At 39.1% G+C, this 72,089-nt stretch overlaps 2 protein-coding genes across 2 annotated transcripts; both read left to right on the top strand.

Annotated features, from left to right (window-relative positions):
* The first annotated feature begins 21,027 nt into the window (after window positions 1-21,027).
* LOC149005490 (uncharacterized) lies at window positions 21,028-24,615 on the top strand. The gene is made up of 6 exons (XM_089135925.1): window positions 21,028-21,523; window positions 21,620-22,606; window positions 22,649-22,743; window positions 22,791-22,990; window positions 23,085-23,861; window positions 23,988-24,615. The coding sequence occupies exons 1-6, from the start codon at window positions 21,028-21,030 to the stop codon at window positions 24,613-24,615; spliced, it is 3,183 nt and encodes a 1,060-aa protein (XP_088992051.1).
* A 5,502-nt stretch (window positions 24,616-30,117) lies between these two features.
* LOC149005489 (disease resistance protein RPV1-like) lies at window positions 30,118-58,345 on the top strand. Its single transcript, XM_089135924.1, has 3 exons — window positions 30,118-30,738; window positions 58,073-58,248; window positions 58,341-58,345. Exons 1-3 carry the CDS (start codon window positions 30,158-30,160, stop codon window positions 58,343-58,345), a joined length of 762 nt encoding a protein of 253 aa, XP_088992050.1. The 5' UTR covers window positions 30,118-30,157.
* The last annotated feature ends 13,744 nt before the right edge of the window (window positions 58,346-72,089 follow it).

The following is a 72,089-nucleotide window of genomic DNA, read 5'->3' as shown; positions in this document are numbered from 1 at the left end:
CGTCGATGCTTCACACCGTGGACTAGCGGACGGATGACGGGTTCTGCACGTATTATCGGTCGCATAGTCGGCCGAAACATCATGCCGAAAGCCGGACATCACCATCGGGTCACGGTGATGGAGGCCTTAGTCATCTACCGCATCTACATGGGCTTCGAGATCGATCTCTCCTACATCATTCAGCAAGTCATGCTTGGACTTAGTTCTGCGGCCTAGCATGCGGAACCTTTGCTATGGGAGGCTTCGACTTTGATCTTCGGGCATTTCGGGGTGAGTTTCGAGGATACACCGATGGACACTAGATCACGGGGATACCCCATTGGGACTCGGACCATTCGTCGGATGAGACTACATCGGTCGAGAGAGATCTCCTGGTCCAGAGGGTGAGGATGATGATGAATCGGAGGATGAGGATCGGGGGTCGAGGATGGAGGAGAGGATATCGGTCCCGATAGTGATGATCGGGCCGGAGCTGATGCGGATATGCGCGAGGCCGAGCCCGTGCATCACGAGTTTCCTTCATCGCACTTCGAGGTAGGTGGCCCTTCACATGCAGTTCCGGAGACTTCAGATCTTGGTGCACGAGATGAGATCGATGACTTCCATGCTAGAGAGGATGGAGGTCGGACAGGAGCAGATGTACGAGAGGATGGAGTCACGACAGGATAGGATAGAGCATCGGGTGACTCGGCTAGCGAGGGGGTTCGGAGCATACGAGAGATCGGAGTAGATCACCTAGATAGACTGTACTTTAGGATTTTCCATTTATGCATTTCAGATGTAATCATTGTAAAAACTTTTGAAATTAATGAAGTTCATTTTGTTTCTCTTTAATTATTGTATGTTATGCAACTTTCTTTTCCTTGCATTAGTGACATTTGTTCAAGTATAATTATGGTATGTTATTCGAAATGTTCTGTTATGCCTCAAAGGTCAAGTTTCTAATTCGATGTTCTATTATTCACTTCTAAGAGTAGAAGAGTCATTTCGGATCAATGACTCAGGAATGTTCAGTTGTTGTCTTTTGTGGTTAGGATCTCCTCGAACCTTGGGCTCGATACCAATCTGTCACGCCCTCCCAGCCGGTACCCTATCCGGCATACCCGAGAGTGTGATCCACAGCCCAAGATCAGGTATCGAGTGATCAACCTCCCACATAAACAATAACATAATCATGAACAATCATAACATGAGTGCGGAAGATAAATCATAGATCCAATAAAGAAAGAATGAATCATAACTGAATCGAATAATAGATAAAATCGAGTATCAAACGGATAAGTAAAGTGAAGCAAGAATCCCACTTTACATCCAAATGAAAAAGTAGCTCTAAAGAATAAACTAGACAAAATCTAATCCCAAAGAGCAAGTACATTGGGTAACTAAATTGTTCTCCACTTTATAGACAACATCCTTGTAAGTGTAAATCTCATAAATAGCACAAGGACGCTTCCACTCAATGGTCGGACTAAGCATCGTACGGAGCATAACCACTCGCGGAATCTTCGAGTAATTGTGGTAACCGCAATCACCTTCCTGGAGATATGTCTCTTCGCCTTGCGCTTCTTCATAGGGACCGTCATAGTACTCGACTACTGCGCAGGATAGTCTAACAACATTGTACAATAAAGGAATGAGTTTCAAAGAAACTCGGTAAGGAGGGTTAAAATCCATAATAACATAAATGGCAGGATTCCGGAACAAACATAAATGCAATATGATATGAGACAAGCAATGAGTGAATGAATCTAACTCTATGTATGCTGGTCTCTATTGGCGGACATGCTTTAAGTCATAGCACCGTACTTCTTTAGGAAAGTCCACTCACATCCTCAACCATTTAAGATATCTTGGATTCTCTCACGGATCATTTCACCGGTCTTGAGCAGCCGATTGGTAATGGGTCCTTCATCCCTCAGGACAAACCATGGCGGGGGTTAAGTCAACACACTCTCTCACAACCATTTGGTATAAGTACTGGCGCATGTCGGGGTAAAACCTAGCCAAATGCAAGTCTTCTACTTGGTTACATCAAGTCGGATCCAGATACTTCCATTCCTCGTCCCCGACGATCCTTTCCGGTATCCTTCACACTAGAGTCGCGTATCCTATGGCACCGACCAACTCGGACTACGGACTCATCAACCCTATTGATCATCCACATATGGTAAACGGGAAGCTCTCACGTCCTCTCACGGGTTGGTTACCGGTCTTAAGCGCCCGTGAGCCCAAGTCTAACCATATGCAACCCTACCAATAAATGGCCCCCACAATGTGATTCCCTGTCCTCTCACGGGTTGGTTACCGGTCTTGAGCGCCCATGAATCCCCATTGCTACCACGGGTCGTTCGGTCTCAATACCCCTCCGATTAGGGTCCGACATAACAGGACATCCTAGCCAAACACTACTAGACAATCCTAGATATGTCATCCAACAGTTTAGGAAGGTGTCCGAGAGGGCATCTCCGGAAACATCCCATAATATTCCCGTAGTAGTCCAAGGACAGAAGTGTCGAAAGGACACCTCTCCTTTCCAAACCATACGTAAGCATACACATGCATCAATTCATATCATCACATATATGGTAACTTCATATATGGAAAGAAATCAGTAATTACAATCACTTGTATAACATTGGTAAGTAAATCATACATGAATCAATTCAATATGAATAAGTAATGCTACTGTAATCAAAGTTATGCAACAGTAGTATATCATTGTAAGAATCTAATTTAGGAAACATATTAATGATATTCAAATATAGAAACTAGATTCATGCTATCTATGTAATTAAGGAAATAACCATCCTTACCTTTTATAACTCGCAAAGGGATCCTAAGAAATCAAGTAAGATCTTGGCAAACTTGAGAAGAAGGTCCTAAACAAGTATATACAACATATTAGGAAAGATCCCTAACAGAAAAGATACCAAAACATCCGAAACAGACCAAATCTGGAGTTGCTGTACTCATTGGTCGAGTGGATTGGTCGAGTGGTCCAGTCGACCAATCAGTCGACCAATGCGAACGATAACCTATAAAATCAGAGTTTTAAGATATGAAATCCGAATTTGGTGGTTCAAAAGGGTACTAATCAAGGGGTAGACTACATCAGTAGTATTCTAACATATAGGGGACCTCAAAACACTAATCAAATCAAGGTATCAAGATCCAAATTAGGAAACAAAAAGTTACCATAATTAAATCAAACATGGATCTTGATGAATTTGAAATAGAAAACAAAGACAAGAACAATAGGAGGATGGATCATTGCTTTCGGTAATGAAAACATGAAAACATACATAGGTCTTCATGGAATAAGGCTTAGAAGCATAAATCTAAATAAGGAAATAAAACCTACCATATATGTACCTATCATGCATCATGAAGAACACATAGTATGGTAGAAGAGAACATCTAGAAATCTATAGATTATGGATCATGGAAAGAAAACACAAGGATTACTACTAACATGATCAACAAAAGAAGATCCAAAGAGATCAGAATTCAGATTAGAAGTTTAACAGAGATTAAATCATGGTTTGATCATGAATCCTTCAAAAGCTTGCAATGATCATGGTTAAGATCATTGTTCTAGCCTTAAATCCTTAGGATGATCATGAGAACATGTTCAGAGATGTTTGCAACAGAAAATGCAGCATCTTTTCTACTGTCTCAACTCAAAAAGGAAAGAAAAACAAAGATGGAGGAGAAGAAGAGAGAGTAGACATACCTTTTGATGCAAAAAGAAGAGTTTCGACGAAGATCCGTCAAGAAAACACCAAGGATGCAAGAGAGATGACTTGCGAGAGGTCTTTGGTTCGTTCCGAGAGGGTTTGGAGGCAGCAAATACGAAGTGGACTCGAGATTGGACTTAAATAGAGCAAGAACAACCTAATTGCCAAAGACAGCACTCATTGGTCGAGTGGATTGGTCGATCGGCCCAGCTCGACCAATCAGTCGACCAATGCGTGGCAAAAGAAGTCCAAAACAGGGAATTGAAGGTCCAGATCAAATCCAATCCTAAAGGGGTTTTGCACACAAGTCAAGTGACTTACCTAATAGGTAGAAATGCCTTCAAACCAAGATAGAGAGCACTCCAAGTCCATCAACTAATTAGATCTTCATCAGGATTCAGTTTCCATAAATAGAACCTCATCATCAACCTTCATGGATTCAAAGCCAGACACCAAGTCCTCTACTGGGATGGCCCAAAGCTGACTTCTTACTTTACTTCGGGTCATCGGACCTACAAATAACAAGGTTTCCGGGTCAAGGTTAGGGCTGGGTTTCACATCAGACCTACAAACACAACAACTTCCGGGTCGGGTCAAGGTTAGGTAAAAGCTGGATTTTACAGGTGGCGCCGCAAGCTCCTGATCAACATGAAGCGGTCGTGCGTATGGAAGAAAGGGAGGAAGTAATCTCCTCTCTTCTACCAAGACGTTATCCACAAAGAGAAGGAAGGCTTCAAGAGGACCAAAATGTTGGTCAGAATTTCCGAGAAGATGCCCGGAGACGAGACAGAGAACCAAGAAGAATGGGAGAACCCTTTAGGAGAGATGAGCGGTTTGAAAGACTGCAAGGAAGCACAACTCATTCAATGACAAGGTTGGGTGTAGGAGTGCAAACTCATTCACCAACCCCTAGGCATGCGGTTCATGATAATGCTCGCATCGCTATTGACCGTTCGAGGGTCATTAGCCAAGAGTTGGCTAATATCAATCAGAGACTCAGACAATTGTTTAGAGGAAGAATAACCGATGACATTTATTCAGTCATCAGAAAGACCCCGTCCGCCGAAGCAATAGCCGAATATCAATTTCCTCATAATTTCCGGTTACCAACCTTCTCTTTGTTTGACGGTTCGGGAGATCCTATCGCTCACATTAGCTATTATCAACAAACTATGGCTATTGCAGGTAATTCAAATGAAATCCTTTGCAGAGTATTCGGTTCATCTCTGACCGGCGCAGCACAAAAGTGGTTCTCAAATCTTCCCTCAGGAAGAATTGTAGACTTTGAGGAGCTGGCGTGGAAATTCATTGGTCAATTCCAAAGTGGAATACAGATCAAGAAGACCGAGGAGACCTTGTTCACCATTAGACAAGGGAAGGGTGAATCGATTCGGGAATACCTGAAAAGATTCAACAGGGTCACCATGGAGATTGAGAATCTAGATGAATAGGTAGCTAAAACTGCTTTGTTCACTGGACTCACCAATCAAAGACTCTTGGAATTATTGCTTCAAGACATGCCAACCACCTATGCCAAACTAGTGCAAAGGTGTCAAAAGCAGGCGAAGGTGATTGAAATCCTAGATGCACGGCAGGGAGACACCAAGGCCCCTGTAAAAGCATAGAAAACTCCTAAGAAAAAGCAAATGCCAAAACAGAATGTTCGGGATTGGGTAGGAAGGCCTCGGGTGACGTGGCGACAGAGGTCTCCTGATCAAAGTGAGTATACACCATTGAATACTCCTCGGGCAAACATCTTGAATATTATCAAGAGGTAGCATATCTTGAAGTGGCCACCAAAGCTTCCAACAAAGCCTGGGGAGCAAAATAGGGAAAAGTATTGTCATTTCCATAAAGACTACGGTCACTATACTAATGATTGCAGGCATTTGAAGGCCGATATTGAGAGACTAATATCGCAAGGTCACCTATCCAGCTTCGTTAAAGGGAGACAAGTAGAACCACGGGGAACCAATGACAAGAGGGAGCGTTCGATAAGTCGGGAATGACCGACCGAGGCTCCCCAATCTAAGAAAGGCAAAGAAGTAATTAATGCCACTCGATCACCTATACTGACAATATTTGGAGGATCCGAACCTGAGTCACTCCGAAAACTTAAAGCCAAATCCAAGTTCATTGGAACTGGAGAGACCCAGAAATAGAAGAGACCGAATGGTGAGGGTTCGATCACCTTCGGTGAAGAAGATGAAAGAGACGTCTGCACACCTCATGATGACGCCATAGTCATCAAGGTGAAATTTGCACGCCGAGAAGTGCTTAGAGTGTTAATTGACACAGGGTCTGCTGCAGACCTTTAATCCTATGAGGCTTACCAAAAGCTGAAAGTCAAAGAGAATCTAATGGAGCCATCATCTATGCATCTTTACGGCTTCGCCGGGTCATCAACTATAGCCGAAGGATCGGTACAATTGGATTTTTCAGTTGGAAGTTTCCCCAAAGAAGCTACTATTCGAGTAAATTTCTTGGTGGTTTGGGAACTTCCAGCTTACAACATCATTCTTGGGAGACCGTCCCTTTCAAAGTTAGGTGTTGTAGTTTCGACAAAGCACCTAAAGATAAAATTCCCGACAAATATGGGAATCGGTCAGGTCTCCTCTGACCAAAGAGTCTCCCAACAATGCTACGTGACATATCTAAAAGATAAGGATGGCTCGAGAAAAACCACGGCATTGTCAATAGAGATACGGGATGATCGGGACGAAACAGAAATGCAAAGGCCCGAGCTAGTAGAGAAATTGGAGCAAATCTAGCCGTATCTTGATGATGAAAAAAAGGACTACTCATATCAGATCCGAGCAACTGGAGAAATTCAAGACAGAATTGAAGTTTTTCCTTCATGAAAAAAATGATGTGTTCGCATGGTCTACAAGAGGACATGCCGAAATAGATCGGCAGGTAGTGGAGCACAAACTTTGGATAAATCCAAAGATAAACTAGTTATTCAGAAGAGGAGAAATTTCTTTTTAAAAAAGCACGAGGCCATCAGGGGCGAAGTCAAAAAACTGAAGGGCTCTGGTTTCATTGAACCCCTCGAATGCCCAGTTTGGTTGGCCAACATGGTAATGGTCAAGAAGGCAAACAGAAAGTGGAGAATGTGTACAGACTACACAGATCTCAACAAAGCTTGTCCGAAGGACTATTACCCGTTGCCCTGGATAGATCTTTTAATAGATGCCATTGCTGGATATGAAACGTTAAGTTTCATGAATGCATATTTAGGGTACAACCAGATCCTCATGAACCAAGAGGATGAAAAGTTTACTGCTTTCATGACTGATCGTGAAAGTTTCCATTACAAAGTCATGCCGTTCGGCCTAAAGAACTCAAGGGCTACGTATCAGAGGGCAGTAAACAAAATATTCAAGGATATAATTGGGAGGAATATGGAAGTGTATGTTGACGACATGGTAGTAAAAAGCACGGCAAGGTCAAGGCATATTGAAGATTTAAAGGAGGTATTTTCGGTACTCCGAAAATATCAAATGAAGCTGAACCCAAAAAAATGTGCTTCCGAGGTATCATCAGGGAAATTCTTAGGATTCATGGTGTCTCAAAGAGGTATTGAGGCCAATCCAGCCATAATACAGGCTTTGATTAACATGGAATCTTCCAAGACCGTTCGGATGTACAATGCCTAACGGGAATAGTAGCTGCGTTGAAATGATTCATTTCGCAATCAGGAGAAAAATGCCTACCTTTTCTCAAGGCACTCAGACATTTGAGGGGAAGCGAGGAGGCAAAATGGTCAGAAGAATGTCAAAAGGCATTTGAGGATTTGAAGGAAACACTGGGTAAACCACTGCTTTTGTCTCGACCAGAGAAAGAAGAAATTTTGCAAGTTTACCTAGCAACATCACACTCAGCAGTAAGTGCTGTACATGTTCATGAAAAAGACAAAAAATAATGGCCAATTTATTATGTCAGCCACATGCTCCTCGACGCAGAAACGCGATATTCCCAGATCGAGAAGCAGGCTTTGGCTCTTATGACAGCAGCCAGGAAACTAAGGCCATACTTTCAAGTACATCCAATAGAGGTATGACTACTTTCCCCCTTAATAAAGTTCTTTGTAAACCTGATTTATCCGGGGGAATGGTTGCATGGTCGGTTGAGCTTGGTGAATTCCAAGTGAATTTTAAGCCTTGGACAGCAATAAAAGCCCAGGCATTGGCCGATTTCGTGGTGAAACCACTGCACCAATCGAGGAAGTAGCCGAACCTAGTATTCCAACCATGTGGGAGGTATATGTGGACGGCTTGAGCAACAAACAAGGAGCCGCGGCCGGGATTCTTTTGAAAAGCCCAATAGGTTTCATTATTCGATACGCTTTGAGATTCACATTCGAAACAAGCAACAATGAAGCAGAGTATGAGGCCTTTTGATAGCTGGACTTCGATTGTCAAAAGCTCTTGCAATAGCAAAGGTAACTATCTATAGTGACTCACAGCTTATAGTCAACCAAGTGCAAGGGGAGTACGGAGTCAAAGAGCCTCGATTACAAATATATCAAGGAATTGTGCAAACATTGCAGAAGGAATTTAAGAGTCTGAAAGTATCTTAGATTACAGAAAAGAAAATGCAATGGCAGATGAACTTTCAAGATTGGCTAACGCCAAAGAAAAGACTCTAGACCCTTCGGTCTACATAAAAGAATTAACATTCCCAAGCAGTCAGGAGAAGGAGATATCCTATATAGAAGCGGAACGATGCTGGATGGACCCGATCGTGGAATATCTCAGAGATGATAAACTACCTAAAGATTCAAAAGAAGCACGGTTAATTAAGGTACGGGCATCACGATTTATAATGCACATGGAAGGCTATACCGAAGGTCCTATGCCGAACCACTCTTGAGATGTTTAGGTCCTGAAGGATCGGAAATAGCTCTAGCAGAAGTTCATGAGGGAATTTGTGGTGCGCATATGGGTGGTCGAGCTCTGGCCCATAAAATTTTAAGGCTTGGTTTGTATTGGCCAAAGCTCCAACAAGCTGCAATGGAGTACATTCGTCGCTGCAACAACTGCCAAGTCCATTCCATGGTATCAAAGAGGCCAGCTAAAACTGACATCAATTCTAGATTCCATCCCCTTTGCGATGTGGGGAATTGACATCATGGGAAAATTTACTAAGGCTGCAGGCGGGAGAGAATATCTCATTGTAACAATCGACTACTTCACCAAATTGGTAGAAGCTTGTGCTCTGGCGACTATCACTAAGAAGAAGGTGGAGAAATTCATGTTAGAATCTATCATTTATCGGTTCGGGATGCCAAAAATTCTTGTAACCGATCACGGCACACAATTTGACAACCCACAGTTCGAACAATTCTGCGACACTTACCTGATCAAGCATCGTATGTCTTCGGTAGCATATCCCCAAAGCAATGGACAAGTGGAGGTTACGAATCGGACACTACTTGAGGGGATAAAGAAGAGACTTGAAGCTGATAAGGCCTTGTGGGTTGAAGAGTTGCACAATGTACTGTGGGCCTATCAAACTACAGTTCGGACTCCCACAGGAGAAACACCATTTAAATTGGCTTACGGATCAGAAGCATTAGCACCAGACGAAGTAATGACTGGAAAGCTTCAAGAAAGAGAATTCGAGGAAAAAGCCAATGAGCAAGGATTGCTAGATAGTCTTGAGCTACTAGATGAGATTCGGACAAGAGCGGTTGCTTGAACCCAAAATTATTAGCGAAGGATAGTGTCACACTACAATACTCGAGTGAAGCGCCATCAATTCCGAGCGGGAGATCTAGTTCTAAGGAATACCTTAGCCTCAGATCCACGCCACCAGAGGAAACTGGAGCCCTCATGGGAAGGACCATATATGGTAATCAAACCGATCGATTCAGGGGCATATAAGTTGAAGAACATGGCAACTGATAAAGAGCTGGATCATTTATGGAATGCTAGACATCTGAAGAAATACTATCCTTAAGAAGATCATCATTTTCATTTTTGATGTAACAACATTCAACTCAATCAATGCAATTTCCAGTTTCAACAACATATCTTTTGATTGGGGGCAACGAACAATATTCAGTGACAAATGGATCAAAATCAAAAGGCATCGGTTTAACACCTAAGTGGGACCTTCTCAGGCTTAATGAATTTCTACGCAAATCTTTAAGTAAAGGCATCGGTTTAACACCCCAGTGGGAACTTCTTAGGCTTAATGAATTTCTACGAAATCTTTTAAGTAAAGGCATCGGTTTAAAATGACTAAGACCTATTCAAGCAAGGACTTCATTGAAAGACAAAGCTAAAAGGATAAAGTTAAGTCTTTATTTCTTTAAACGACCAGAAGGGGCCAACCTTTACAACAAAATTCTTAGAAAAAATACCTATGAGATAACAAGTGTTGGGATACAATCTTCTCTCAGTCGGGAAGAAACGTCATCATCGGCGATTGCGAAGAACTCCAAATAAGGATTGAAGAGGCTTTCGAGAAGCAACACAGAGTAAAGAAAAATGAGTCGGGAAACGTATGAATAGGTACTGGCCGTTAAGGCATAGGTCCTCTCATCATTTGATTCTCACCCTCGGTGATTGTGAAGAATTCCGTAAACTCCCACCTACAAAATCCTCCGCAATTCCATACTCTTTATCCAGCTTTTTCCGAAGAGGCCTGGTCTTTGGTCAGACCTGCATTCAAGGCAAGCTCTTCATAGCTGAACCCTCTTAGAGGGGATAAAGGAGGAGAGTCATCAAAATAGTTCATTATATCCGGATTTGGAATAGGCAGGTCCACCACATCCTTGGCCCAAGCAGGAAGAGGAAGTCGCAGCTTTTCAAACACTTCAGGATGACAATTTGCGCGGTGGGGAGCTGTATTAAAATAAGGATTTATCCTTAAGATCGACTCCCATACCCCGTTCTCGCCATCCCGATATGCCTGCAAATTATAAGCATTCAGCATGTTAACAAATGGCTTACTCTGCAAGTATTTGAAGATGCAAGCCTTGGGAACATCAGTCGGAAGAGATTCGGGCAAGAGGGTAACAGCTTGCCTGAAAGGCGCAGGAGCCTTAGCTCCAGATCCTTTCAACTCTCCTGGAAGCTTCTCTACTTCCCGCTCCAGCCTTCGGATTTTCTCCTTAGCACCATCCAAATCTGAATGAAGTTGCACGATTTCAGAATTCTTCACTCAGGCAACTTCCCAAAGCCTCTCCTTAAGACGAGCAATCTCGGCATCTTTGGCTCTGGATTCCTCCCGAAGCTGAGAAAGATTATTACTTAGGCTGCTGAGCCTAAAAGCTGATTCCACTTGCTTCTGGAAGTTATCAGAAAGGCTCCTGCAATACTTCAAAAGTTAGTCAAGCACAAAACTTTTAAAAAGAAGGCAAGGGAGAGATACTTATAGCACCAAGGACTTCATAAAATCCCTGTCCGAGACTGTGGTGAAGGCTTTGCTCTCGGCGGGCATCTGAGCAGAAGTGCACCATTCCAGTTGTCACGCCCTCCCAGCCGGTACCCTATCTGGCATACCCGAGAGTGTGATCCACAGCCCGAAGATCAGGTATCGAGTGATCAACCTCCCACATAAACAATAACATAATCATGAACAATCATAACAAGAGTGCGGAAGATAAATCATAGATCCAATAATGAAAGAATGAATCATAAACAAATCAGAATAATAGATATAATCAGAGTATCAAACAGATAAGTAAAGTGAAGCAAAAATCCCACTTTACATCCAGCGGAAAAGTAGCTCTAAAGAATAAACTAGACAAAATCTAATCCCAGTAGCAAGTACATTGGGTAACTAAATTATTCTCCACTTTGTAGACGACATCCTTGTAGGTATAGATCTCATAAATAGCACAAGGACGCTTCCACTCAATGGTCGGACTAAGCATCGTACGGAGCATAACCACTCGCGGGATCTTCAGAGTAATTGTGGTAACCGCAATCACCTTCCCGGAGATATGCCTCTTCGCCTTGCGCTTCTTCATAGGGACCGTCATAGTACTCGGTACTGCAGGATAGTCTAACAACATTGTACAATAAAGGAATGAGTTTCAAAGAAACTCAAGAAGGCGCTTAAAATCCATAATAACATAAATGGCAGGATTCCAGAACAAACATAAATGCAATATGATATGAGACAAGCAATGAGTGAATGAATCTAACTCTATGTATGCTGGTCTCTATTGGCAGACATGCTTTAAGTCATAGCACCGTACTTCTTTAGGAAAGTCCACTCACATCCTCAACCATTTAAGATATCTTGGATTCTCTCACGGATCATTTCACCGGTCTTGAGCAGCCGATTGGTAATGGGTCCTTCATCCCTCGGGACAAACCATGGCAGGGGGTTAAGTCAACACACTCTCTCACAACCATTTGGTATAAGTACGGCGCATGTCGGGGTAAAACCTAGCCAAATGCAAGTCTTCTACTTGGTTACATCAAGTCAGATCCAGATACTTCCATTCCTCGTCCCTGACGATCCTTTCCGGTATCCTTCACACTAGAGTCAGCGTATCCTATGGCACCGACCAACTCGGACTACGGACTCATCAACCCTATTGGTTATCCACATATGGTAAACGGGAAGCTCTCACGTCCTCTCACGGGTTGGTTACCGGTCTTAAGCGCCCGTGAGCCCAAGTCTAACCATATGCAACCCTACCAATAAATGGCCCCCACAATGTGATTCCTGTCCTCTCACGGGTTGGTTACCGGTCTTGAGCGCCCATGAATCCCCATTGCTACCACGGGTCGTTCGGTCTCAATACCCCTCCGATTAGGGTCTGACGTAACAGGACATCCTAGCCAAACACTACTAGACCATCCTAGATATGTCATCCAACAGTTTAGGAAGGTGTCCAGAGGGCATCTCCGGAAACATCCCATAATATTCCCGTAGTAGTCCAAGGACAGAAGTGTCGAAAGGACACCTCTCCTTCCCAAACCATACGTAAGCATACACATGCATCAATTCATATCATCACATATATGGTAACTCCATATATGGAAAGAAATCAGTAATTACAATCACTTGTATAACATTGATAAGTAAATCATACATGAATCAACTCAATATGAATAAGTAATGCTACTGTAATCAAAGTTATGCAACAGTAGTATATCATTGTAAAAATCTAATTTAGGAAACATATTAATGATATTCAAATATAGAAACTAGATTCATGCTATCTATGTAATTAAGGAAATAACCATCCTTACCTTTTATAACTCGCAAAGGGATTCTAAGAAATCAAGTAAGATCTTGGCAAACTTGAGAAGAAGGTCCTAAACAAGTATATACAACATATTAGGAAAGATCCCTAACAGAAAATATATCAAAACATCCGAAATGTACCAATTCCGGAGTTGCTTTGTACTCATTGGTCGAGTGGATTGGTCGAGTGGTCCAACGACCAATCAGTCGACCAATGCAGACGATAGCCTATAAAATCAGAGTTTTAAGATATGAAATCCGAATTTGGTGGTTCAAAAGGGTACTAATCAAGGGGTAGACTACATCAGTAGTATTCTAACATATAGGGGACTTCAAAACACTAATCAAATCAAGGTATCAAGATCCAAATTAGGAAACAAAAAGTTACCATAATTAACTCAAACATGGATCTTGATGAATTTGAAATAGAAAACAAAGACAAGAACTATAGGAGGATGGATCATTGCTTTCGGTAATGAAAACATGAAAACATGCATAGGTCTTCATGGAATAAGGCTTAGAAGCATAAATCTAAATAAGGAAATAAAACCTACCATATATGTAACTATCATGCATCATGAAGAACACATAGTAAGGTAGAAGAGAACAACTAGAATTCTATGGATTATGGATCATGGAAAGAAAACACAACCATTAACCACTAACATGATCAATGAAAGAAGATCCAAAGAGATCAGAATTCAGATTAGAAGATTAACAGAGATTAAATCATGGTTTGATCATGAATCCTTCAAAAGCTTGCAATGATCATGGTTAAGATCATTGTTCTAGCCTTAAATCCTTAGGATGATCATGAGAACATGTTCAGAGATGTTTGCAACAGAGGATGCAGCATCTCTTCTACTGTCTCAACTCAAAAAGGAAAGAAAAACAAAGATGGAGGAGAAGAAGAGAGAGTAGACATACCTTTTGATGCAAAAAGAAGAGTTCCGACGAAGATCCGTCAAGAAAACACCAAGGATGCAAGAGAGATGACTTGCAGAGGTCTTTGGTTCGTTCCAGAGGGTTTGGAGGCAGCAAATACGAAGTGGACTCGAGGTTGGACTTAAATAGAGCAAGAATCAACCTAATTGCCAAAGACAGCACTCATTGGTCGAGTGGATTGGTCGACTGGCCTAGTCGACCAATCAGTCGACCAATGCTGACAGCAAGGCCATAACAGGGAATTGAAGGCCCAGATCAAATCCAAACCTAAAGGGGTTTTGCACACAAGTCAAGTGACTTACCTAGTAGGTAGAAATGCCTTCAAACCAAGATAGAGAGCACTCCAAGTCCATCAACTAATTAGATCTTCATCAGGATTCAGTTTCCATAAATAGAACCTCATCATCAACTTTCATGGATTCAAAGCCAGACACCAAGTCCTCTACTGGGATGGCCCAAAGCTGACTTCTTACTTTACTTCGGGTCATCGGACCTACATATAACAAGGTTTCCGGGTCAAGGTTAGGGCTGGGTTTCACACCAGTGCTTTTTCAAAGTCCCCCGTCACCAGGGTCGACCTCTTCAATGACAAGGAAGGCCTGTACACATCGTCATCTGACCAAGGACGGTTTCTCTTAGAAGCAGCACCTTCGGCCTCAACAAAAACCTCCTCCACGGATGGAGGAGAAATCTCCACAGCTGGTGTAGGGTTGGAGGAAGATGCCAACGAGGCACTAGCAGGGGTTTTAGAAGTGCGAATCACGACAAAAGGAATAACGTCTTCCTTTGGAGATCGAACTGTCTCTAGCATGGAAGATGGTGCGACAGAAGCATTAGCAGAGGCTAGGGGAATCTGAACTCTAGTAGGATCGCCAACAATAGTCTCTTTCGATGGAACAACCTTTGGCAGTATAGGAGTAGTCTTCTTGAAAGACTTAGCCCTAACCACATCCAAGTTAACTCTTGGAGGCACTGCGAAAGAAAACAAATACCGTCAATTAAAAAGATCAGCCAACGCAAAAAACAAATAAGGAGAGAAACCCTAGATGTCTGAAGTTTAAACGGCAGAGAAGGACATCCAGTTAAGAACTCCCGGAGTAAATAACCCCCAAGTATACTACTTTGGAGGTTACTTAGTGAGAAGAAGAAGTTCGTTTTGGAACTGAATAGAGAAAAGAAAAAGAAAAACTCACTCGTTTAGGCTCCGATTTGGGTATCGTTAGAAGATAAAATTGCAGAGGCAGCAAAGGCGAAGAGGAAGACTATTCTTGCAGATGAAAAGACAAGAATGAAGCACACTTGAGGGACTTAAATAGCCTCATGAAGCAACGTGACATTTGAGAACCCACGCAGATCAAGGGTCAGAAAATAAGGGACGTTTCGAATTTCGAAACAAATGCAAGATCAACGGTCAGGGAATAATGATGTGTCAAATTCATAACTCAAAAGCTGAGTTCGTCTTAAGCCTCCACGTGGAGCATTGTGCACTTGATACGAGGGTACCTGCCAAACACCAACCGTCGTACCAATATTAAATGAAAGGAGTATTCCCAATTTCTTGGGAAGGACAACTTGTACGCAGATACAAGAAAACTTTTGGGCTTCTTCATAAAGGAGAAGCAACCTGGAAAGAAACGCTCCAAGTGTCATAAAAGGTTCGGCCAAGTAGATTCCGATGATCCCAAACGTCAGCATCAGCGAAGGGACAAGGTTATTTTAGAAAAGGCCATGTTCAGTTCCTGAACATGATTCTGAGGGAAATGAAGTAAATTTTCTAGGTACACTATTAGAAAGTACTGCCAGATTATTGCAATAGCTATTGATTACTTAAAAAAACCACAACCTCGCCCTTACCGGCACTAGGTTCATTATCATAGGCCATGGGGGGCCAACCCTTAAAAAAAAAAAAAAAAGAAGAAAACAATTTACTGTTTCTCTTGGACAAGTTTTGCAGAAGGATCCGCAACTAGAGTTGGTTGTTGAGGTTCTTTGGGAAGAGGCGGAGAGTCATTACGAAAATCTTCAATATTCGGATCCGCCAGAATAGGATCCTATTCTTCCAGGGCCCAGTCGGGCGGAGGCAACCCAAGCATGTCGAAGACTTCTCGGTGGCACACACTCTGAAAAGGAGATGTGTCGAAGGTAGGGTTTGCCTCAAGGATAGCCTTCTAGACATCATTCTGTCCCACTCTGTAGGCTTGAAGGTTGTAAGGAGTCATCAGATCACTAAAGGGGATGCTGTTCAGATACTTCCTTATACAGTCCCTCCGAAGATCTTGAGAAAGATGTTCGGGTTTGCTAGGAACAGCCATCTTCTTAAAACGATCATATTCGCGAGACAGAAAATTGAGCGTTTCGGTACATTCAGAAGCAAGCATTTTCTGTTTCTTTGCTTCACGTTCTAAAGCACCAGCACGACTGATGGACAAGTCAAGTTCTTTCTTCAAATTGTTGACCTTGTCATTCTCCTCCTTCAACCTCGCAACCTCCTTCTTCAACCACGCCACTTCAGAAGTTGCCATCACCAAATGCTCTCCACAAGTCTGAAGAAGGGAACCACTGCGACCAACTCGGTTCGAAGCTTCAATATGCTAGTAGAAGCTCAGCACAACATTCCTAAGGAAGCAGACGAATTATAAAAAAATTCTAAGAAGGATTATAAAGCAAGCGGTAGGAAATACCTTGTCGAGAGACAAACGAGGGTATCGTCACTCAAAGATTCCAGAGCCTGACTGTCGGTTGGCATTAGACTGAGAGAGCTCCATTCGGCGGCTTTCTCATGGTCCTGTGTGACTCTGTCAGACACACTCAACGTCCACTGAGAAACAAAAGCCTCTTCGGAGTCTTTGCTCTTCTCAGATTTCTTCAGAATGAAGGCCTCGGACGAGTCATGCTTCCTCTTGGTATGTGCTGAGGAAGGAACTTCGGCCTCTTCTACGATTGGCCTTTTTCCTTTGCCCGAAGGTTCAACTATTGGCTTTAGATTTCTAATACCCTTGTAAGAAGGGTCCGGAGGGGGCAGAATGGCTATCTCATCCACGGTCAACGTCTGAGGGGACTGTTGTTCTGCAGTAACAACGGCCTTGGCGGCCTTGGCTCGAAGGTTATCTGGGTTAACCTTAGGAGGCACTACAAGGAAGAGCAAAAGTCAAAAAACTGAGTAAAACTACAGTACACTCAGAAAAGGCAAACACAGCAGTTAGAAAGCTCACAACGAGCCAACCCCCAATATTGAAGAATTGGGGTGTATTCCATCTCATAACCATGTATTTCTTGATACCATGGAATGGACTTGATCTTCCTAGCAGCTGCTCTTTCGGTTTTAGACAGCTGAAGGACCCGGTTACCTTCGGAATATGAAGTAAGCAGCTTCCAGGTAATCAGGAAGTTGAGGTCTGACTGAGGTGCTTGGCAGAAAAAATACCGTTTGCGCCATCCTCTATGATTGGAAGGACAGGTTCCCCTAGCAAGGATACTACTCGACCAGCCAAGCTCGACTTTATTGCGCTTGGAGAGAAAAACCCAACCAGAAGGGTTGGAAAGAGAAAGAACATGAAAATGTACAAAAAGAGGGAGAGAAGGTGTGATACCAAGTTCAAAGCATAAACCCAAAATGCCGACGATGAGACGCCAGCTATTGGGGAGGAGCATTCCGGGACAAATGTCTCAGTGATTTAAAACAGTGGAAAACAAGTTGTAAAAGAAAGGAAAATGAACTCCACTTTCCAAGGTATCTATATACAAAGAAAACTCATCAGGAGGGTTCGAATTGACCCTCTCGTCAGCATTGGGAGCCCTAAGATAGTACGAAGGAGGAAAGTCAAAACGTTCAATGACTGACGGGAGATAAACTTCAGTATAGGAGGAGGGAACACTAAGTTCGTCCTTGGACCTACTAGCTAGGTTGCTTAGACTGCCTAGAGGCCTCGACGATTACTATAGGAGTTCTAGATGGTCCAGACTCAAGAGGCACAGAAGGAACTTCAACATTTTTCTCTGCTCTTTTCTGCTGGCTAACTTCTTGGAAATCACGCCAGAGAGCAATTAAAGTTTCCTTATCACTATCTGAGTGATCCAGGGGGACAGAAACAGAGGCCTCCCCACCAGAATCACCCTTACCGGCGCTATATTCAGAAGAAACCCTACCACCTTCCATTACTATGAAGGTCTGGTTTTGGTTTTTTACAAAAGTACAGAAGAGATGAAAGTAAAACAAAAGATCGAGACAACAAGTAAAAGGTGCAAAGAAGTCAGTAAACTTATTGATTCACCAAAGCAGAGAGCCTAAAAGCGAGAAGAGTATTAGGGCGGGAGGAAGACGACGAAGTTTCAAATTCCAGACAAAGAGAATGAAATATATGAAGACAACGAATCGCTTTTAAGCATACAGCTGATCGAGGACGTGTACGGTAAAGATAAATTCAGCATCAACGATCATGATCGGAAGACGTTTCAAAAAAGTTTGAATCAGAATGGGCGTTTTTGAGAAACCGTCTCTTCGATATCATGAGCAATGATGATTTCGGCTGCAAAGGACACGTGGCGTCACCCCCGTAGAAAGTGAAGACATTCACAAAACTCAAAGAAAAAGAGATGCAGCCACAATAAATGCGATACGACGTTTAATGAACAAAGGATTATGCAGAACCCTCGTTCGACAGACGGGTCCAGTTCAAACCAAGCCCTCGGAATTGCCCGAACGCTTGGTCTGGGGGGGGCTCGTGATATGGGAGAAATCACAATCAGACCGGGTCCGCCCTTGGTTCAACCCTTGACCACGGTTAGGAAGAAACAAACCGACTCGCATCCGTGCTGGCCGGGTTTAAGAAATAAACTTGCTGAAGAAGTTATCTACTCAGTTAACTCCCGAACCCATGATACTCGGAGTGGACAAATCGTTAAGCAGACGGTTAGCAACACTTGTGGGAGCAAAGGATCGTGTTTCTTCAGATAACTGCCACGCTACGATCGTGCAATTATCCATTATCCTACCGCGAACGGATCTATTAACAATGGATCTAACAGTTAAGATTGGATGGTCTCCTGAAGAAGGCTCGAGTAATTCCAACGAAGGAGATTCGAGGATAAGCACTATATAAGGCACAACCTACTTTCGAGAGAGGTATCTGAATCGTATTCCATCTATTCGTATTTATACTTTTGCTCCATACACAAGCAGAACCTTTTGTGATTAAGTTCATCAGCTGACTTAGCCTTTGGAGGTGGACTCCCAACCCCCGACCCCAGCGGTCGGGCCACATCTGACTATTTTTTGTGTAGGTCATCCATAAGATATCTAACGGCTGAGCAGATTTTGGACGCATCAATACCATTCTTTTGCTTTTCTTTCTAGAAATTCTAATATCATTCACTACTCTAGTTTTTGGCTTTCACAGTCAAGGCTAAAAAATCTATGAATTATTTTTTCTCAAAAAACTTGAAACTAGAGCGTTGAACCTCTAATTTATTATTTAGTTGTACAGTACATCCCATTATTAGGTTATCAATTAATAAAATACTTTTCAAAAAGTGATAGAAGAATCTTTTGAATCCTTTCACATGCAAGATGGGGGGAAAATACTCTTCAAAAGTGACGTAGGAATCTTTTCCTCCCTTTCACATGCAAGATGTGAAAGAAACATAAAAATTTACACCCAAGGTAGACGGCGATGATACCGAGGCACTTGACAATGAATTGAATAATTAATGTTCACACTTAAATGTCACACTAAATGACACTAAGTTTCTTTTTTGAGAAATTAATATTGCTACTCCCAAAGTTACCCTTAATATTCTTGAGAAATTAATGTTCACACTTAGATGTATTCATTTGCTCTTGATAAATTCCACACATCAACAAGGTACTAAAAACATACCGCTAGTAAACCCAAACCCAAACTGTTAGTAAACTCGATTATAAACCGTTAGCCCAAACTGTTGGTCAGCTTGAGCCCAAACTGCACCGGCCTGAAACCGTTATTTTCTTAATGAGCCGTGTTTGGGCTGAGTGTTTTTCAGCCCGAAACTGGCCCAACCCAAACCGTGGACACCCCTACTTTAAATATACTGTTAGGAAAGATTGCTCTAAAACCCAATGCTTTAATGTATTGACATCTCTCTATATTTCACAAGCATTTTTTTTAGGTATAAAGATAGACATCTTTTAATAAAATAAAATAAATATAAACATCCTATATTGAACTTATGATGACACGTTAAAAATCCTTTAGTGTCTTCTCTTAAATCATAATTTTTAATTATTTTAATTTCAAAATTATCCTTAATGATATAAAAGTACCATATTATCCCTACCTTGCCTGCTGTCAATTAAAGTTACTTGATTCCCAACAAGGACAACATCTTATCAACTAATATTATACTTCTCAAAGCGATGGAGGAATTTTCGCACCCTTGCACATGAAAGTTGAAAAAAGATATGATGATGCCAATACACATGAGTTGAAAATTTTTCACACTTAAATATTTCATAATAACATTAAAAGTCACATTCAATTGTGGATGATGCTTCCAAGAAGTTTCCTTTTAAGCAATTATCATTGTTACTCCCATAATTATTTTTAATTACAGAATTATCCCACAATAAATCAAAATTGCGATTAGATCCTTTCAATGTATTATTTATTCGAAAGGTATTCTTACTTTCTCTAATTGTGTGGGGGGCGTATTATATCCTTTTAATTTAGAAAACAAGTTTCCCAAACCGAGAAAATGATACCAACGTAAATCGTCTTAACGCTTCATACCAAAAAAGAAATAATAATAATAAAAATAAAAATAAAAAAAATATAAAAAAAAAAAAAAAAAAAAAAAAAAAAAAAAAAAAAAAACAACAAAAAAAAAAAAATACATCATTTTTTATTTATTATAAAATAAAAAAAAAAAAAAAAAAAAAAACACTCCATAATAAATTAATATATTTAAAAAATAAAAAAAAAAAAAAAAAAAACCCCCCCCCCCCCCCCTTACTTCATGTTAAATAAAAAAAAAATCCCCCCCCCTTTCCTCCCCCCCCCCCCACACGAGGGGAGGAGGAGGAAAAACACCACCCCCCCCCCCCCCCCCCCCCCCCCCCCGGGGGAAAAAAAAAGGAAGGAATAAAAAGAGAACGATGATAGAGATGGAAAGATTGGCTGCGGGAGATGCGATTGCTAAAACAAATTTGAATGGAGCATCGAAAGAGGAAATTGACCAGATGCAACGAAGCAATAAGAAAGTTAAGCGAGGTCGTGGAGCAGATGTAAATCTTCCACCGGTGGAGGTGCAACGATCTTATGCAGAGATGGTAACTAGAAATTATCCTAGCCCTAGCCAAGAAAAGGGTATGGAGACTGAGGAGATCGACGGTTTCAACGATGATGGATTTTTGAACCAACCCAATTCTGAATGGGACACGGACGATGAGAATGAGGATGATGGTGAGAAGGAAGATGATGCTTTCTGCCCTAGTATTACCTTGTCCAAAAAAGAAAAAGAAAGATTGCGGAAACCATGGCAGCAGACCTTGATTGTTAAACTGATAGGAAAAACGGTGGGTTTTAAGTTTTTGTCCGATAGATTATCAGCCCTATGGAAACCTACAGGAGCGTTGGACCTTATTGACATTGGCAATGATTATTATATTGCAAAATTCGCTTTCAAAGAAGATTTTTAGAGAGCCCTAGTTGATGGTCCTTGGGTAATTGCTGATCACTATCTATCAGTGAGGAGATGGCAACCGGATTTCAACCCTGAGGAAGAAGTGCTGCAGAAATTGGCGGTATGGGTGCGTTTCCCTGGCGTATCCATAGAGTATTTTGATACTCGATTCTTGATTAGACTGGGTAACCGAGTAGGAAAGGTAATTAAAATCGATTCAACAGCCCAAGCTGTCCGCGGTAAGTATGCGCGGGTCTGTGTCGAGATTGATTTATCCAAACCCTTGCTGTCCAAGTTTAGACTCAAAGGCCGAGTTCACCAAATTCTCTACGAGTCAATGAATTTGTTGTGTTATGATTGTGGAAGATATGGCCATCATAAAGAACAATGTTCTAGTTTCTATGGCGGAGAGGAAGATGTACCAGCGCCTGAACCCAAAGAGGTTGCACAAAAGGCGTTTGAAACCACTAAAAATTCTGAGGCAAAGAGGGCACCAACAGATACATATGGTCCGTGGTTACATGTGCAGAAAACAAAATTCAGAAAAGACAATCGCCGGAACCCGTCTGATAATGGCGGACGGGAAAGAGGAGGCCAGAGTGGTACGGAAGACGGAAATAAAGTTAATGGAGTGGGATCAGGTTCTAGATTTGCAGCACTTGCAATGGTTTCCCAAGAAGATCAGGAAGTAGTACCCAACATGGAAACTAGCACGACTCGTGTTGCGGCCACGTGGCAGCGTATCACACATCAAAGAGAGGGTAGAAACGTGATGGTTCCTCGAAATCATAATCAAAGAGGTGTGTTAGAGACTAGACAAGATATTGAAGAGAATTCAAAAAGTACAAGGCTGCCGTCAAGTGGCCAACATGTGATTAACTACTCTTTACCAGTGGAGGTACAGAAGGCAAGTAATATGATAACAAATTTGACTAAAGAAGTTGTAAATGAGAAGGAACTTCAGAGGCAGGACCAAATAGGAGAAAAAGAGGATGTGGAGAATTTTGATCCTAATCTAATGGGTGGGAGAAGTGGAAATTGCTTTGAAAAAAGTAACCACTAATTTTGCTCTCTTGCTCTCTTACCTGAACAAGGTAAACCTCCTGATGAAGTTGACGATATGGATGAAATTGTGGTCGAAACACCGATGCTCAATGAAGGACAAGACCAGTCCCTTGGGAATGATGTGGTGATGAATGACGGTAACCAAAACCCATATCAAGTTTCTTTATGAAGGTTTTTGCATGGAATTCAAGGGGAGCGAGCAATAAAGCATTTGCCACCACTCTTAAGCATTATAGACAAAAGCATAATCCTGATTGTGTTATTATTATGGAACCTCGAATAAGTGGAGAGAAGGCAGAGCGTGTCATAACTAGAATTAAGGGTGTGCGTCACTTTAAAAGTGATGCAGTTGGGCTATCAGGAGTCATTTGGTTCATTTTATTCAATACAAGTTATCAGGTATCTCTTATTCATACATACCCAATTTCTTTTTATTGAAATTTTGGATACTGTCAATAATAATAGGTGGGGTCTTGTGGCTATGTATGCCAGCCCCATTGAATCCAATCGAAATGAAGGGTGGGAGGATTTGGCTACTATATTGAATTTATATCATTACCCATATTTAGTAGTGGGAGACCTAAATGATGTACTTGATCAATCTAAAGTAAGAGGTGGAAGTTCGGTGTCGATCAGAAAATGTACAAAGTTTAGAGGAAATTTAAATCTATACAATCTTATAGAATTGGGATTTGTGGGTCCAAAATTTACTTGGAGAGGACCCAAGTGGAACGGTTATCAAAGAATCTATCGAAGGCTGGACCGTGCACTCTGTTCAGGTGGGTGGCGTATCTTGTGGCCAGATGCTATAGTTAGAGTGCTGCCCAGAATCAAATCCGATCATCATCCTTTACTAGTTGAGACAGACTCAGTTAGAAGTCCCTACAAAAAGAGACCGTTCAGATTAGAAGCCATGTGGTTCACCCATGCAGATTTTGTTGATACTGTGCGACAGGGCTGGAAAACAAACCATCCTTTGCCAGATGCCTTACATCATTTGCAAGAAAAATTGTTTACTTGGAACAAACAAACTTTCGGGAACATTGAAGCTACGAAAAGAAGTTTGTATGCTCGTCTAGGGGGAATCCAAAGAAAACTTGTAGTAGGACCCTATAACCCTTATTTAGGGAGATTGGAAGAGGATCTTATAGTTGAACTTGAGAAAGTTTTGCAGAGAGAAGAAATTCTATGGGCCCAAAAATCGAGGAAAAATTGGACTTTACAAGGTGATAGGAATACGAGGTAATTTCACATATCTACCCTAAACAGAAGGAAGAGAAATAAAATTGAAGGCCTCAAGGGAGAAGATAATCAATGGATTTTTGAGGATGCAGATCTGAAAAATCATGTTGTCAATTATTTCACAAGACTCTTTACTGAGGATAATATTGATCCAGATCCTTTCCAAACAGATCATAGTTTCCCAGTTTTAGACCATGATTGGTTATCTATTCTTGGTAATGAGCTTACTGACGAGGAGATTTATCGTGCTACTCATCAAATTGGTCCATGGAAGGCTCCAGGACCAGATGGATTTCAAGCTGCTTTCTATCAGAAAACTTGGAGTATTACAGGTAAAGATGTTTGCAGGAATGTGGCCAGAGCCTTTAATGGAGAGTTAGAGACTAAGATCAATAAGACTTTGTTAGTATTGATTCCCAAAATAGACAAACCTGAGAAGATTACACAATTCCGGCCTATATCTCTCTGTAATGTCAACCTCAAAATTCTGACTAAGTTGATAACTAACAGATTGAAGGAGTTTATGCCTAGCCTTGTTGCACCCAATCAAGTCAGTTTTGTTCCTGGAAGGAATATTCAGGATAATATCATTGTTGCACAAGAACTTCTTCACTCTATGAAGCGAAAAGGAGGAAATATCCATCAGATGGCTATTAAAATCGACTTGGAAAAGGCATATGATCGAATCCGGTGGGAATTTATTGCTGATTCACTCTTGAAAGCAGGAGTACCACATCCAAATTGGTTGATGTGATTATGATGTGTGTTACAAGTCCTACCTTTAGAATTCTCTGGAATGGGGAAGGTACAAAAGAATTTAAACCTTTCAGAGGAATTCGCCAGGGGGACCCTTTGTCACCCTATTTATTTGTCCTTTGCATGGAGAGATTGACCCACTGTATCCAAGATGCATTGGCTGTAGGGAAGTGGATCCCTGGTCGTATTCGTAAAGGGGGGATGGGAATCTCCCATCTTATGTTCGCTAATGATGTAGTTCTTTTTGCAGAAGCTTCCCTAGAGCAAATTACCATTGTGAAGGAATACTTGGATAAATTTTGCAATGCATCGGGAAGCAAAGTGAGCACAGAGAAAACCCGAATTTTCTTCTCCAAAAATGTGGAGAGCCAGAGAGCAAAGGAGATTGCACAAAGAAGCGTCTTTACCATGACAGATGATTTGGGTAGATATCTAGGGGTACCTATTCACTATAAAAGAGACAAGAAAGGTAGTTATCAATATATTATTAACAAGGTATCAGATCGGCTCTCCAATTGGAAAGCTTCTTCGCTTTCCCTAGCGGGACGAATTGTCCTGGCAAAATCAGTTGTAATGACTATACCTTACTACTCGATGCAGACAGCTTTGATTCCAAAAGGGGTCCTTGGTGAAGTTCAAAAACTAACTCGAGCCTTTATATGGGGCGAGTCAAATCAGAAAAAAAGAGCACATCTTGTGAGCTGGAATGAGATTTGTAGATCGAAGGTGGAAGGCGGTTTAGGCTTTAGGAAGCTTCAGGTGATGAATGAAGCCTTTATCATGAAACTCGCTTGGGGGGTTAAAAAGCAAAACTCACTTTGGTCAGCAGTTCTTCAAGATAAATATGGATCAAAAAGGCGTAAACATCCCTTTAAAGCAACCTCTCCTGATTCTCCATTGTGGCGAGCTATCTGCAGAGTTGAAAATAGAATGAAAGAGCTTTGCAAAATAAAAATTGGAGATGGAAGGAACACTTATTTCTGGAGGGACAACTGGTTAGATATAGAAGGTAATTTGGAAGACCATGTGATTTCTCCAGTTCCCAGTCAGTGGCAGTGGGAAGTCGTTAACCAATACTTGGAAAGTAATGGCATGGAATGGACAACAAAAATTGAGGGATACCTCCCAACAGAAATCTGCACCAAACTGAAGGATATCCCACTTCCCTCTAGTAACAATGTATCTGATGTGATGTCTTGGATCCCGTCCACTGAAGGTATTTTTTCGATCCACTCTGCATATGAGACATTGATAAAGAACGAACCAGCTGTAGATATGGGAATATTCGATGAAAAATTTTGGAATACTTCTTGGAAACTTCATCTTCCAAACCAATTTTGCAGTTTCTTTTGGCTAGTTGTAAAGAATAGGTTGATGACTAATGCTAGAAAGAGCCACTTGCATCTTCAAGATAATGATAAATGCAATCTTTGCATGACAGAGGTGGAAGATGTATTACATGTATTTAGGGATTGTTGCTTTGCAAGAAGCATTTGGAAACGTATGGTTAAACCAAGAAATCAAATATGGTTTTTTAGGTGCGAAAAGCAGGAATGGATCTATGCCAATATCTGTGGGTTTGCTGCCAAATGGAGCAACGATTGGCCTGAACGATTTGTGTGTACCCTACAATTTCTCTGGGGATGGCGAAATCGAGATATCCATGAGGTAGATTTTTCCAGACCAGGGAATGGTATGCTCATTATCGAAAAATTTTATCGAGCCAATAAGGAAGCTTGGACAACATGCCGAAGCCCTGTTCTTGATCCAAGTAAAGAATTGGAAGTTTTAGGGTGGACATGCCCTAGAAGAGGATGGTTTAAGTGCAACACGGATGCTGCTGTGAAAGTGAAGGAATGCTACGCTCAATTAGCTGGGGTGATTCGGGATCAAGAAGGCATGTTCAGAGGAGGATTTGCTATCAAGATTCCTCTATGCCATGTAGTAGAGGCAGAACTGCATGCAATCAAAGAAGGGGTAAAGGTAGCGTTGGATATGGGAGCATGGCCAATCCAAATAGAATCAGACTCGCTGAAGACCATAAGGTTACTGGAACCAGAAGTTAACGAGCAAGGATCGATGGGAAGATTAGTTGCTGAAATTCGAAGCCTATATGCTTCTCGAGGCCATGTTAGATTTAGTCATGTGAGGCGTCAAAATAACAAGGCTGCTGATTGGTTGTCTAAGAGGCGGCTAATTGGAAGAGATGATCTGGTCTTTTTCAATGATCCCCCGCAGGAAATGACAAACATCCTTAGAGAGGATTGTCTCAAGAGTTGTGCTCTAGTTTGATTTGTTTTGTTTTTTGGGTCTTTTGACCCCGTTTTTTAAAAAAAAAAAAAAAAAAAATATTTTTTTTTTTTTATAAATTTTTTAATATTTTTTTTATTTTTTTTTTTTTAAAAAATTTTTTTTTTTTTTTTTTTTTTTTTTTTTTTTATTTTAAAATATATATATAATTTTTTTTTTTTTTTAGATTTTTTTTTTTTTTTTTTTTTTTTTTTATATTTTTTTTTTTAAAAAATAAAAGATTTTATAATTTTTTTTTTTTTTTTTTTTTTTTTTTTTTTTTAGAAGTTATTTAGGAAGCACTTTTATTCATTTTGTTTGAACTTTTTACATGAATCACCTCCATCTCTATTGGAAACATCACACACCCTCTTGTACTTAAATGATACCAAAACTTTACAATCCTCCTCTTCCCTCCACCCCAAAAAGGGGAAAAAAAAACACCTCATCATCACTGATTTATTGACCTTAATATGTGAATTTACATTTTCACCAATATTTAATAAATTCATTTGAAATTTCTATGTAAAATTACTACTATACACTTATAAGAATAATTTCCAAAATCAAGAAAATAAAAGATTAAAAAACATTGGCAGCATTTGGCCTTCGTTTTGACAGTGATGCACTGAGAAACAAGGGGCTGCAACCTAGTTATATTGTTTTTTTTTTTTTTTGGTAATAACCTAGCTATATTATCATTAACCTTTTGATGCTTCAAAGCAAGGAATATTTTTTTATGATTGTTTTCTTTGTCGTAGGATTGCACTATGGTCATAGTAATCCATTTTTTTCTTTTCTTGTGGGCCTTGTTATCTCGATTTATTAGAACACATTAGATATTTTGAATCTTCATTGTAAAAATCACAACACAACCCCATTTAAACCCTATAGTTGATCTACCTAATTTGCGTAACCCTTGCCAATGCATAGTTGTTCTTGTGGTGAAACCAACACCTTTGAAGAGGTCTTGGGTTCTACACTTGAAAATGCATGTTACTATCCCCATTCCCAGTACTAATAAAAACAAATTCAAGCGCCTTTGAGTTTTTCCTTTGGTAAAAAATAATTTAGTATTGTTGTTTTTTCAAAATTAGTAGTTTTATATTAGGGGTGGATACTATTATGTACGCGAAGTGTCGAATGTGTGATCTCTTCATTAAGAAGTGTTAGTCATTACCCGTTAAATCCTTCAATGTAAAGTGAAATTATTTAAAATTAAAACCATGAGAAAAAGTAAGTAAATATAATCAAGGGTAATTTTCATCTGGACCCCCTGAGGTTTGATCCATGTCATTTTTAGTCCAAATAAATGGACACTTTGCATCTGCCTCCCCTGAGGTATCCAATAAGATCAATTAAGGACAAATTATGATTTGTATGACCAAAATACCCCCACATCTAATCCAAAATGATGGGGTTAAATGTAAATATAAAGTTCTTATTTTACAATATTTATTTTTAAATTTTTAAATTTACAAAATTATACCCTTTGAACGAACAAGCAGAGATACTGTAAATTTTGTAAAAATTGTAGCACCAAAGAACTCTTTACTCATCAGGAGTAAAGCAGTAGGGGAGGGAGGGCAACAATGGCGGAAGAAGAAATATGGGTTAAAGGCTACTCTTCGTCTCATCAAATACTCTTAGTTGGAAAAAGAGATTTCTCTTTCGCACCGTGCTTGGCTCAGTCATTCGGTTCTGCATCTAATATCGTCGCCACATCACTCGATTCTTGTGGTTTGTAATCTGATATGGTTTCTCTTCTGTTTATTCCACCTAATCCCCTTACCCCCTTTTCTGAATTTTGTTTCTTTATTTGTCACTACTAGGGTTTTATTTGGGTTTTTTCTTTTACTCATTCCATTGTTACTAATGCTGAATCTTTAATGGGTTTCTTATCAATATTTGTTTATGAATCTGTGAAATCGTTTCTTTCGATCCAAATATCTTGCTCTTCTTTAAGTTGTCTAAAATTTTGTTCTTCTTCACAACCCTAGAGTTTACTGTTTACTTGTTGCTGTTCTTATTTTTTGGGATTTACAAAACTGATAAAAGCATGATCTTGCTGCTGTACCTGAAGCTTTAACGTTTTAATCTCTATATCTTTTTTTTTCAACTTCAGATTAGTGTCCTTTCGTTATAGGTTTTTGGTGGGATCGAATCCAGTTTGCATTCTGTACATCTATTGCATCTGCAAGAAAATATAGTGGTGGAATTATCAATTATTGCAGGTATATTTTGGACAACAGAGGAAGGCGATCACTAGTGAATCTGGAGATACTCAAACCGAAATGAAGATGGGTGATGCCCAACTCACTCTGATGAGTCTGATCAAGATTCATCATTTTCGGTTCAGATCGTATAATTTTGTAAATTTAAAAACTTAAAAATAAAATTTGTAAGATAAAGTTTTTATATTTACATTTAACTCCATCATTTTGGAATCTCAACCGTTCAATCCAAAATAGATGATGTGGCAAAAATATGACCAAATTAAAATCTGTAATATCCCACTCTTTTTTATTTTTACCATGGGTAATTTAGTCATAAAAGTTATAATTTGTCCTCAATTGATCTTATTAGATACCTCAGGGGAGGCAGATGCAAAGTGTCCATTTATTTGGACTAAAAATGACATGAACCAAACCTTAGGGGGTCCAGATGAAAATTACCATATAATCAATTAGCATTGGCCAACATAAAAAGAGGTATAATAATTTGAGTCGATACGAGATTATACAATCAAACTTAAGGGGTTATAAGAGTTATTATACTCTTTTAAGGGGTAATATGGTCACATACCAAAATAGTCATTTGATTTTTAATGATTATAAGTATAAACCGTTTGAGGAAGGGGTTTTGTGAGGTTTTCTGGGTGTATGTGAGGGATATTCCATAGCGTTAATCGAAACGAAGGAGGCCTATGCAATTTCCCCTTTTCATTTTTGTTTGAAAGTTTTAATGCAATTTTTGTTTGGTTTCTTCGAAGGCTTAGCTGTAATGATTTTGTCCTTTTGTTGATGTCCGTTTGTCAATTCGCACGTTACATTGGTTTTCCGTTTCTCTTTTTTATTGCTTTTTAAATTTTTAATCTTCTTTATTAGAATATAAAATGAGCCACTTGTTAGGAGTCGAGGAGGACTTGACTTCAGAAATATAAAGGGGTGAAATATGTTATCACACTTTCAGAATACCCAGCATTCACATTTCAAAGGATCGGCCGATTGATTTTGAAGCAATTCGTAAGAATGGCATCCTCCTCTTCTTTATCATCCGAAGGTTCGCGTTTTGATGTTTTCTTGAGCTTTTGTGGTAAAGATGTTCGTACTAGTTTCGCTGATCACCTCTATCATGCTTTGGTTGGAGCTGGAATTCGAACGTACAGAGATGAGGATGAACTCACCAAGGGAAACAAGATTGGTCCTGGACTAATCACTGCAATTCAAGAATCAAAAATCTCCATTCCAATCTTTTCGATGCATTATACTTCTACTAAGTGGTGTCTCAATGAATTGGTCGAGATACTCAAATGCAAAAAGACAAAGAATCAAGTCATCTTTCCCATTTTCTACAAAATTGAACCAAGGGACGTACGAAATGAAGAAGAATTCTTACCAAGAAAACGAAAAAGAAATGAGGAAGAATTCAATGTGAATGCCCCTACGGAATACAATTTGTGCCTCTACGAATACCAGAAGCAATTAGTAGAAATAGATGCTGAAGTCTTTGAGAAACACCAGAATAACAACGAAGAAAAGGTCGTACAACAATGGAAGGAAGCTGTAAAAGAAGTCGGAGAACTGGTCGGATGGCATTTGAAAGAGGGCATGTAAGTCCAACACAACACTTCTATTTTATTGGTTCCATAATATTTAAGGTATATTTTGGATGTAGTTTCTTCTTTTGGTTTTCCCATCACAAATTAAGTCACCATGTTGGATCTACTAGATAAGAAAATAGATAACTATGACTCAACTTTATTTATGGACAAGTTAAAATTTAAGATATCTTTTATTTTAGCTTAAACATAATTTTATTTTTAGATTTTTTATTTAAATTAAGTTAAAATTGACTAGATTTACTATATAAGAAAATTAAATAAAAAAAAAAGAGGTTGATTTTAATTTTGCACGGACTTGTTTGTCAATTTAGTAGGTCTCTAGAAAAATTCACTTCAACTAATATTTTTAATCTTTTGTGCACATGAGAAGATCCTTAAGCTCTTTTTACATTATATTTTTTCTCCCTTTTCCTGCTGAGGGTCTTGCTTTTCATAGAAGATGGCTCCAATCTCAAAACACTCTACTTGGTGTTCTGTTTCAAAATACTAATTGTTTATCAATGGAGATCCATTGAGGAATGATATATAATGGGGGAAGGTAAGCCTACTTCTAAAGAGAAGTGGAGAAATGAACTAAGGGAGAGAGTCCCAAAGGAAAGTCCTCAAAGGAAGTCCCAAAATAGAAGTCCCCTTCACAATAGATAACTCATCAATTTATAGGCAATGATAGGATATTCTTCTAATCTTGTAATCTTGATGGATGGTCTTGATCGCATCATAGATATATTATTGTAATCTTCTTGGATAAGGTGAGATAAGGTTGCTATTCATGAATAGTAACTTGTCGGGAACCTTTGCTCTCAGCCATCTGATTGGAAGCTCGAATCTCGACCCTTGAGATGAATTGTTGAGGTATTGTTTGAAATGATGTCTTGGCCTTGATTAGATCTTGGCCCTTGATTTACATTGTTGAGAGAGTATTTGCTTTGCACTGTTAGATGCATAAATGATTGATGATGAACCATTTCAGGGCATTCCATGTGTCAAAGACACTATTTTTCCTATTGGCTTGGTTCAAAATGATTAACCCAATTAGGCTGAGTCAGGTTTTGGCTGGATTGTTTTATCCTATTTGACCAAGCCGGATATTGGTTGGACCATTCTTAAACCAGAATGATGAACATGTTGTCCTTTCACTGATAGGACTCATTAGATTATTCGATGCTGGAATAGTAATGGTAACCCATATTTTACCATACGTAAAAGGGTGTTGATATTGCCGTCACGGCTTACAAGTCATTCTTTGATGTCGTCATGACTGATGAATTCCCTTCTTCAAGTCTTGGGAACTAGACGTAATTGTTCAGGCAATAATTTGGCTGTAGGCTTTTTGCCTTTTCCAGTGGTATTGGTTGCATTTTTAGATCGTCCATTGCCACATCCTTGGCCGCGTTTGCTTGTAACATGAACAAAAGTAAGGTGGTTGCAATAGATTTAGTGAGAAGGTCTTCATTATTGTCCTCCTTCTCATCATTTACTGGATCCTGTGCATGTTGTCCAAGATGACAATGATACAACATGGAGTCAGTGATGGATTGTTCATAATCATCTTTGTCAAGGGTGGTGTTTTGAGCTTCAAGCATAACTTGTTTGGCCAACAACTTGGCTTTCTTGCTGCTGTTGGATGAAGCCAGAGAAGTTGTGGGGATTGTTTCAAGCCCCATTAGTGATTTGATAAGGGCAAGAGTGCTGCATTTGGAAATGTTGCAGTTGTCCCACCATTTGACATGATAGGCCCAAAGTAGACATGGTAATGTCCATTCAATATCTGGGTCAGTCTTGTTTTGGGCATTAGTGTGTTTGCCACAGATAAATTCCTAGTACATGATCCATACAAGATTGCAATGGACAAAGAACCTGAGCAGATCCAGACATGTAGGGATAGCTATGGTGTGTTCACAGAAAACAATGAATACTTTTGCAGTGCCTGCTGGTAGTATTGCTTCAAGGGGTCCTATTGTAACCCACTAGATGGTGAACCAATAGGGGGGAACCATGTATTTTTGGGGAATTGGTTGCTGAAGCTAAAAACCATGAATGACGATTGTTAATACAACCTAGAGAGGGGTGATTAGGTTATATCTAATGGATAGTCCCAATTCTCGATTTAATTGCAATTTCAAGATAAATTGAAGATTTAAATGAAATTAGACAATAACAAACAATCATAACACAAGAGTTTATAGTGGTTCGACTTTACAAGTCTACGTGTCACATCCCGCCCTAAATCCACCAAGGGGATACCCTATCTGGATTACCTGGGGAGTGAATTACAGTCCCGCCGATCAAGTTTAGGAACGATCATAGTCACTTAGCACAATAATATAATCAAAAGCAAGATCAATTCCTTGTATCCAAATAATTTAATAATAAAAGTCGAGAAAGTACCTCAGAAGGATTCACAAATAACATCAGAGTGCAGAAAGGATTTCATTAGAATAAACAATCAAGTGCGAAAAGGAGGGAGGAAGCCCGTCCTATAATATTAGCGGAAGATGAAACGACTAAAAGTAAAGGTTACAACCGATTCACCAAATAACAAGTGAAACAACTAAGCTATAGTCCCGACAATTCAAAAAAAAGGTTAAAAAGGGAATGAGGCGACATCCCATCCCTAACACACAAATATAAAACTGAACTGCTACAAACAAGTCCCGATCTCGGTCAACTCGTCTTTATCAACTGGTTCATCGCCATCAGTATGATACAAGTCTTCAACTTGGCCTCCAGAGGGTTGACTACCACAGTCAACAGTGGTAGTACCTGTAGAAAAGTCTAACAAAATATGTTGCAAAAAGGAGTGAGTTCAAAAGAACTCAGCAAGGTAGTCATTCCATAAAATATAAACCATATGATACAAGCCATAATATGATGCAATATGATATGGAACACATGATGCAAGTATGGTTCTAACTCTATGAATGCTGGTCTCTCAGGTAGACATGCTTTAAGTCATAGCACCATACTTCTTTGGGTCGTCTGTCACTCTCCCATTCCATATCTTGGGAATGCCAGGGGAATATCGGTAAAGTCATCTAAAAAACCATGGTAAGGGGATCGGTCACCGCTCTCTCACATCACCATTTGGTATAAGTACTGGCGCATGTCACAGTAAAGCCTAGCCTAGTGCAAGTCACTTACTCAATCATATCATCTCAGATCCAGATACGTCCATTCCTCGCCCTTGGCGATCCTTTCCGGTACCCTTCACACTAGAGTCAGCGTAATCCCGGATTACGGACTCATCAACCCTATTGGTCATCCACAAATAGTAAACGGGAAGCTCTCACGTTCTCTCACGGGTTGGTTACCGGTCTTGAGCGCCCGTGAGCCCAAGTCTATCCATTTGCAACCCTACCAATAAATGGCTCCCACAATGAGATTTATGATCTCTCACGGGTTGGTTACCGGTCTTGAGTGCCCACAAATCCCCACTGCTACCACGGGTCGTTCGGTCTCAATGCCCTTCCGATTCGGGTCTGATACGACAGGGACATCCTAGCCAAACAACTAGACAGTCCTATGTATGTCATCCAATAACCCGGGAAAGAGTCGATAGGCACCTTCGGAGAACATCCCATACTATTCCCTCCAGTGCCCAAGGATAGAAGCGTCAATAGGACACTCCCCAATCCCAAGTTATACGTAGGCAATCACATATTCAAGTTCATCACTTCTCATGCATCCAATACATCTTCATAATACAAGTTAAATCATGATATTGAAATGAATCATCATAAACATAAGTAAACAAGAATAGTAATGTAACATGACAAGAGTATTAAGATTTCAATACTACTGTTCTAACACATATATAACAGTCTTATAAAGATTAAAAGAAATCAAGAGATTCTATTCATAAATAAGAACATGAATCATAAGTTGATGATCTATATGTGTATGGAGATAACCATCCTTACCTTAGGTTGAGTTGATGATGAATTGAGAATACCAAGAATTAGTCCAAAAGAATTGTTAAGACCCTAAATAAACATCAATAATAAGTTAGAGAAGAAATTGGGAAAATCGGAGGTCGAACGGGTCAAAATGGAGCAAGGTTGCTGTCAGCAACAAGTTTTGTCGATGGTCTTGGTCGATGGTATCGACCAAAAGGATCGACCAAAATTCTCTTCGGGACAGAATAGTGGATTTTGGGGATTTTGGTCCGAAATTGGTCTTCTGGGGCTCGGATCCATCCGAAACTTGGAGGGATGATTCATAACAATGTAAGAACACTACCTAGCAAGTATTATCACAATCCAATGGTCCAAATGAAAACCCCCAAATTGAGGTCCTATGTTCTAAAGACAAGAATCCTAGCATTCATGAGAAATTGATGGAATTGAAAGGGAAGTTAGAGAATTAGTTGGGGAATAGGTTAGGAACATGATTACAATCATTTGCAAGCTACAGATTAGACTAATCATACTCCACATCTCAGTTTAGTATAAGAAATCAAGTTGTTAAGCAAGGAATCATGGTAATGTATATGTAAGGATCAAGATGCAAGTGAGGCATAGCAAGAATGAAGGAAAAGCAAGTATAAATGGGAAGAGACATTCATGGCAAGGTGTTTGCAAGGTTGCAGCACCTTGGCCATGGTCTCATTAGTAAAAGAAGAAGGGAAGTGAGTAGAATAGAGAGCAAGAGAGAGAATCATACCTTGGAAGATGATAGTTGGAGGAAAGAGACAATGATTATTGTAGAAGATCATCACCCATGCCAAAGAGGAGCCTTCCCACTTTCTCAGATGTTGAAATGAGTGAAATATCGTTCTAGGTTCGAGGTTTCACTTAAATAGATGAAGGAATATCCAAAAAGCATCTTTTTCTCGATTTTGGGTAACTTTGGTCAATGGTTTTGGTTGATGGCATCGACCAAACAACCAAAAGGATCGACCAAAACAGGTAACAGGTTTCAGCAGAAAATCCAGAAATAGTTCAACAACTTTGAACAGGGATTCAAAAGGCTATACAAGGTCAAATTGAGTGAGGTTTTCTCCTACAAGTCAATCAAGAAGTTTAGTTTCTAGAAATACCTTTGGATAAAGCATGGGAGTTCATTAGGTCCACCAACTAAGTGACCTTCTTCGATGCGCAAGCAGGATTTGCCAGACATAGTTCAGCAACTTCGGACAGGGATTTGGAGGGCTATATGGGGTCAAATTGAGTGAGGTTTTCTCCTAAAAGTCCATCAAGAAGTCTAGTTTCAGGAAATATAATCAGATTGGGCACAGGAGTTCATTTGGTATTTCAACTAATTCACCCCTCTTCGGTGCGCAGATTCAAAACTAACACTGACAATGCTCTCAAGTGAGGGGCATCATCTTCAATGTCCAAGGGCTTGGGCTCCGACACCAAATCAACAATCAAAAGGGTCCACAAGAATCTTTTCCCCCACTTTGGGTTTTTGGACCTACAAACATAACAGGTCCCGGGCAAGGTCAAGGTTAGGATAAGGCCAGACATTACAGATCTACCCTAAGGGAAAGGTCTGACATGGCTTCCTAAAGTTTTCAAAGATAATAATATTGAAATTAAAGTCCAAATTTTAAGGTCTAACATTGAACAAGTCTTTCTTTATCCCAAAATAAATAGGGTGTCCGGGCTAGGTTTGGGCTGGATGTTACATTCTCCCCCCCCCCTTAAAATAATTTCGTCCTCAAAATTGGGAGAGTTCTAGGCTTCTAAAGAGATGGAGGTGTATCACTTTTACCTTGACCTTTCTTCTCCCAAAATCAAAGGAAAACAAATAAAAATAAGTCTTTTATAAGAAACAAGGAATAAATCTAACATGCTTTGAAATCAAATCAAAAGTATGATCATGGTTTCATGGAGACTTCACAAGGATCATGGCGAAGATCAATATGAAGATCATAAAACCATAAGAATGACAGGAGATTGTAGAAGAGATGGTTGCAAGAATGCGGCATTTTCTTCTAAATCTCAATCACAAAGAATAAAACATAGTAAGAGTAGATCAATACAATACAAGAGAGATTATTAACCTTTGATTGACGAACAGGAGATGAAAAGCTTGAAGTCTTGAAACAATTAGAAGGAATAACAAATCATGAAGATCACACTTGATTTCTCTTTGAAATCATCATGTGGAGAGTTCACAAGGTTATAGGGTGTATGGAGATCCACTTTAGAACAGTAGGGATAGAAGGGTCAGTCATGGGAATGACTTAAGATCACCTGCTTATCAAAGGGAAGAAATAGAAGGGGGGAAAATCAGCTTCGAGATAAACTTCTACCAAATGAAACTAGGCAGCTCATATGACAAAGAATAAATCGAATAATGAATATGGTAGGCATGAATTTGGCACAGCAGCAAGGTTAGGATTAGGCGGGATTTCACACTACGTCCACTCCTCTCTTGGCCTCAAAAGAGTATTCCACTAGTGATTCTCTTTTAATACGGTGGGTAGAGAATCAAACCCTTACAATATTTGTTACGAGGCAAGACTGCCCTTTACAATCTTTGTTTACTAAGTAAGGCAAGAGAACCCTTTACAATCTTTGTTCTAAATAGGACAAGAGCACCGTCTACAAGTTCTAATCAACCTAGACTAGAATTGAACAATCAATACAAGTTTAAGAAGTGAAGGACATTACCTAACAAGGGGAGTGACACTTTACCCCTTGTGTGAATGTGATGCAATGATGAATGTATGCTCAAGATATGAAATGCAACACCAAGAAGTTCCAATGGTCTTCAATGACTCCAAGCTTGACTCCAATGAGTCTGCTTAACAACGTTGGAATGTTCTTCAAAGTTGGATGGAGTTGGAAGGCTAGTAATCAATGCTATATCACTTAAGTAATGGCTTTAAGACTTGTGAAGGAGTAATAGCTCAATAGGCAAGGTAGAACCTCTCAAATGGGGGTAGTTGGGCTTACAAAGAAGTCAATTGCTTGGCCCAACCTTCCAATGGATATAAAATTTTAGTGAAATTTTACTCCAGACGGATGTCCGTCTGACCAGACCGAGCTCCATCTCAAGAAATAACAGTTAAAATATAGCCATTGGGCTTGAGTCAGGACCAGACGGTCGTCCATCTAGCTAGATGGACATTCCATCTGGCCTACTATGACCAGACGGACATCCGTCGGGTCTAGACGGACGTCCTTCTGGTGCACAATAGCCTGACTTAGTTTGGGACTTGGACTTGGCTTGGGTTTTTGGTCTTTTTTGTCAAACCTAAGCCTCATACACCTTCCTACTATGTCCTAGGTCAGTCTAATGACATGATATGCATATAATTAATGTGGTTACATATGTGTGTATGCAAGAGTGTCCTAAGTCCTAAATTCATCTAAGTCTTGATTCTTGACTTGATCTTCGCATCTTCTTGTGCATTGAACTTGATAATCATCTTGACTTTGGTTCTTTGTCCAAATTGCTTGACTTGGCTTGGGCTTGAGCATCAGGTGAGCTTGGTCCAATGAGATGGAATCAATCCACTTTAGTAATAAGCTGGACAAACACAACTTAATGTAGACATTAGTAAATTGTGTTTGTTATCATCAAAACTAATGGAGGCTGATGTAGCAATGCTGACATGGCATTTCCCAACAACGATCTTGCTTATTTTGGAAGAAGAATGCATGTTGTCATGCATTGATGTAGTCCACATAACTATATTGGTTTAGCCTGTATTTTTCATTGGAGAAAGTTTGACAATGAAGTGGGGGAGCTCCCCAATCTTCAAGAGTCAAGATTTTGAGGATAATGATGGTTGTGTGGGTTACTAGAGAGAGGTCATCTCTAGCCTTTTTTTGTTTCCAGATGACAGAGCCAATGTCAACTAGAATGTATTCAGAGAATTCATGGTTTTTTTTTTGTGGGTTGTTGGAGTAGAAGTTCCATCCTACCCAAAGTAACCTAAGAGCCACAGTGAGAGGATCTTCATGGTCCCATGAAGGTTCAACAGTGATCAAGGACTGGAATAATGGTTTGGTGATGTATTGGCTTCGGCCGAAAGACTGGCCATACTTGGTTTGGGACCACATGGCGACTATGGTCTGTATTGTTTCAGGGACCATGGAGGTAGTTCCTGTTGGTTTACATATTGTTGTGGAGCTGGCACCAGCTACAATGTGGAAATAAGGCTTGTTAGAAACCACAATGGCCTGGGTATTGGTTTTGGCTACATATGTAGTCTGGGCAGTTTGAGTGCCATAGGAAGCTTTGGATTTAATGATGGTATTGGAGAGGGGGCCTTGGGTGGTGCCATGGTGGATTGTTGGGATTCTTGAAAAGATGGATGGATAAAAGAGTCAGGGATGTAATGATGCATGCCTTTATGAAAATTTGACAAAATGATGTGATGCAATGTTGCAAACAAGTTATGATGGATAATGATTTTGAATTTGATGTATTGTTGAAAAAACAATTTCTTTTAAATGGTTAATGGGTTTGCATTTGGGATTTTTCAAGAAATTCAAGGCAAATTTCTCTACTAAGGGTATTGGTGGTTATTCTTGTATCAGTAACCATAAATGGTTTAATCATCTCAAGAAATGGTTGTCCTAAGATGACATTGGTAATGATATATTTGACAAGGATAAAAACCTGTTGGAGACGTATTTGATTTTTTGTAAATGCAAACATTTGACAACTTGTAACTGACACCTAGACTTTGGCCATTGGCACTAGGAAGCCTATAGGTAGTCCTTTCATAGTACTGGGTAGGGACAGTCCTTCTTTGATGCAGTTAGAGGCTACATTAGTGTCAACAAGGGCAATGGTAGATAGGGTAAAATGATTCATTGATTATGAGATGAATTCGAACATGCTATTGTTGGAATGGATGCTATTGTTTAATTGGGTGAAGCCTGGTTAGGGACAAAAAGATTAGGGATTTGTTCAGCATTTTTGGTATTTGTTTGTGTGGAAATTTTGGGGAGTTAGCTTTGGAGAAGGCTTAACTCATGTTTTATTTTGGTAACTTTTCTTCTGAGACCATTGGTCAATGTCTCAAGACCTTGAATTTTGAAATCTTTGTTTGAGAGAGATGGTGTTGATGAAGACGGTTTAAACCAATTGTAAATGTTGTTAGGGTTGTAATTGGAATGTTGTGTGGGAATAGGTTTAGGAATTAAAGATTCTGTAACCTTTTCAAGATATTGTTTCTTTAATTCAGGATCTTGTATTTGATCAACAAATTCAAGAAAGAAACTTGGAATAGTTTCATTCTTAATCGTATTGATGGTATTTGTTCACATATTCCTGATCTCTTGTAGGGACATGTGAAGAGAATGGCTTTAGAGTCGTCTGAAAGACTGCTCAAATTTGTATTGATGTTATTGATTTCGTGTTTGGAAAATCAGATGAACTATCTGGTTCAACGAACAATTGGAGGATGGAACTCTGAATCTTTTCATCATCAATTATCAGATTGACCTTTTGTGCCATGCGGCAGTATTTCGCCAAGTGACCAACTTTGTTGCATTTGAAACATTTTCCAGTAAATGGTCTTCTATATTCAATTGTTGTTTGTTTGGAATGTTCTATATTTTTTTGTTGGCGGGGTATTTTTACAGTATTTGTTATTGGAGTTGTATTTATGGGATTTGTAGTAGGGTTCAGAAGACTTGTATTTTTCATAATACTTGTCTCTATACGTACAAAATTTGTGAGGTTTAGTAAATTTAATCGGGGCGAACCCAAATTGTTCACAAAATCCTCCTAATTCCTTGCTATATGCCTTGGATTCTTTATGTACTTGCTTACGTAGTCTCATGTCTATACACAAGGCAAGTGCTTCCTCATGTATAAGACTAATGATATTACAGTAAGTAAGGATGTTGTAAGGAATTTCATTGTTATGGTCTTTTCTCAGAATGCTGTTTCAATTTCTCAAAAAACATTCTTGGTAATACTATGATGAAAATTCTTTCTAAAAAGATGATTTTGCATAATCTCTGGTTAAGACTTTGGAGATGAAAGTGTCTTTGTACCATTTGAATTGGTGAAGACCGTTGCATTTCGGATTTGATAATTGTTCAGAAGATCTATCTTTTAATCAGGACGGATATCCAATAAAATGAATGGTGATGGTATAAATCAAGGTATTTACAACATCAGGTATTAGTTGATTATTTTCAAGTGTTGGTTCACCAGTGTTCACATTGGTTTGGGTAGCATTTAGGATTCCTAAGTGTTGGGTTGGAGTGAGGATTTGGTCCCACCAACCATTTAATTGTCCAATAATACCTACTACAAGATGCATGGCTGCAAACTAGTCATTGGTTTCATGGAGCCAATAGGCATTGGCAACCATGGTCATTTCTTGGAGTTTATTGTTGATTTGATTATCAGTTAAACCATTAATGTTCCATTCATAAATGATTCCTGATTGGTATTGGGCCTGGGTCCTACCTTGTTGCTCAATAAGGAGGTCAGGGAAAGTGGGTCGGTGGTAATAATGGGCTAATTGATGGGTATTGTTGTTATTGATACTAATTTCACAGACTAACTCAGTGATGGACTCACCTCAGTCAGATCCAGAATCATATTCATACTGAATCGTTTTGATTAGGTGTGTGGTATTAGAAGCAGATGCTTTTGCATATTTTGCAGGAGTATCAGGAATAATTAGGTTGCTTAAACGAGATTCAATCTCGTTAAGCATTTTAGATTTGCTTAATTGTTTTGCATTGATTTTGGGGATTTGATAAGGTTTAAACATTGGAGTGTTTAAAGATTGTTTTGGTTCAGAAACAAATTCGGAAGTTTCTTTTGGTATTTGTTGGACAATGTTTTTAACTCTTGTTAATTGTTCACTTATTGTTTGGAGATTTGAGTTGGCAAAGTTTAATTGTTCCACAGTTTTAAGACTTCAACCTTTAAGACCTTCTTGTTCTTAAAAGGGGCAGCTAAAACATCTTCGCCTTCAATGTTCAATTTGATTTGGTCCATTGGAGGATGGACAGAGGTTATTGTTTCTTTGATTCGGTTGACGAGCCATTTTTTGAAAGGGTTTATTGTTTGATTTATTGTTCCATTGTTCCAAGGATAATCTATCTAATGTTCCTCAGCTTCGAGAGGAAAACCAAACAAAAAATCTCATGTTAATTTTGTATTTTCCATATCATGATACCATGCATCATGAATTTGGATTTGTTCAGGAAAATTAAATTTATTGTTAAACCAATATTTCCTAAAGGCATTGTCAGGGCTGGTAAAATCTTGCCGAAGCAAAACTTTATCGATCGAGAAAGGTTGATCAAACATAATCATCATTAATGATGAATTTCTTAGGGGAACTTCCATTACTAAAGAAGTCGGTGACTTGGGATTAGCTTGGCTTTCCTTAGATTGTTCAGATTGTTCGTCCTTGGTGTAAACACCATGGGCTATTTGATTATTGGTAACTAATTTGCTAAGCCTGATTGTTGATTCTCACAACAGACTACTAGAGTTAGAGGGAATGCTTGAGCACGAAGCTCTGGAAGGTTGGTATTTGATTAACTTTGAGGATTCATCTCGTAGTCTACCGAAGAGGTTCATCCAGTTGAAGGTCATTGTTACCAGTCCATATTGGTCTTGGGTTATTGATGCAATGGTAGAGGTAGGTCTAACCTGAGGCTGCACAGCTTGAAAGGTCCATTGTTTAAGAAAACTAACCTCTTCCCAACGAACGATCTTGGGTTGTTGTTCTTAATTGGCAAACAAAGCCTTCGAAGAACTTCGATTGTCCTCTAGTGGATTTTTTGAGGGCCTTAGGGGCTACAGATTTCATAACTTTGTATTGAATTCTGTAAACTAAGAATATTGGTATGGATCCAGGCTTCATGTCATAACCACTAGTTTGGAGGTTAACGACCAAAGAATTCAAAATATTTTTGTCATCAAGGGATATTGTTAGATTTGGGAATGGTTAAAGAAGATTGGTCCTCGACAAAGACTTGTCTCGACCACTTCTAAAAGAGAATCATGGAATTGGGTAAACCTTTGGTCTCTAAGGGCCAAAATAAGGGAAGTGTTTAATCCATCTCGGTGGAGAGGTTTAATTGCAATTTGGTTACACCCAAAATGGATGTAATTGTATTGTTGTTTAAGGTTGTGTATTGTTTGCTTGTGGAGAAGAGGGATTTCTTCTAATTCAGAAGACACACATATTGTTTGTTCAACTGTCTTAATGGTCCCTAAAACCAAAGATGGATTATTGGTAAATTTCCCAATTGGGGACTTTGGGCATACTCCATTCTGCTAAAGATTGGTCAAAGTCATTGCTTAATTCTTCTTGGTTTAGGATATCAATAGCAATACTGATCTCTTGCTGGCTTATTGTTCTTGAAGACATGCTTTGGGAAAACACACTCATTGTTCTACTAACACTCTCTCTTCCTCTCAAAAGAAAGGGGTCCACTTAGAGAAGTCTTCACCTGTCAGTAAGACCTAGCACAAAAGAGGACTAACACACCTTCTACCTCACATCTAGGAATCATACCATAATGGTCTTTTTTACTTCTCGGATACCATAGCCAAACTATTAGGAAGAAAATCAAAAGAAAGAGAACAAAAATATATTTTACAAAAACATATGAACAAAAACAATAAGTAAACAGGCGGCAAAGCCAGCCATCAATATACCAAAACTAAAAGGAAAGAAACAAAACATGAACAAAATTTTGCAGAAAGCATTATGTTAAAAAAAAAAAAAAAACAAAATCAAAGAAGTAACCAAAACTAAATGCGTAAAAGAATTGAAAGAAAGAAACTTAGGCAGCAAGCCGACCATATGCAAATGATGTAAGAAAGAAGAAGGAAAGAAAAAAAAAAAGGCGGTAGAGCCGTCCATTTCATGCATTGATGGGTACAAGAAATGATAAGGTTACAAGGAGAAAGGTAACCAGAGCATTGGTGAGGGTAACTGGACTTACACTGGAATTGTTGTAATAATACACCATGCCTTCATGGCTCTGATATCAGGGAGAAACTTGAGGCTCTGATTGTCACATCCACCCAGCCGGTACCCTATCTGGCATACCTGGGAATGTGATCCACAGTCCAAGGATCAAGCATCGAGGGACCATGCCTCCCACATACGCGATAACACAATTATGAACAATAATAATCAAGGTAAAAGCAACAAATAATAGATATCATGAATAAGATAAGATCAACTAATCAGAGTGCGGAAATAAATAATACCAACTGTATAAGTGCAATCATAAGGATGAGAGAGTAAGTGAAAGTCACTCTCTTAAGGCAGCAGAAAAGTAGTAAAAATCAATTTAGTTACAATCCCATGTTTAAAGAGTAATCCAAAGAAAGTTAATTATATATCCATATGTTCCACAATAAACCAAGGAAATGGGGCACTAGACAAGGGTTTCTTCTATCCTAATGATCGTCTCCTCATAGGTGTGGATGAAGAAAGCCCAGCTCGGCCGCTCTCGCACAGTAGTGGGGCTAACCCTAGTACGTAGAATAATCCTCTTCGGCACCAAAACTTTGATCCTCACCGTAGCTACCACCCGGAGGGTAGTATGAGGAATCAAATTCTGTTTCATAGAATGAGCCATCAGAGTCTTTGGTACCTGCGGGAAAATCTACAACAATTGCACAAAAGGAATGAGTTCAAAAGAACTCAGCGAAGGCGTTATTCTATAATCCAAAATCATATAAATACAGATCATAACATAATGCAATGTGATATGAGACATATGATGCAAATATGATTGTAACTCTATGAATGCTAGTCTCTATGGTAGACATGCTTTAAGCCATAGCACCATACTTCTTTAGGTAAATCTCAATCACTCAATACCGGGGGGAATTGGGTCCTGCATCCCTCTCGGACAAATCCATGGTTGGGGTTTCGATCACCACTCTCTCACATCTCCATTTGGTCAAAGTATTGGCGCATGTCAAGGTAAAGCCTAGCCCAATGCCAGTCATCTACTCAGTCGTATCAAGTCAAATCCGGATACTTCCATTCCTCCCATCCCGGGATCCTTTCCGGTATCCTTCACACTAGAGTAACGGATATTACCCACCAGACTCATCAACCCTATTGGTCATCCACAAATAGTAGACGGGAAGCTCTCACTTCCTCTCATGGATATGACTCACCGATCTTCGAGCGTCCGTGAGCCCAAGTCTAGCTATTTGCAACCCTACCAATAAATGGCCCCTTTCGGGTATTCGTAGCATGGTTTATGTCCTTTCCTAGGCTGGTTACTGGTCTTGAGCGCCCATCAAACCATACACCACCACGGGTCGTTCGGTCTCAATACCCTTCTGATTCGGGTCTGACACGAAAAGGACAATCCTAGCCATACAACTAAACAATCCTATGTATGTCATCCAATAACCTGGGAAAGTGTCGATAGACACCTTCGGAGAACATCCCATACTGTTCCCTCCAATGCCTAAGGACAGAAGCGTCAATAGGACACTCCCCAATCCCAAGTTATACTTAGGCAATCACATATTCAAGTCCATCATTTCTCATGCATTCAATACATCTTCATGATAAAAGTTAAGTCATAATATTGAAATGATCCATCATGAAAACAGGTAACAAGAATAGTAAATCATTATGACAAGAGTATATGAGTTGTAATACTATTGTTCTAAAACATGTATAGCAGTCCTATAATAATCAAAACAAATAAGAGATTATGCTTACTAAGTATAAGTACCAAAACATAAGTTCATAACCTATGTGTTTATGGAGATAACCATCCTTACCTTAGGTTGAGTTGATGATGAATCAAGAATCTACCAAGGAATGGTCCAAAAGTAGTGTTAAGACCCTAAACAAACATAAATAAGAAGTTAGAGAAGAAATCGGGAAGATCGGATGTCGAACGGGTCAAAACTGATAAGGCTGTTGTCAGCAACAAGTTTAGTCGATGGTCCTTGGTCGATGGCATCGACCAAAGAGGATTGACCAAAATGTCTTCGGGACAGAATAGTGGGTTTTGGGGATTTTGGTCCGACATTGGTTTTCCGGGGTTCGGATCGATCTGGAACTTGGAGGGATGCTTAATAACAGTATGAGGACACTAAAAATCAAGGAAATTACATAATCTAATGGTCTAAATAGAAAGCCCCAATTTGAGCTACTAAGTTCAAGAGACAAGCATCATAGCATGGATTGAAATTGATTGCATTGACATTGAAAAGGCATGCATTAGCTAAGGGAACTTATAGGAATTTGATTAGGATCATATGCTAGTGATAAACATGTACATAGCATACTATACACTTCAGTTTTGTACAAGAAGGCATGATGTTAAGAAGAAAATCACAGAATGTATATGCTAGGCTTGAAATGGGGGCATGGCATCAATAGACAAGTGAGAGGATAATAGGTTAAGCAAGAGTGGACACTTGGAGTGATGGTTGCAAGGTTGCAGCACCATCTCCAAGGTCTCAATAGCAAGAGAGGGATAGAAAAGAATAGAATAGAGAGTGGAAGTGATGAATCATACCTTGTAGTTGTAGATGGAGACAAGAAATAAAGATTAACAATGAGTTTTGGTGGAATCTTCTTCACAAGTGCCTAGGAGTTGCTTTGGGAAGCTCTCCCCAAGTTCTCAGGAGTGAAAATGATTGCAATAGGGCTCAAAACACAAGGCTAGTATAAATAAAATAGGGAATATTCCAAGAATCATTATCTTGTCTGTCTGGGGAACTTTGGTCGATGGTCCTTGGTCGATGGCATCGATCAAAGAGGATCGACCAAAATGTCTTTCAACAGAAAATTAGGTTTTTGATCAGCAACTTCGGACAGGGATATGGAGGGCTATACAAGGTCAAATTGAATGGGGTTTTCTTCTACAATTCAATCAAGAAGTCTAGTTTCGGGGAATACCTTTGGATTGTGCACAGGAGTCCATTAGGTACTTCAACTAAATCATTCTTCTCCGATGTGCAGACTTTCATTAAACACCGACAATGTACTCAAGTAAGGGGTATCATCGTCAATGTCCATGGGCTCGGTCTGCAACTCATAATTATCAATCAAAAGGGTCCATGAGTCTCTTCTACCACCGCTTCAGGTCTTCGGACCTAAAAACAATAGTGGATCCGGGTTAGGGTCAGGGTTAGGATAGAGCTAGATTTTACACCGGGTTGTTATCTGGCAGCTTACCTACTACTTAAAGTTTCCTAATTCCTCAACTCAGAAGCAGCTTCTTGGAATCGAGACCATGTTCGGACATGGTGGCCGGCTGAAATAGCAGAGAAAATACTCAGCATACCCCGTCCATTTCACCCAACAACAGATCGTCTTATTTGGAATCTTACTTCAACAGGATGGTTCATAGTCAGTTCGGCTTATAGGTTGGCTGCTTCATCTCCCACCCACCCTCACCCACTACCCCTAACAAATTGGCTTTAGCTTTGGCATCTCCCTCTCCCACCTAGGATCCTCTTTTTCTTATGGAAGGTTATCCATGCTACATTACCCACAATAGATCTATTGATAGCAAGAAGATGTAACATTCCACCCCATTGTATTACTTGTGGTCACCCTAATTTTTCGACACATCACCTCTTTATGAGCTGCCGTTTTACTCTAGCATAGCCTTCACCTCCAGCCATGGGACCCCAGCTTCAAGCCCTTGTCACCCAATCTACCTCATTATCCCCTCACAAACAGCAACACCTACACACCCTCATTGCACTTTGGGCTCTATGGGGATATTATAATATTGTCTCCCACTCTCCCCAAACTCCTAGGCATCAAGATGCTCTGCAGCGCTTACAACAAGTGCTATCTGAATTATCCCCTCCATCCCCACAAAATCCCTCTAGCAAGACACCTATCCTCCTTAGGTGGGAACCTCCACCGCTAGGTCAAATCAAACTAAATGTGGATGGATCCTCCTTCTCTGATCCAAAATGTTCAGGGATTCGTGGTATCGCACGTGATTCTACTCACCAGGTGGTGTTTGCCTTTTGCTAGGGAATGGGCTACCAGGAATCTCTTATCACAAGCTATTAGGCGTGGACTCAGTCTTGCCCTTGATTTCCATATTCCTCATATCCCAGTGGAAAGTGACAACCACGCGCTAGTGCACTCTCTTATGCATCCAGCATCCCGTGGCAATTGGAAAATCTCTCATTTACTCAATGATATTCTCAAACTAGTGTCAGCCTTCACTAAATGTTCATTCATACATGTACATCGTGAAGCAAACTGTGCTGCAGATGAGTTGCCAAAGCTGCAACACTATCTCAGAATTGGTTCATGTACCACCATACCCCCCCCCCCCCTTTTATCATGGATCCTGCTCTTTGACTCTTTAAGATGTAATATCCCTCGTGGTTTTCTCTTGAATAAATTAAGCTCTTTTTCCTACCAATATATATATATATAGTCGATGGAGCGAGAGATCCATTGAAATAGGATAATCCCTTCGAACACAAAGAAGCCCTGTCAAGGAAGAACATCCGTTCAACCCCTATTCCTAATTCAATATTGTTGGAATTTATGATTCCAATACACACAAAAGCACCAACCAATCTTCATAAGTTTTTGAGAATGATACATGCACACATTAGGCGAGGGTTATCAAGAGCTAGACCAAATATATTGCATACAGGATTGAATATGAGCATAGGGAGTCTCTTGTGAAGAGTCCTCTTGAAGCTCTTGCGGGAGGGAGGGGGATTTGTGAAGAAACAAATTGCATAACATTAATTGGGTTGGAGGTACTGTTTTTGAAACATACTAAATTACGTTCTTTTCAAATGAAATGACAAGTTATAATGAAAACAGTGAACATCCATTTCAAAGAAGCTTTATCAAGAGCAGGATTTGAAGAGATAGATTTGCACAAGTGAAGAGAAGATCTCCATGTGAATTATTTTGTCCTCACCTCAGAGGTCCTGCTGCCCATATACGCTTGCTCCATTTGCAAGATAGGAAAATGTGCCATTGGGACTTAGAACCACCATGACATAGAACACAAGTAGATCGAAGTGGAATGCAATGGGATAATGTAGAGCAGATTGGTATACTTGTATTCAGAAGGCGCCAGAAGAATAGTTTGAGTTAGGATGAATATTTAACTTCCAAAAGAGCTTCCACCATAAAGTAAATTCATTCCTCATAGAATTATGTTTTAATAAGAAAAGTGTTTGGCCAGCAAGGCTAGAGGTAAAAATTCCAGAAGATGAGATAACATATTTTCAGTAATCAGATGAAGAATTCAAAGAGGTGGAAGAGACTAATTCAGCTACAGTTGGATTAAAGGAGGAGTGAATCTTTGATATTAGAGCATGTCTATTTCCCACCATGTTTGCAACATTGGCACCCCGTGGTTGAAGATGGTAATCAATCACACCAATCTTATGATCTGGGGTGCAATAGACCCAAGGGTCAAACCAATAAGAGGTGTTCTTGCCATCCCCCAAACATCTGAGCACCATTCTTGCAAGAAAAGTTAGTATAGTCATAAGTTTTCCAGGTTTGAAAACCAGATTTGCTAGCAACCTTAGGATCAAACAAGGAAGAAGATGGAAAGTATTTTGCTTGTAGAATCTGGCACCATAATGCAGATGGATTTGTCACCATCCCCCATGTAGAAACAGAGCTTTGTTGAACTCCTCCATCTTCTTGAAACCCAAACCGCCTAGTCTTTTAGATATAGCATTTGTCCCATGCAATGAGGGTCAATTTCTTCCCTTCCTACAGAAACCCCTACCAGAATTTTTGACAAATTGGATCCTTGTGTAGGCAAGTAACCTTAAGAAAAGCCAAATAGTTCATATGATGTAGAGGAAGAGATTGAATCACAGATTGAACAAGAACTCCCATTCCTACAAAGGACAGGGATCTAGATTTCCAAACATAGAATTTTCTACGCATCTTATTGAACCAGGGTTGAAAGTCTCGAGACCTAGCTCTAGAGGAGAACAAGGGTGTTCCTAAATAGACATCGTTCTTCTACATTTTCCTAAACCCTAGAATTCTAAGAACCTTTTGTTTTTCCTCTATAGACATATATCTGTTGAAAAAAGCCTCACTTTTCTCAAAATTAATGACTTGGCGAGTTAGATTAGAGAACAGATCAATTACAACTTTAATAGCCAACGTATCATCATAGGTGGTACGACAGAAAATGAGGAGTCATCAACAAATAACAGATGGGTTACCTCTAAAGCTTGCCTAGCAACATAGATCCCTTTGAATAGGTTTAGTCTTGTACTCTACCAAGAGTCTATAGAAGACTTCCATGACTAGAAGGAATACATAAGGGTTAAAAGAGGGCATCCCTACCTTAGGCCATGGTCCCAAAGAACCTTGGTTAGGCAGTCCATTAAGCTTGGTGGAGACAGATGTATAGGAAATAAGATGCTCAACTAGGCTACACCACCTTTGTTGAATCCTAAAAAGGACATTACCCGAAGGATGATTTCCTATTCAGCACTGTCATATGCCTTAGACATATCTAACTTTAAAGCAACATACTTAGCCCAAGTTGAATTCACAAGTAATGGAAAATCTCATGTGTAATATTAATATTATCAATGATTTATCTAGATGGCACAAAAGCTCCTTGCATGGGAGAGAATCTAAACCAGGGGCTTTACAGACCCCTAGGGAGAACACAACCCTTCTAATCTCATCTATATCTAGCGGCTTAGTCAAGGTTGAGATTGAAACAATGGTTGAAGCATTGGGAATAAACATTCTACAAAAGAAGAGTCAAGGGGTGAAGATGATGTGTAAAGAAAGGACATAAACTAAGCAAATAAAGTGGTTATCTTACATGGTAGGGAAACAACAACATCATTATCCATTAAGAAATTAATTATACTAAGGGCAAACCTTATTTTAGTAATAGAACAATAAAGTTTTGTGTTTGTGTCTCCTCTAGAAATGTACTTATGTCTAGATTTTTATGACCAAAGAACTCTTCAGCAACATCAATCCAAGATAGGCTGTTGTTTTCTACATTGTAAGCACCCCAATTGGGGGTAGGGGATTCATGAATAGCTTCAAGTTCAGATTCAATTTACATACAAAGATCATTATTTTACCAAAAGATTAACGATTCCACTGGCAAGAAAACAAGAAAGATTTGCTTACTTCCCTTCTAGGACATATTCAACATAGGAGATTCATGAAGAACTTACTACCTTAAAGAAGCCTGAGTAGAGATGCCAAGCTGCTTGATAGTGGAATAGTTTCTTTCCTGTCATCAAACAGGGTAAGTATTTAAGAGTAGAGGATTATGGTCAAACTCAATAGCTGGAAGGTAGGATAGGGACGATGAGGAGAGAGAGAGAGAGAGAGAGAGAGAGAGAGAGAGAGAGAGAGAGAGAGAGAGAGAGAGAGAGGAAATCATGCCCTAGAAACAACTTATCCATCCGTTCATGCACCAAATGAGGGGGGAGGTTTCTTATGAGATTTAGTGAAATTCTTACAAGGGCAAAGAAGTTCTGACAGGTTGAAATCAGACAAACACTCACAGAATAAGCATAAAGCAGGGGAAGGGCAAAAGGGACTTCCAAGTTTTTCAGACGTAGAGCAGAGTTACAGAGTTTGCACACAAAAAGAAAGGAAGAGGTGAGACAAAGGAGGGAATGAGGAGAAACCCATGCATCTTTCCTAGGACTATACTGCGGGAGGCAATAAACAAACACAAAGATCTATTCAAAATGAAAGGAGGGAATGCGAAGAAACCCATACATCTTTCCTAGGACGATACCGTTGGGGGGGGGGGGGGCAGAAACAAACACAGAGATCTATTCAAAATGTAAGTCATAGAATTTCATAGTAATGAAAGCAGAATGGTAAGAAATGATTGAGAATTTAATATAAGACTTTTTGTGGGTTAAAGCTCCCCCCCCCCCCGGAAAAGACCATTTAATGCTAGAGCTAGCACGTTCCATAGAGACCAATCCTAAAAAGCATGATTTATAAGAATCCATAAGATTAGAGTGAGAGACACACTTAGTTTCACCCAAAAAGAGGACATTAGGATCATTGCATTTGGTTAACTTTTGCATCCAACATATTGTAAATTTATTTTTTAAATCCCAAACATTCCATGCAAAAAACTACAGGATGGGTAAAAATGAAACATGCTAAAAGCCTTGCCTTCAAGAATCAAAGAGGGGGGGGGGGGGGGGACAAAAAGCACAACAATAGGAATATAAGCACATATAGAAATTCACAATACCAAACAAACAAGAAGTAGGAATAGCAACAAAGGAGAACACAAATAAAAGATAACACGTTAGAAGCATAAAAACACTACAGAGAAAGCCCAAACAAACCATAATGAGCATAGACCAAGATAAAGACAGAGAAGATCATGAAATTTAAACTAGTAGAAAAGAAGTTTAGAAAACACTAACTTAAATAGAGACACAAAAAGGATCAAGAAAAGTACAGTTTTTCAAGAGAGCAGTGAACTCTTTATCTATAGCTTTCCGCTAGTGAGAAAATTTATATGTAGTGGTTATGGAAGTGGGCAACATGGCCAGGGGTATGATTGGTGATAGAAGTGATGAGAGCCCTAGGACTAGCCTTGGATTGAGGTGCTGAGTGAAGGTTGGGTGGTGGTAGTGGTTAGGGTTTCTTGCATCTCATAAGGGAGATCAACAACCAGCTGAATGGGTGAGGGTGATCCGGCCAAGGAGGTGGAGGAAACTCTAGAATCATGGGGGCTAGGAGAGGAAGCCCTAGGTGTGGAAGTGTGGACTCAGTAGGTGGCATGGAGGAGTAAGAGTCAGTAGGAGAAACCCTAGGAGGGGAGTTCGCCTAGGTGAGGTCTCAAGAGGGATAGTGGTCCTGAAATATTGGGAAGTGGTTGGGTTGGTGTGGGGGTTACCTCACTGACAGGGAAAGGAAAATTCCTTTCATCAAATGCAACATAGCAAGGTCAAACCAATTATATCCTCAGTGACGAGGACTAAATCCCATACAAACATGTAAGGTAGACCTAAATTCCAAACTTGTGTTTATCATATGGTCTCAAGCAAGGATATCAAGCACATCCAAAAATCCTCAAAGAATCATAGTCAGGCCTAACTTTGAACAATTTGAAATAAGGAAAAACATTTCAGAACTTTGGTGGGTAATCTATTTATTAGAAACAAAGCAATTTCAAAGGCATGCCCCCAAAAATTTTCTAGGGCAAGAAGAGTGAGCCAAAAAAGATAAGCCAAGCTCTATAGCATGTCAATGACAGCGCTCAGCAGCACCATTTTGTTCATATGTGTGAGGGCATGAAATTCTATGTTCAGTTCCATTTTCTTGAAGGAAGGTAGAGACAGTCATATACTCTTCTTATTAGTCACTGAAGAAACGTTTAATACATCTAGAAAAGAAGTTCTCAACAAGCAATTTGAACCTTTTAAAAATTATAAAAACTTCAGATTTGACAGTCATAGGATAAAACCATATAAACTTGCTGAAATCCTTTACAAAAATAACTTAGTAGCGGTAGCCATCAATAGACTCATTCGGGGAAGGTCTCCATACTTCCGAAAAAATTAAGTCCTAGGGTTTGTGACTTTTCCCTTTCTAACAAGCATCTCACACTAAAACAAAATTCTTTGAACTAACTAAATCAAACTTTTATCGACTTTAGAGTTATGATCCTGTAAATGTGAATGCCAATTTAAAAAGGTCTTTTTCCAACCAATGCTTGGGGAGAAGAAGAGTTTCCCAAGCGAAGTTGATACAGTCCATCTTAATGCTGCCTTGAAGGAGACATCTCCCTGTTGTAGAATCTTTCACATAAAACATATTAGGGCATAATTCAAACATTGTTATCCCTTGTGAATTGTGAGACCCATAATAAATTGTTGCAAATAAAGGGCACATAAAGAACTAAATTCAGATCTACTAAAGAAGAATTTGTATCAATGTAGATGTTACTAGTGTTACCAATAGGCAAGCCAGCACCATTTCAAACTTGAACATGATCTGATCCAGGGTTGAGCAACATGAACAAAAGCATTAGTAACGTGGTGAGTGGCACCAGAATCAGGTCCCAATTTTTATTTGGAAGAGAAGCATTAGAAATTTCAGAAATATTCATAGAAGGACATGCGTTTTTAGTACCTTGAATTGCATGGTTGAAGTGTTGATAAAAATCCTTGGCTTTATGGCCAAGACAAACACAGTTCTGACAAATGGTTTTTTATTTAGGGCCACCAACTAGAGACGGGGATCCAACTGACTGAGGGGGACGATTAGAAGGGAAGCATCCACGTCCAAATATATCTCTTTGAGAGAAAGCCCCCTGTAGCGATGTCTTAGAGGTTGAATTCCATGAGGTTGACTCCTGGCCGTAGGCTGAGATGCCTCAACACTAGACAATTCATCTTTCAAATGGGGGTAATTAAATGGGGGTGGGCAGTGGTTCCTAGCGGGGAGGGGTATGGTGGTTTCCGTCAAGGGATAAGAAGAAGATGGGTGAAGGGAGAATCCCTTCACTCACCTAAAGGTTGGGTATGGGAGGGTATTAAGTAGGGGTAATTAAGTCATTTTATTTTCCAAAGGGCATTTAGGTCATTTTACACGACACTTAATAGAAAATCCTAACTGTATGTAACTTATAATTTTGAAAGTGGGTGCTATGTAATTTAGGCCATAACAGTGGGGGGACACTAGTTTCACTCCAATAATTGAGGGTACCACGAAAAAAAGTTGACGGTACTTTAGAGTTTTAATTACTAGGGTAGTTGAGGTAATTTAGCGTTTAAGTTAAAAAAAAAACTTTTCAGTTGAGGGTAGTTTGGGGTTTTAAAAACTTATGTAAGGCTAAAAGTAGAATTTAACTAAAAACAATTGTTAAAACAACCTAAAGGGGGTTGAATAGGTTGCAACTAGTGGATTTGCCTAATTTTTTGGTTTAATTGCAAATACCAAGATGTAGTGTAACTTTAGATAAAATTAAAATAGTGTAATCAATCAACAACAACAAGCCTTGTCCCAACTAAATGGGGTCGGCTACATGGATTCTTGCCCTCCAATCAGTTCTGTTCGAGGCCATGCTAGATACAAGGCCTAAGCTATACATATCCTTTCTCACCACTTCTCCTAAGGTTATCTTAGGTCTACCCCTAGCTCTTCTAGTTCCTTCAATATGGATTACATCACTTCTCTGAACAGGAGCATTTATAGGTCTCCGTTGAATGTGCCCGTGCCACCTCAAACGACTTTCTCTAAGCTTATCACTTATGGGAGCAACTCCCAGACCAACTCTAATATGATCGTTTCTTATCTTATCCATCCTAGTTTTGCCACTCATCCATCTTAGCATCCTCATTTCTGCTACACTGAGTTTATCTATATGATTCTTTTTAACAGCCCAACACTCTGCACCCTACATCATAGCTGGTCGAACAACGGTCCTATAAAATTTTCCTTTAAGCTTTAATGGAATATGCCGATCACATAAGACCCCGGACGCACCTCTCCACTTCATCCACCCTATTTTAATTCTTTGGGAAACCTCATCCTCTAAAATAGTGTAATCAATCATTGGACAAATTTTTTTATACTGGTTTGACTTTACAAGTCTACATCCACTCCTGTCTTAATCTTAAGAGAGTATTCCACTAGTGATTCTCTTTCAATACGGTAGTTATATATCAAACCCTTACAATCTATGTTCAATAGGGCCAGAGTATCCTTTATAATCTTTGCTCTAAATAGGGCAATAACCTTCATAATCTTTGTTTGTCCTAAGGCAAAAACACCCTTAATTAGTTCTAATCATCCTAGACTAGAATTCAACAAACACAATACAAGAGATGAAGGATGTTACCTAACAAGGTGTGTGACACTTTACCCCTTGTGTGAGTATGATGCAATGAGAATAAAAGCTTAGCTGAAAATAGATGCACCACAAATGAGACACCAATACCCTTCAATCACCTCAAGCTTGGCTCCAATGAGTTTGCTTAGATACCTTGGTATGTTTTTTAAGGTTGAGTGGGGATGGAAGGCAAAACAAGTGATTCTTCACAATTTGAGAGCTTAAGAGTTGTAGGGGAGTTATTGCTCAATAGGCAAAACAAGTGATTCTTCACAATTTGTAGCAAGTCTCGAATGGGGTTAGTTGGGCTTATAAATATGACATTCAATTGCATGGCCCAACCTCCCAACAGATAGAAATTTCAGTGAAATTTCAGTCCAGATGGACATCTGTCTAATTTAGGCGGAGCTTCATCTAAAAGTAACCATTAAAATATAGCCGTTAGGTTTATTTTTAGCCAGTGAAATTTCTGTCTGGGCTACTATAACCAAACAGAATTTTCATTTGGCATTCTGTGATCAGACGGACGTCCATCTGTAGCACAAAATGACCAGTAAACCCAATCATAGGGACTTAGAGGGGGGGGGAGGGTTTAAGGATTTCTAGCCAACCCTAAGCCATGACATTCTCCTAACATGTCCTAGGTCAATCCAATGACATGATACATGTGCAATTGAATGCAATTACATCTGGGTGTGCATGAGAGTATCCTAAATCTTGAATTTTTCTAAGTCTTCTTGCTTAAGTGTGTTTTGATATTTTTGAATCTTCTTGTGCTTCGATGTTCTTGCTCATTTTGACTCAGACTTGTTGTTCAAGCTTGGCTTGTCTTGTCTTGACTTGGCTTCAAACATTCGATGAGTTGGATTAGGTCCACTTGCTTTCATATTGAACTGGACAATTATGACTCAGTATAGACATTAGTACTTCATGTTTGTTATCATCAAAACTACCCGAGGCTGATGTGACAATGGTGACATGGCATTTTCCAACAAAAATTAACAGAAGGGAGGTGTTTGATATCTTTGTTAGGTAAGAGGGGAGGTAAGTGATATTTACCCTTAAAATTATATACAGTAGATATAGTCAATATAATACACCTCTCTCTCGTGAGGTGTTTAATATCTTTGCTAGGTAAGAGCGGAGGTAAGTGATATTTACCCTTAAAATTACATATATTAGATATAGTCGATATAATAAACCTATGGGAGATAAGTGATATTTACCCTTAAAATTACATATAATAGATATATTTGGTATAATAAACCTCTCTCTCTCTCTCTCTCTCTCTCTCTCTCTCTCTCTCTCTCTCTCTCTCTCTCTCTCTCTCTCTCTCTCTCTCTCTCTCTCTCTCTCTCTCTCTCTCTCTCTCTCTATTTATTTATTTATTTATTTATATACATATAATGGATTTCACCAAAATGTATTGACTGGTATGATAAAATGCTCGATATAACACGATACGTCCATCAAAATCACCTGATAGATATAATACTTGATATTGATGCTCTAAACATTACTTTTAGGATTTTTTTTTTCCAGAAAAAAGTTATAAAACCAGTATTTGGTATTCAATATGTGAAGTTATTTTTTACTTTATAATCTCTTCTTTTTATTGTTATAGAACTGCTTTTCATTTTTCCACCCAAAAAAAAAAAATCCTTATCATTTTTTAATGACAATGGCTGTAATATTAGATTTTTCAAATAGGCAAAGAAGAGAATGATAACTGACATCAATCAAAAAGAGTTTTGTCCAACAATAAAAAGCTAAAGATAATTAGAAGAGGAAAACCATGATCATCTTAAGGGTCATCACAAAATAGGCTCAACATCCAAGTTTTTCATTATATATACTTTTAAATAAATTACATCAATTTCTTTTATGTACTAAAGAATAAATACTTGTGTTGTCACTTGTAATAGAATTCCCCTTTCTTACTGATACAAATTTTTACCATGTTTAATATATATTAGGTTAAGGTCCCTCAAAAATTGACATATGGGATATTGTTTTATCTACTTTGCTTGCTTGCAGTCTATTTGCTCATTATGAACTTTGTTTTTGTTTTTTACTTTTTTTCTGCAGAAAGAGAGAATTCTCATTAAACTACAAGAGAACTTAAGTACATAGTTATACATCTCTCTTTGTCTTGGGTTACAATTGATATCAATTTCCCATTGTAACCCCAAGATAAGAACATGGGTAACAGACTTACGGTAAATAAAAAAGCAACTGAAGCTGGATGTTGTCAACAAAAGAGACACTGAATATATTAGCCACGACCTAGTAGGAGATATGATTAACTGATCCCAAAGTTGTTTGTCTGAAACAACAGAATGAACAGTTAGATAGAGAACTTTAGTCTACTACTACTATAGCTAGAACATTATGGACAATTTTGTAAAGAAGAATTCATGCAAAAATGAAAGCAAACAAATGATAGCCAAATATAAATCCACTTAATGTTTCTTCCCTGTTAAGTATTCTTAATGCGTTTTGGTATATATATCATTCATCACCTAAATCCTTTTATTGCTATTAAGTTGGTTTCAACTATGCAGGTATGAAGGGAAGTTAATAGAGGAAGTTGTTAAAACAATTCGGATTGAATTGCAAAAGAGTCGTTCCATTCTTCCTGACAACCTAGTTGGAATTCAATCTCATATTGAAAATATGCTGGACCGTTTAGACATTGAATCTAATGACCAAAAAACTATAGTGGTCCATGGCCTTGGTGGTATTGGAAAAACAACAATTGCTAAGGCTGTTTATAGTAAAGTCCTCAGTCATTTTGAAGAGCATAAATTCATTGAAGATGTTCGTGACAAGGCTAAAAAGCATGGGATTGAATATTTGCAGAACCAACTTATCACTGATATTTTTGGTCAGGACAAACATAATATTACCAATGTGTCCGATGGAATTCAACTGATCAAGGAAAAATTCCACAATAGAAAAGTTCTTATTGTGCTTGATGATGTGGATAGAAGTGATCAAGTAGAGTCTTTGGTTGGAAATGGTGAATGGTTTAGTATTGGAAGTAGGGTCATTATCACAAGTAGAAGTATGGATATCATAGTTGCCCCAAACCAAAGGACTTATGAACCCCAAGTAATGGACCCAAAAGATTCACTTGTCCTATTCAGCCATTCTGCATTTAGAACTGATAAACCTCCAATTGATTATTTGGATCTTTCAACAAAGATTGTGGAAACTACTGGAGGACTTCCATTGGCTCTTAAAGTTGTAGGTTCATCTCTATATTCAAGGCAGGAAAGATCAAAATGGGAAAATGTGTTAGAGAAATTGCAAAAATTTCCCAATACCAATGTCATGAAAAGCTTGAAAGTAAGTTATGATGAGTTAGATGTTTTGGAGAAACAAATTTTTCTTGATATTGCTTGTTTTTTAATTGGAGAGAATAAAGGCATTGCATGTTACTTTTGGAAAGGGTATGGTTTTTTCGCTGAAGAGGGAGTTGATACTCTCTGTGCAAGGTCGTTGCTAACGATCGATGAATATAATACGCTAAGGATGCATGATCAGCTTCGGGATTTTGGAAGACATCTTGTTCATCAAGAAAATGAACATGAAGCAGGAAAACGTTCTCGAATATGGTCTGAGGAGGAAGCCTTTGAAGTACTCGATACATTGACGGTAGGTTTTGAATAATTTATTATTTTTTTTAATCTTTGTGAGGAGTTTTGTGAATTAAGTATTCTTTTATTCTTACTTAATTGAGGTTGTCATTGTAGGGAACAAGTACGGTTAAAGGACTCCATATTTGGCAAGATAATCTGATTCTGAGTGAAGGAATTGCTTCAATGACAGAACTGGGCTTACTTCATATTGATGATGCATCTTTTTCTAATAACATGTTACCTGAAAGAAATTCTCCTGAGAACATCACTAATTCTTTTTCAAAATTAAGATGGCTTTATTGGAGAACATTTCGTCCGTCTGAATATCGACTGCCCAACTTCCATCCAAAAAAGTTAGTTATTCTTGATCTATCCTATTCTGAAATGTCAGACGAATGGATTGGCTGGAAGCAGATTAAGGTTTGGAGGAATTAATTTTCTACTTCATGTAATTTGTTAATAGCAAAATCTTGCAGGAAGAAAAAAAAAAAAAAAAAAAAAAAAAAGAAGCAAATTTTCTATTTTGTCCTTCTTGAGCTAATTACTACATAAATGCAATTTTGTAGGTGGCTGTATGTCTGAAAGTTCTAAATCTCACGCACTGTTGGAGATTATCTAGAATTCCTGATGTTTCAAGGAATCTACTCCTGGAGGTATTGATTCTTAAATTATGTGAAAAATTGAAGGTGATGGATAAATCCATTTATTATCTCAAGAACTTGATCATATTAGATATGAGTTACTGCTCGTATCTGAAGGATCTGCCGAGTGAAATTTCTCAATTGACGTCACTCAAAAGGCTCGATTTAGAGAGATGTTCCGGTCTAATCACTCTGCCGGAGAAGCTGGGCCACTTGATCTCTTTGGAAGAAATTAATTTAAGTGGTTGCTTTAGTCTAGTGGAGCTCCCAAATGAACTTTGTCGGTTGACTGCTCTCGAAAGTCTCCAATTAAATGAATGCCGCACTCTACAAAAGCTGCCGGAGAAATTGGGTTGCATGACCTCCTTGACAACGCTTCATATGAGTGGCTGCAACCAAATTGAGTCCCTCCCAGGTCTTCCCTCATGTTTGACTAGCCTTGATATTTCAATCTGCCGTACCCTTCGAGATATCTCAGCTCTTCCCTTGAGTTTGACAGGACTTTGTGCCTACCGTTGCCCATCATTGCAAACACTATCAAGTACAACAGGAAGCTTGAGGAATTTACAGAGATTAGATCTTGGTCATTGCATCAGCCTAGAAGAAATTGAAGGTGTCGATGAGAAATTGGATTCCCTGGTGGACTTCAACATTGAAGGCTGTGCAAGATTGAAGAAGATACCAAAACTGAGGGGCTCGAAATATCTAAGGACTTTGCAGCTGCTCTGGAATCACTTCATATCTGATTTTGAAGGTGAGGGGATGGATTCTCTGGAGGCGTTGGTGGTAGCGGACTGCAAATCATTGAGAAAAATACCATACCTGCGAGATTCGAAAAGCTTGAGGAAATTAGAGATTACCGGATGTCCCGTACTGTCCAAGATTGAACACCTTGAGTACTATGAATGCTTACAAGAGTTAAGGATAAATGGGGCCACATCATTAGAGAGATTACCTGCTGATCTTTCAAGGTTGAAAGAGTTGCGGATATTAAAGATTAACGACTGTGGGAAGTTAACCCATATCCCAGGCCTCAGCAGATTGGAGTCCCTGGGAGAGTTGATGATAGCAGATTGCCCACTCATTCCAAGATTATCGGATCTGCCCAACAATTTGAGTAATCTAGAGATCCTAAGCTGCAAGGATCTAAGTGAGATTTGTGGTTTAGACAGGTTGGAATTCTTAGAGGAATTGACTATCCGTTTGTGTGAATCCCTGGAAAGGTTACATAGTCTACCAAAAAGCATAAAGCATCTTGTGATTCGAGACTGCAAATCATTGAGAAAAATACCATACCTGCGAGATTCAAAAAGCTTGAGGAAATTGGAGATCACTGGATGTTCCGTACTGTCCGAGATTGAGCACCTTGAGTACCATGAATGCTTACAAGAGTTAAGGATAAATGGGGCCACATTATTAGAGAGATTACCTGCTGATCTTTCTAGGTTGAAAGAGTTGCGGATATTGAAGATTAACGACTGTGGGAAGTTGACCCATATCCCAGGCCTCAGCAGATTGAAGTCCCTGCGAGAATTGATGATAGCAGATTGCCCACTCATTCCAAGATTATCGGATCTGCCCAACAATTTGAGTAATCTAGAGATTCTAAACTGCAAGAATCTAAGTGAGATTCGTGGTTTTGAGAGGTTGGAGTTCTTAGAGACATTCGATATCTTTCACTGTGAATCTCTGGAGAGATTATATTGTCTGCCAAAAAGCGTCAAGCATCTACTGATTCATGGCTGCAACAATCTTACTGAGATTCAAGGTATGTTCTTGGAAGGGTTGGAGATTAGTGCGTGTGATTCCTTCAAAAAACTTGATCTGTCAAACTTGAAGAATCTGGAGATTGCAAACGTCAAGAATCTAACCGAGATTCATTGCTTTAATGGATTGGATTTCTTAGAGACTTTGAATATTATTGGGTGTGAGTCCTTAGCAAGATTACCAGATCTCTCAAACTTCCAAAATTTAGAGAAGCTAAAGGTCATAAACTGTGAGAAGCTGACTGAGATTCAATCGGGTAACAGACTGACGGAGTCTTTGAAGATCTTGGTTATTGCACAGTGTACATCCTTGGTAAGATGGCCAGATCTCTCAAACTTTCAAAATTTAGCGGAGCTAAATGTCAGATACGGCAAGAACCTAACTGATATCCAAGCTGGTCATGGATTGAAATTCGAACAGACTCTACCATACCCGCAAGACTCGAAAAGGTTAGTGATCAATAGTAGTTTGGAACTGTCCGAGATTGAGCTCCTTGAATATGAATGCTTACAAGAGTTATGGATCCTTAATGCCACATCATTAGAGAGATTACCTGCTGATTTTTCAAGGTTGAAAGAGTTGCGAATATTAAAGATTAACGACTGTGGGAAGTTAACCCGATTCCAGGGCCTCAGCAAATTGGAGTCCCTGCGAGAATTGAGGATTGCAGAGTGCCCACTCATTTCAAGATTACCGGATCTGCCCAACAATTTGAGTAATCTATATATTGAAGGCTGCCACAATCTAAGTGAGAGTTATGGTTTTGACCGGTTGGAATTCTTAGAGAGATTGCATATCCTTGACTGTGAATCTCTGGAGAGATTACATAGTCTGCCAGAAGACTTGAAGCATCTCGTGATTCATGGCTGCAAGAATCTAACTGAGATTCAAGGTATTGGCGACTTGGGGTCCTTGGAAACATTGGATATTAGTGCGTGTGGTTCCTTAAAAATTCTTGATCTGTCAAACCTTGAGAACTTGAACAATCTAAAGATTGCAAACTTTGAGAATCCAACCGAGGGATTGGAATTCTTAAAGACTCTGAATAATATTGGGTTTAGGTCCTTAGAAAGATTACCATGCTGCCAGACGTTGACTGAGATTCTGACACAGTCAAAGAATTTGTTACATCCTTGGAAAAATTACTTGATCTGATACAGTCAAAGAAATTGTTCAAGCTAAATGGTTCGTATGCAGAAGATTATGGATCAGAAGAGAAATTCCAGGCTGTTGGCATATCAGAAACAGAGTATCCATGGGAAGGTACTTCTCTCTCATGCAACGTGTATTGTCTGTTTGTTTGTTTGTTTTTATGTCTGATTAAGCATTGATTTTGGGTGATGACTCAGAGACTTTTTAGTTCTGGTTTATTTCCCTGAAAAGAAGTGTAAAAGTTTCATTTGGAAATGGAAAAGAAAGAGAGGCTAGTCAGCGCAAAGCTGCTTGTTGAGGTCAATTTTGATTGGCTGCATTTTTGCCAATTGCTTATTAAGTACCATTCTTTATATAGGAAGTTGTGGAGGGACGAGGTTTGAATTGAAAACCTCCTTGGTCTTACTGTCTCTATATAGGAAGTTGCCACCAATATACCAAAAAAACTTCCACAAAGAACCTACTGTATAACCAAACTAGGGCCAAATGAAATTTCAACACAAAAATTGGTCATGCTGCATGGCTCTAGATCAATTCACCATATATTTATATCTATGGTTACTTTTACATTGTTTTTGTTTAGTACTACATTCACTGTGATATGGATCACATGCATTCATATTTATCACCTATTATACTGAGAAGTTGTTTTGTGGGAAACAATAGATGCTTTCAGATGATTTGGATTATAGATATATGGAATTTCAAGAATAAAATTCCTATAAGGTTAGTGGAATATAAAATCTAACTACCCATTTATTCCTATAAGTTGCCTGACGACAAATTTAGATTTGTTTGAGTCTCGGATATATTTATCGTTGTATTTTAGGGTTTTGGTGCACAAAATGGGTAGAATCTATGAACCAACATTGTGAAATAGATTTCTACTACAAGTTTGTAGATTTGGTCTGGTCCTTATTCCCATCCATTGAATTGGAGTTAGAACATGGAAAGGAGGCCTAACTACCCTGAATACCCAACCCCCAACCCAAAATTAATTATATAAAGCCCTATTTAAGCCCCTTAACTCAAAAAGTTGGGTTAATTTGAGAGAAGAGAAAAGAGGAAGGAAGATCTTGAAAGTAAGGAGATTAAGGAAGGGTACTATCTTCTTGCACAGTCACCTAGGGCTGTTGTATTCAAGTAATGCTCACTTCTTCTTTATTCTCCTATTCTACAAACTTCAATCGGATTTGATGGGTTCAAACCCTAGAATTTCGTAGATCAAGTCTAGAACTAGGGTGGAAACCAAGGGTTATAAATGTGGGGATTGGATATGCACTCCTCTAGTTGGGAGGAGAAAATCAAAAGGGAATGAGAATAATTGAGGTATGGTCAAATTGGTATTCTTTAGGTTTAAGATTACTAGACTAAGCAAGGGGGCGAAGTTAGGGTTTAACTGTTGTCAGTTGTGGACTAGTTCTGTCAAATCAAGAGAACAAGTATATCTCCAAATTCACATGGATTAATGTGAAACATTTTGATTAAGACTCGTAGAAGAATATCTCCACCAAAGTTGGATCCTTCTAATCTTGTTTGATAGGATAAAAATTTACCACAAACCAAACTAACAAGCAGAAATTGTATTCCAAACCTGGTATTTGTAAAAATCATATTTGAAGTTATCTAATGAATTTTAATCTGAACTTTTTAGGCTGAGTTTTTAAGTAAGTATATACTCCGTGATAAATCAGAAAAGTTTATGAAAAGTCAACAATAGGTTCCGAAGTTGTCTTTCTACTAGGTGTAGAATTTAAATGAATCTAGGCACTCTAGTTTAGCATATCTGAATCTTAACCTCGAAGTTGCTCTTGACTCTAATCTTCTAAGGAATTTATTATTAAAACCATGGAACGAAAGTTCGCTCGGTTCGCTGGGTTCGCTACCCGGCGAACCGGGCGAACTGGCGAAATCTCGGTGAGATTTCGCCGATATTTACCTGAATCATATAATAATATGTTATAAAATTACATGATGACATGATTGATGAGTGATGGCTCGCATGCGTTTAAAGTTTTGAAGTTCAAAAAATTAATAAACTAATATAAATATCCCTGTTATTCTGCAAAAGCGTCAGTAGGTTCAGCCTCATGTTTATCTTTAATATTTTTTATTTCATTTTTTAATAACTCCATTGTTCTCCATCAACCACGTGTGCGTGCGGATCAAATTCACAACTTATAATCTCAAAAAAATCAGAATTCAATCTTCATCACTTCGTCTTCCTCAGTCCTCATCTTCCTCACTTCTCCGTCTGGCGACTCAGCAATCACTTCGTCTTCCTCACTTCTCCGTCCGGCGACTCAGCAATCACTTCGTCTTCCTCACTTCTCCGTCCGGCGACTCAGCAATCACTTCGTCTTCCTCAGTCCTCGTCTTCCTCACTTCTCCGTCCGGCGACTCAACAGTTACAATTAGGGTGCAGCAGACTCTTTCTAATGGCTGGCTTTGCTGAAATCTGTTTTCTTTTTTAACCAAAATCACATAGCAATACCAGAAGACAGAGGCGATGCTTGAATTGATCGAGGAAGACGCGGACTCCTTTGCACAACTAGCGGAAATATACTACAAGGAGCGACCGGAGTTGATATCCATGGTTGAAGATTTCTACCTTGCCCACTGTTCCTTGGCTGAGCAGTTTGATCTTCTAAAATCAGGCAATGGAAACCGACTGTTGGGTTCTCTTCTTCACCGTTTACAGATTTGGAGAAATATCGCCGACGTTCGGCGAGATATCGCCAGTTCGGCAAGAAAAGGCGAGATATCGCCGAGAAATCGGCGATATCCCGCAAATCTAGATTCGCTCCCTTGTTTCGTACTGAATTTCTTTCCATGATTAAAACTCTAGCACAACTAATTCTAAATTTAGATTTATTTGAGTCTGGGATATATTTATAATATATTATAAGGTTTTGGTGCACAAAATAGGGTAGGATCTCTTTACCAAAATTGTGAAATAGATTTCTACTACAAGGTCATGGATTAGGTCCTATACTTTTTGGATTTTATTCCTTAGGTCCTAAGGTGCTTTTGTTTAATATTTGATGCATTTATAGGTCAAGGTTTTATTGTGTGGCAATATTGGACACTTGAAACCTAATCTACATCGACCGTCACTTCAAGTGAGGGGTTGTATGCTAGAATTAGGTTAATGGTCTCTTGTGAATTCTTTTGTTCTAACGTAACTATTGATTGTATTGATGAATACTTTGATCAAGTTCTACTCCAGGCATGCATGCATTGAAACACATGGGGATGGGTATGAATTTATGAGGACGGTTGTATTTAAACAAGTTATATCCCGTCTATTGAATTCCAGTATGATGAACTTCTGTATTTTGATCATGGAGTTGGCTATGGGTGTCAAGGTAAGACTTGACATGTGAATTAAAATTTGTTGGATATGTTCATGCAAGGGTATGGGGGAAGTCGACTAGAAACTCACATCCACACACTTTGTTGCATTTGATTATGATAGATGCATAGCCAATAGAGACCCCTAACACATGCTAGTCGCAAATCCCTGGTTGATTTACTCTTCTGTTGTCATGAGTATGAGCAGACTAAATCACTTGAACCTATTGGTTGTTGTGAGTGAGAGTGTAAACCAAATCCCTTGAGCCTACTAGTTGATGTGAGCAAGATTGGAGACCAAATCCCTTAATCACTCGGTTGATTTACTTTGAAGCATTGAGCCGACTGACTGCAGTAACCAAGTTGATATGAGCAAGAGCAGAGACTAGATCCAATTACCCCTGGTTGATGTGATATGATATGATGAATGAAGACGGACCCCCAAGGGGTTGTCGTAGGTTGCAGCTTGCTCATGCATTTGGATGTGTTTGTGCCTCTCATAAATCACCTCATGGTTTTTCTTTTTATTTATTTATTTATTTTTAATTAACATGATGGTATAGGTGTAGGAGTCCACGTGGAGCAAGTTACTCAGGATTGTGGAGTGAATGGTGGTGTTGTGGCTGTTGAGCAGTTTGATGGTGACCATGGTGCCTCGTGTGCATGCCATTCATGCTTACTCGAAAATCATCTAGTGGACTAGGAGTTTGATAGTATATCAAGACAATGTTAATTATATATTATTTGCTACTTCCATTTGGATTGTGTTATCTTGTTTAATTTGGAGCTTGTACGGGATCAAGTAATTAGTTACCATTAGAACTCCTTAACTATTTGATAGTGCAAGTTGTTTAGATCCTTAATTCTGTTGCCTACGACTTCTGTTGCGAATGAGATGTCTGGTTATGGTACTGCATTTGTGATCCAATGGGGTATTCAACATCATTTACCCAGCCCATTTGAGTGGGGTAAGCAAGGATAATCCACTTTAGTATGATACTTCAAGGTACGTCCCATGGACAAGATAATTGCAACCAGTAAAATATTTATAGTATTCCCTTGAAGAACTTCTATTCTTTCTTAAGTCTCCTACAATGGTTAATTGGAACTTTTTATGGTTTGTAACAAATACTTAATCACTACTACAACTAATTTTTGCCAGTTCAGATCTTGAATCAAATTGGGAACAAGCGGGATAGTCATTTTAACCAACCTGAGCATTTTGTTTGGTAACTTGTGTATGTTCTGTAGTTTATTTAATTGACCATTCAAGTTCTTGTGTCAATGCCTATGTTGACGCCTAGATTCAAACTCAGTACAATTTTTCTTTAGCTAGTATGATAAGGATTATGAGTGAGTAGGATCGTTATTTCCATGATACGTTTTCTTCCCTACTTAATTTAAGGGATGTGTTGTAATTAATATATTCATTACCGGTTTATACCGGTCAAACCAACCTCAGCCGGGTTCAGAGATAAAGGTAAGATGATCGAAGACGTCCAAAGAGGAGCGATGATCTGATGGCCATGATTGAAAGAGTATTATAAGCGGGAAAGTCAATATAAAAGCGAGGGAAGATCCGTAAGAAGGTAAGTCTCTAGAATCAACCAAACTCTAAGCTCACTCTGATTGAACTCCATTACAAGCATTGTAGAAGCTCCAGAGAGCTCTGAAACACTATCTTGACCATACTGACTAGATCATCGGAGACAAGAAGCCGATCAAGACGATCGGCTCCGTTTCTTACTGGTATTCTGTTTCTTTCAGGAGTGAGAGGTTGATCGATCGAAGAGCAAACCAGATCGAATCAGATCTGAGGAGTTCGGTGCAAAAAACTACGGTTCGAGGCGATCGGCAGAAATAGCACCAACAGGATGCATATAAACTGTTTTGTGGATAGTATCCCATTAGGTTCCCCAACTGTCTCTACTTCTAATTTCAGCTCCTTTGTGCATGTGCAATGTATAAAACATTGTCAGATCCACCACAAAATAGACTGTTATCTAGTAATAATACATTACGTCTTTGTGCAATACTTTGTGCATCGCTATCAAACACCCACTGGTTTCAGTTAAACATCCGTTTGTCTATGGTATTAATTGTAAGGGTGGATTTCTTTGAAGACAAGAAAAGTAGAGGTATTACAAAACCTTTTAAGAGTTGTATGGGTTGTATTCCGTAGAAACATAAACATTAATTCTCCTTGATTTTTCATCATCCTCTTGAAGTTTGCCTCGTTATGCCTGAAGAATATCTAGAACATATAAAAACAATTGTTTCACATCAAGGGGCAAAAGAATAATTCAAAAGCATAAGTCAGACAAAAATAAGTGATGTGAAATTGGATAAGCTAACTTTGGGACATTTTTTGGAAGGGATTAAGATCATCTTATAATATTTTGTTGGACTTTGAATTTTTTATTTTTTATTTATAGAGTATGAGAGAACAGTCAGTGAAGAGCTATTGGGTTAACTCACTTATTTTGGTTATTTGCTCAAGTGGCACCTTTCCCAAAATACAACCTCAATTGTAGGTCAATACAAGGTGTTGCTAGCAAGGCCACTCAAAGGTATATCAAAGGTCTGGACTTCAATTCATAGACCTTATGGATACAGTTGCCAATCTAAAACCCAATCTTCCCCACTGTACCTTCAATTCACAGATGAAATTTTGAAGTAAAATCCCAATTTATACATGCAGTAATCCTTTGGCATTAAAGATTTTGCTCAATTTCAGGTCCTACTTTTATCAGATTGATTATTCCCCATTTTCATTTTTCCACTAGTATCCTCCTCTCAGGCTTGAAACTGTACGAAACACTATTGCAGAACTTCTGCTATCTTGAAAAGCACAACTTCTATTACTTACATGAAGAGTCAAATCAATTTTATGTTCTGTGATGGAATTGTAGGTCATGATGGTAGAATTTATTTTAAATAGTAAAAAGTTTCCAAAATCTTAGGGTGATTCTTTACTGTGAGTGATGAACCAAGAAGAAGCTTCAACTTGTTAAGTGAAGCTCGGGAAGGAAATTCTTTTCCTTTCACTGAACTTCAGAAACTAAAGTCTTCTAGTGGAAGAAATATTGACAAAGGTTTGAAAAGAATTCTATATATATATATATATATATTTATTTTTTTGGAATAGGCAAGTTCTATATAGTGGGGATGGGAGTATGACATAATATACTATCAGATAGAATCAAACCCACAACCTCTTCACTAAGAGGTGTAGGTCTTACCAACTGAGCAACCCAGTGACAGTAAGAATTATGTATATTTTGCACTTGGAAATATGATTATTGACAGCCATTCTTATTTACTTACATTTAATGACCTTTAAGAGGAAGCAGTCGTAGCATAGTCATTTGTATAATTAGAGAAAACAATCTCATGGCCATACAACATGGTTAATTTGCATTAGCAATCCACAAAGCTTGCTACTCTTGTCACACTCAAACTTCTATCTTTCAAAAAATCTTTTTGACACCTACAGGATGCGGGAAGAACTTGGCTGCTACCTGGTTAGTATTGAAAGTCATCCTTGAGGGCGGGGGGAATGAATAGGTTGAAACTAGTGATATCGCCTTGTCTTTATAATTAATTAATAATTTAGAAGTTCAGGCAAATAAAGATGCAATAGACACAAGACAAAAGATTTATAGTTGTTCAATTCCAACAAATCTACATCCACTCCCTTCTAGACTTCTAGAAGGATTTCACTTGTATGCTCTTTTCAAACCTCTTGGTCAAGGCAAGAGCACCTAATAATAAATAATAAAGAAATAGGATAAAATGAAAACACCTACAAATACCTTATGGGTGGCATTTCCTTTTGTATAAGATGAATGCAGTGATTAATCATCCTCCAACCTTCAACCTCTACCTTCATATTAACACTTCTGCCTTCTTCAAGAAAAGGGAATGAATCTCTAAAGGGATTTGGATATTGAGGAGGTAAAGTGGCTAGAGAAAAGGCACAATAATATGAGAACTTTTAACAACTTGGCATTCATGCCTCTTTGACAATCATAATGTACCTTTTTTATAGCCCAAAGGTTGAGCCAAAAGGGGTTCCATCCAACACAATAAAACAATCATATTTTTTTAACTCAACATTGACCAGACCATTCTAACCATTAGAATCTAGACGTTGGAGGCCACATGTCTTAATGATCGATTAACAATCGATCAAGGCCTTCAATCGTGGGCTGGTGGTCGACCAAGAGGCTCTCACAGTACGTACAATGTGCTGTCAATAAGGCTATTTTATGTCATGACCTCTGGCAGACAATTTTTGGGCATTTTTAGGGCTTCTAAAAATCATTTTGAAATTTCGTCTATATCTTTAAGGACTGACTCAATAGTCCTCTTTGCCCATATGATTAATTCTACGAAAATACTAACTTGGGAAATGCATGCAATGTAATTACATTTTGGTACCTTCCTAATTCATATGCATGGTCTTCAAGCAAAGTATATCTACACTCTTGAGTCTTTGATTGTACTGGTCTTTGAATTGTAATTGCACATTGGTAGATCTATTCTTTGGTTGATCCACTGAATCAACATTGTCATCTGATTCAGTGCTATAATCTTAATCACTTCCTCCATTATTCATGTCTCCTATATCTGGTGGTTTTGAGTGGCTGTGGAGTACCATGTCTTTGCCAACATCCCTTCTTCAAATAGGCTTCGTCAAATCAAGTACATTCATCTTATTTGGATAAACATTTTCCCAGTCCAACCGCGTTGTACTAAGATTAAAACTCTCTTCTCTAATCTCTCTCTACCTCATGTCGAATCATTTGGAATGTTGTAGACTCTTAGTTCATTATGAGGAGTTCGAGCACTTTCATGAAGATCCTCTTCCATATAACTGGAAATATTCAAATTTACTCGAAATTCCCCCATTACCATTCACATCGCCCACCTAGCATTAACTTGTGATACTTGGTAAGTTATTGGTTACTCCACACCATCAGAGGTATTTAAATTTAAATCCCTATTTTCTTAGAAATTTTCCCATTTCCATTCACATTGCCCAGTTGGCATTGACTGGTTGTGGTTAGTAAATTTGACTCCTCAATTTGTTGCCAACTATCTATTGTCCCTCCTTTGCCAGAGTCGCGAATTGATTCCTTTCCCATTCCCTACCTGAATTAGCACCTATGTTTTCCACGTTAGAATTGCCACGTTGCTTCCTATACACCACCACCACACTCCTCCAACCCAGAACAACATTCCTCTAGGAATATCGACGATACTTTTATTGTTGACCACCCTCCACTGCTCATAAGTGTCCTGCCATCGCTTGAGCCTACTTTTCTCCACCAAAAGTATTATTCCGACTCACTACCTCTACATGTCCATTACTTACCAAATAAATATTATACTCTTTCTGGTGCCCAAAACATTCACATTCATAACAAAGCAAGTGAAGAGATTCGTCTTCATTCATCTTGTTAGAGGGCATTTCGGGAAACAAAAGTGGGGCTCGAGATTTAGTGCACACTAAATCTCTAATAGGGTACTGGTGGTTTGATTCTATATTGCACTCTTCTTTCTTAGTTTTGAAGTTGAATGTAATGAGGAAACTATATTATAAATATAGAAGTAATTTTGTGGAGTTCCTCAATTGATTAAGGCACCTCTCATTCCCAATCTTCTTCTTCTTCTTCTTCTTTCATCTGTTTTTTGCTACTCTTTCCTTTGTCTTCTTCATCTCAATCTCTCTTTCTCTACTTTATACCATACTTTACATGGCTTCAAAGCTGTAGGAGTTCCTTTACTTTTCAATTCTAAACATCATTGGTACAAAAAACTATTTCTCGAGTAAGAGAAGGAACCACACTTGATAGGAGAGTAGGATTCCATACGTTAAAGGGGGGAGGGGGGGCAGCACCGTACACTGCACTCTTGTCGATGTATAGTGAAAGATTTGAAGCAACACCTCACACTGCAACTTTATGAGAAAACTTGGTTGAAGAATATTGTCTGAGTTTGATCGGTTTTGAAGAGGC

This window comes from Hakea prostrata, chromosome 9 (genome assembly GCF_041222555.1).
Source record: "Hakea prostrata isolate BN-2017 chromosome 9, UWA_Hpros_2, whole genome shotgun sequence".
Taxonomy (NCBI): domain Eukaryota; kingdom Viridiplantae; phylum Streptophyta; class Magnoliopsida; order Proteales; family Proteaceae; genus Hakea; species Hakea prostrata.
This window is presented reverse-complemented; position numbering and strand designations above follow the sequence as displayed.

What these genes read in the sequence shown, in the direction of transcription:
- LOC149005490 (XM_089135925.1), top strand. Translation starts at nt 21,028, where the DNA reads ATGATAGAGATGGAAAGATTGGCTGCGGGAGATGCGATTGCTAAAACA. An exon ending in TGGAAATTGCTTTGAAAAAA is followed by an intron (nt 22,607 to 22,648) that starts GTAACCACTAAT and finishes TACCTGAACAAG; the next exon opens with GTAAACCTCCTGATGAAGTT. An exon ending in GGGCTATCAGGAGTCATTTG is followed by an intron (nt 22,991 to 23,084) that starts GTTCATTTTATT and finishes CAATAATAATAG; the next exon opens with GTGGGGTCTTGTGGCTATGT.
- LOC149005489 (XM_089135924.1), top strand. Translation starts at nt 30,158, where the DNA reads ATGGCATCCTCCTCTTCTTTATCATCCGAAGGTTCGCGTTTTGATGTT. An exon ending in TGGCATTTGAAAGAGGGCAT is followed by an intron (nt 30,739 to 58,072) that starts GTAAGTCCAACA and finishes TCAACTATGCAG; the next exon opens with GTATGAAGGGAAGTTAATAG.